General features: G+C 48.1%; 4 protein-coding genes across 7 annotated transcripts in view; 3 read left to right on the top strand and 1 right to left on the bottom strand.

Moving 5' to 3' along the window:
- Gpkow (G-patch domain and KOW motifs) overlaps positions 1-12,420 on the top strand; it is a 15,907-nt gene extending 3,487 nt beyond the window's left edge. The window contains exons 4-11 of the mRNA XM_042669228.1: positions 3,026-3,135; positions 4,619-4,832; positions 7,801-7,933; positions 10,058-10,175; positions 10,663-10,786; positions 10,879-10,948; positions 11,679-11,764; positions 12,105-12,420. Coding sequence (XP_042525162.1) covers positions 3,026-3,135; positions 4,619-4,832; positions 7,801-7,933; positions 10,058-10,175; positions 10,663-10,786; positions 10,879-10,948; positions 11,679-11,764; positions 12,105-12,239 — 990 coding nt within the window. The 3' untranslated portion in view covers positions 12,240-12,420. The remainder of the gene's footprint in view (positions 1-3,025; positions 3,136-4,618; positions 4,833-7,800; positions 7,934-10,057; positions 10,176-10,662; positions 10,787-10,878; positions 10,949-11,678; positions 11,765-12,104) is intronic.
- A 19,846-nt stretch (positions 12,421-32,266) lies between these two features.
- Wdr45 (WD repeat domain 45) lies at positions 32,267-38,306 on the top strand. 2 transcript variants are annotated; one of them, XM_042669267.1, is made up of 11 exons: positions 32,267-32,622; positions 33,885-34,054; positions 34,164-34,238; positions 34,321-34,425; positions 35,884-35,989; positions 36,104-36,198; positions 36,580-36,659; positions 36,765-36,973; positions 37,053-37,154; positions 37,238-37,383; positions 37,846-38,306. In XM_042669267.1, exons 2-11 carry the CDS (start codon positions 33,982-33,984, stop codon positions 37,953-37,955), a joined length of 1,101 nt encoding a protein of 366 aa, XP_042525201.1. In that variant the 5' UTR covers positions 32,267-32,622; positions 33,885-33,981; the 3' UTR covers positions 37,956-38,306. The 2 variants fall into 2 exon arrangements, with proteins under 2 accessions (XP_042525201.1, XP_042525202.1); XM_042669268.1 differs by having other exon boundaries at positions 32,484-32,613.
- A 403-nt stretch (positions 38,307-38,709) lies between these two features.
- Praf2 (PRA1 domain family member 2) lies at positions 38,710-42,011 on the top strand. Its single transcript, XM_042669227.1, has 3 exons — positions 38,710-38,938; positions 40,549-40,766; positions 41,185-42,011. The coding sequence occupies exons 1-3, from the start codon at positions 38,760-38,762 to the stop codon at positions 41,322-41,324; spliced, it is 537 nt and encodes a 178-aa protein (XP_042525161.1). The 5' UTR covers positions 38,710-38,759; the 3' UTR covers positions 41,325-42,011.
- Positions 42,012-43,008: 997 nt separating this feature from the next.
- Ccdc120 (coiled-coil domain containing 120) lies at positions 43,009-63,544 on the bottom strand. 3 transcript variants are annotated; one of them, XM_042669245.1, is made up of 10 exons: positions 63,393-63,544; positions 52,686-52,785; positions 52,138-52,228; positions 51,864-51,997; positions 50,262-50,402; positions 48,486-48,777; positions 47,715-47,777; positions 46,971-47,145; positions 46,741-46,839; positions 43,009-45,517 (listed from the first exon to the last, which is right to left on the bottom strand). In XM_042669245.1, the coding sequence occupies exons 3-10, from the start codon at positions 52,184-52,186 to the stop codon at positions 44,581-44,583; spliced, it is 1,890 nt and encodes a 629-aa protein (XP_042525179.1). In that variant the 5' UTR covers positions 52,187-52,228; positions 52,686-52,785; positions 63,393-63,544; the 3' UTR covers positions 43,009-44,580. The 3 variants fall into 3 exon arrangements, with proteins under 3 accessions (XP_042525179.1, XP_042525180.1, XP_042525181.1); XM_042669246.1 differs by lacking the exon at positions 63,393-63,544 and adding an exon at positions 55,364-55,428; XM_042669247.1 differs by lacking the exon at positions 63,393-63,544 and having other exon boundaries at positions 43,009-44,118; positions 44,603-45,517; positions 52,686-52,717.
- Positions 63,545-68,914: the final 5,370 nt, after the last annotated feature.

The raw sequence follows: 68,914 nt of genomic DNA, 5'->3' as shown, positions 1-68,914 counted from the left end.
GAACCCAGAGCTCCCCACATGCTAGGGAAGCCCTCTTATCTTTTTTTTTCAAAATTTTTATTGTGATTAAGTGGTTACATAATTTCCCAAATTTGCCCTCTATCTTTTTTTGCCAGTCCCAGGGCTTGAATTGAGGGCTTGAGCACTGTCTATGCACTTCTTTTGCTCAAGTCTAGGGCTCTACCACTTGAGCTAGGCAAGCACTCTACCACTCAGCCACCTTCCCAGCCCCTAATCCCTCTATTTTGAGCCATTGCCCAGCTCTCACTCCATCTAGTTCCAGCTTTGGCTTCTTTTCTCTAATTTTCTCTCCTACAAGCCCCTTCTCACAGCCTTTCTTGTCTCAGTTAATTGATGCAATTACATCCATCTTTCAGCTTTAAAACCTTGTTGCCTGGGCTGGGAAGGTGGCTCAGTGGTAGAGCGCTTGCCCTGCATGCCTGAGGCCCTGGGTTCGATTCCTCAGCACCACATAAGCAGAAAAAAAAACCCGGAAGTGACGCTGTGGCTCAAGTGGTAGAGTGCTAGCCTTGAGCTGAAGAGCTGAGGGACAGCGCCCAGGCCCAGGGTTCAGGCCCCACGATTGGACCAAAAAAAAAAAGGACCTTATTGCCATGCTTCACTCTCTTCTTTATCTCATACTCTATATATAATCTGTGAGCTCAATCCTATTTTCTCTTTTCGAATTATATCCAGAATCTGATAGCATCTCACCTTCACCACAACCAACCAGCACCCTTGGTTGAGGCATTAGTGTCTCTCATCTAGACTATTGAGGTGACTTTCCTATGGTTCTTCCTGTGCCTTTTACCTGACTCAAGGACCTTGGGCTCCTGCCAGGCACTCCTCGTTTATCTCACTCTGTCTCCATATCGCTTGTCAGTCATGTTAACTTCCATGATTCTCATCACACAATAAGTCTTGCTCAGCTTCAGGGCCTTTGCTGTTACAACACACTGAGCTTGGAATACTCTTCCTTCCCATGTCCTGAAATCTCCCTGTGTCATCTCCTGTTTCTTCTCAAAAGCCATCTCAGTGGCATACCCTCTCCATCCCATCTCCATCTCTTAACCTCTTTTATTATGAGGTGGGGGTATCCATCTCCCTTTATTCCTTGATCTCAAATTCCTTGGCTCTAGCCAGGCACTGGTGGCTCATGCCTGTAATCCTAGCTACTCAGGATACTAAGATCTGAGGATCCTAATTTGAAGCTAGTATAGGCAGAAAAACTGTGTGACTCATCTCCAGTTAATCACCAAGAAGCTGGAAGTATAGCTGTGGTCTATCATAGAGCACCAGTCTTGAGCAAACAGTGTGAGACTCTGAGTCTAAGCCCCAGTACTAACACACACTCAATAAATTCCTTGGCTTAAGCCATCCTTCTGCCTCAGCTTTCCAAGCAAGTGAGAATATAGGCAATACCACTGGAACCCCAAACTACCTTTTTCCTCTCCTTTCTTTTCTTGTTTTTCTTTTTTGGTAACACTGGGGATTGAACTCAGGGCCTTACCCTTGCTAGGCAGGGAATTGAGCCATGCCTCCAGCTCTGCCCTTTTTTGCCAGTCCTGGTACTTGAACTCAGGGCCTGGGTACTGTCCCTGAGCTTCAAAAATTTTGCTCAAAGCTAGCATTCTTTTTTTTTTTTTTTTGTTGGTCGTGGGGCTTGAACTCTGGGCCTGGGCGCTGTCCCTCAGCTCTTCAGCTCAAGGCGAGCGCTCTACCACTTGAGCTACAGCGCCACTTCCGGTTTTCTGGTGGTTTATTGGAGATAGGAGTCTCACGGTCTCTCCTGCCCGGGCTGGCTTTGAACCGTGATCCTCAGATCTCAGCCTCCTGAGTAGCTAGGATTACAGGCGTGAGCCACCAGCGCCCGGCTTCAAAGCTAGCATTCTTGAGTCACAGCACCACTTCTAGCTTTTTCTGTTTATGTGGTACTGAGGAATCCAACCCAGGGCTTCATGCATAAGAGGATGAGAGGCAAGCACTCTACCACTAAGCTACATTCCCAGTCCTCTCCAGCCCCTTTTTGCAGTGTGTGTGTGTGTGTGTGTGTGTGTGTGTGTGTGTGTGTGTGTGTGTGTGTGTGTGTGTGTGTGTGTGTGTGTGTGTGTGTGTGTGTGTGTGTGTGTGTGTGTGTGTGTGTGTCCGTCCGTCCGTCCGTCCGTCGTTCTAGGGCTTGAACTGAGGGCCCAGATGCTGTCTCTAAGATTCTTTTGCTCATAACTAGCACTCTACTACTTGAGCCACAGCTCCAATTCTGGCTTTTTGGTAGTTACTTGGAGATGAGAGTCTCATGGACTTTCCTGCCCAGGCTGGCTTTGAAATGCAATCCACAGATCTCAGTCTCCTGAATAGCTAGAATTTACAGGTGTGAGCTACCAGTGCCTGGCTTGCGTTGATTATTTTTGAAGTATGGTCTTGCTTAATACCTGGACTAGCCTAAACTTCAGTCTTCTTGTTTGTGCTTCTCTGAGTCATTGAGGATAACAGAAGCACGCCACTGTTCTCAGCCATTGTGCTTCCCCAATAGCTGGGCTAACAGTCATAAACCACTGCACTCAGCCATTGGTTGAGATGGAGTCTCATGAACTTTTGACTTTGGACTGACTTTGAACCTCAGTCCCCTAATCTCCACCTCCTATGTAACTAGGATCACAGGCTTGAGCCACCACACCCCAGCTACCTTTTTTCCTCATATAACTATCACTACCTGATAACTATCACTATATGATGTATCACGTTTTCTGAATTTTTTAGTAGCTTGATAACTAGAAAGCAGAGGTTGTATTGTTTACTACTTTATCCTCAGCACCTAGAACAGTACTTACCATAGCATAGATGCTTTGTAAATATTTATTAAAGAAATAAATACGGAGGAGTAAAATGAGGGACAGCAAGAACTCATCTTTGAGCTGATTGGCCGAAGACCAGAAGAATAGACAGTGGATAACAACAGCAAGTGCCCTGCAAACACAGAGCCCAATTTAAGCAAAGCCTGACCTCCTTCTTCTGCTTGAACCCATAGGTGCCAAAGGAGGCTGACTATGAGGTAGTCCCTGTGGAGGCCTATGGGATGGCCATGCTGCGAGGCATGGGCTGGAAACCTGGCAAGGGCATTGGCCGTACTTTTAATCCGTGAGTTCTGGGACAGAATGAGATGATGGATACGTGGACAGGAACAAGATTCCCCACAGTCAAATATAACCTTAGTGTTGGGTATTCTACAGTCTGTTTCCCCTGTTTTGCATGACTATTCATGTGATTTTCTTTGCAAAAATTAGTATATTTGGTTATAGGAGCTTAACTTAAAACCCCACTGTAGATGGTATGGGATAGACAGCATGTTAACTAGGTTGAAACAAATGAAATTTTTATTTGGGGGAGGTATTGCTTATGGGTAGAGAGTATGCTTAATGTATGATCTCTAGCACCCTGAAAAGAAAAAAACGGAAATGTCAATTTAATGGATAAAAATGATCCTAATAGAGGCTGGGAATGTGGCTCAGTGGTAGAGCGCTTGCCTCGCATGCATGAGGCCCTGGGTTCGATTCCTCAGTACCACATAAGCAGAAAAACAGAAGTGGCGCTGTGCCTCAAGTGGTAGGGTGCTAGCCTTGAGCTGAAGAGCTGAGGGACAGAGCCCAGGCCCAGAGTTTAGGCCCAAACAACCGGACCTTTAAAAAAAAAAAAAAAGATCCTAATAAGAGACGAGAAATAGCCAGGCACTGGTGGTTAATCAAGAGGCTGAGATCTGAGAATCATGATTCGAAGCCTACCCAGGCAGGAAAGTCCATGAGACCCTTATCTCCAGTTAAGCACCAAAAAGGTCCAAAGTGGAGCTGTGACCCAATTAGTAGAGTGCTAGCCTTGAGCAAGAAAGCTCTAGGATGGTGCCCGGGCCCTGAGTTCAAGCCCCAGGACTGGTACACACACAAAAAAGACTGGAAAAGGCATGGTTGAAAATATTGAGTGAGGGGGCTGGGAAGGTGGCTCAGTGGTAGAGCACTTGCCTTGCATGCCTGAGGCCCTGGGTTCGATTCCCCAGCACCACATAAGCAAAAAGAAAAAAGCCAGAAGTGGCGCTGTGGCTCAAGTGGTAGAGCTCTAGCTTTGAGCTGAAGAGCTGAGGGACAGCGCCCAGGCCCAGAGTTCAGGCCCCATGACTGGACCCAAAAAAAAAAAAAGAAAATATCGAGTGAGGAAGTGGGGGAAGGAAAGGATAGTGGGAGAACAAGGGAAGGGGTAACTGCTCAACAAGAAATGTACTCATTGCCTTACTCATGTAACTGTAACTCCTCTGTACAACATCTTTACAAGAAAAAAATTGATGAGGACTGGGAATGTGGCTTAGTGATAGAGTGCTTGCCTAGCATGCATGAAGCCCTGGGTTTGTTTCCTCAGTATCACATAAACAGAAAAAGCTGGAATTGGCACTGTTGCTCAATGGTAGAGTGATAGCCTTGAGCAAAAGAAACTCAGGGACAATGCCCAGGCCCTGAGTTCAAGCTTCAGGACTAACAAAGAAAATACCAATGGGGTATGTTTGCTTGGGGTGGAGGAGCTTCAGTGCCAGGGTACTGAAGGTTTGCGCCCTTCACATGCATGTTTCTCTCTACAGAGTCGTGAAACTCCAGAACCATTCAGTGAGACCCAAGGGGTTAGGGCTAGGCGTCAACCTCACCGAGGCCCGGGCCCTGGCCTCCATTGGCTCTCACCATTCATCAAGACCAGGTGGGGAGCAACAGAAGGATAAAGACATTGAGCCTCAAGGACTGGTGATTGGGGGAGCTGTATTGATCTTTTCTGGCCCTCATCGCGGCCTCTACGGGAAGGTAAGAAACCAAGATATCCTTGGAGCCCTAGACAGGTGACTGGGAAGATTGATTTGAGGGTCAAAAGGGGGATAGGCTTTTGTTTTGGGTAGAAAGGCTGTAGGTCAAGCCAAGAGTGCTAACACACTTGTAATCACATACACAGGACACAGAGGCAAGGAGGATCACAAGGTTAAGGCTAGCTAGGGCTACATAATGATATAGTGTCTCAAGAATCAACAACAAGGGGCTGGGAAGGTGGCTCAGTGGTAGAGCGCTTGCCTTGCATGCCTGAGGCCCTGGGTTCGATTCCTCAGCACCACATAAGCAAAAAGAAAAAAGTCTGAAGTGGTGCTGTGGCTCAAGTGGTAGAGTGCTAGCCTTGAGCTGAAGAGCTGAGGGACAGCACCCCGGCCCAGAGTTCAGGCCCCACGACCGGACCCCCCCCCCCCCAAAACAAGAAAGAATCAACAACAAAATGCCAGGTGTGGAGGCTAGGAAAGTAGCTTGGTGGTAGCGTGCTTGCCTAGCATACATGAAGCCCTGGGTTCAATTCTTCAGTACTACCTTAAAAAATTATATTTTAAAAAATGTCCAGCAAATGGCTTGACTGAGGATTATTAGCCTGAGGAATCTATAGTGCAGAAATTCAATTAAGATGGAAACTCTTACTCTTGAGGAGGGGGAAGCAACATTTTTTGGGTCATTTTGCTTTTGTTGGCTTGTGTCAATTATACAGGGGAGATGTTTATTGTCACTTCTCCAAACATTTGCACTGTATACCAATCAATTTCTCCCCTTTTTATCATACCTCTTTTTTTTCTTGTATCCTTACTTTTAAAAAATAATATCCTGGGCTGGGAATGTGGCTAAGGGGTAGAGTGCTTACCTCGCATGCATGAAGCCTTGGGTTCGATTCTTCAGTACCACTTAAATTGAAAAAGCTGGAAGTGTCACTGTGGCTCATGTGATAGAATGCTAGCCTTGAGCAAAAGAAGCTCAGGAACAGTGCCCAGGCCCTGAGTTCAAGCTCCAGGATGAGCAAAAAAAATAAAATAAAATAAATTACAAAATAACATCCTCAACAGAATTCCTTTCTATTTCCAAAGCAAAAGCAGCAATTTTTTGAACTATGATAGCCTTTAACTCACATTCCATTAAGAAGTTAATTTTGACCTGGTGCCAGCGGCTCACACCTTTCATCCTAACTACTCAAGAAGCTGAGATTGAGGACTGCAATTGTAAGTCCTGGCAGGAAAGACATGAGACTTTTTTTTTTTTTGTCAGTTGTGGGGCTTGAACTCTGGGCTTGGGCGCTGTCCCTGTGCTCTTCAGCTCAAGGCGAGCACTCTTACCGCTTGAGCCAGAGCGCCACTTCTGTAAGACTTATTTCTAATAAACTCCAAAAGAGCCGAGGACCCATGGCTCACGCCTGTAATCCTAAAATTACAGCCTACTAAGGAGGATGAGATCTGAGGATCATGATTCAAAGCCAGCCTGGGCAGGAAAGTCCCTGAGACTTCTCTCCAATAAACCACCTGAAAACTAGAAGTGGCGCTGTGGCTCAAGTGGTAGAGTGCTCGCCTTGAGCTGAAGAGCTCAGGGTCAGTGCCCAGGCCCAGAGTTCAAGCCCCATGATCAACAAAAAATAAACTCAAGAAAGGAAGAAGGGAGGGAGGGAGGGAGGGGAGGGGAGGGGAGGGGAGGGAGGGAGGGGAGGGAGGGAAGGAAAGAATAACATTATCCAAAAAAAGAAATGTAGGCAAGTGCTGGTGGCTCACACTGTAATTCTAGCAACTTAAGAGGCTAAGATCTGAGAATCATGGTTGGAAGCCCAGGCAGGAAAGTCCCTGAGACTCATTTCCAAGTAACCACCAGAAAACCAGGGTAGAGCTGTGGCACAAAGTGGGGTCAGTCGAGGGGCTTGAGCTCTGGGCTTGGGCACTATCCCTGTGCTCTTCAGCTCAAGGCAAGTGCTCTACTGCTTGAGCCGCAGCACCACTTCCAGTTTTCTGGTGGCTAATTGGAGATAAGAGTCTCACAGACTTTCCTTCCCCGGGCTGGGTTTGAATTGTGATCCTCAGATCTCAGCCTCCTGAGGAGCTAGGATTACAGGCGTGAGCCACAGGTGCCTGGCTAAATTGTATTTTTTGAAAAAAGAAAGCCAGGGGCTGGGAAGGTGGCTCAGTGGTAGAGTGCTTGCCTTGCATGCATGAGGCCCTGGGTTTGATTCCTCAGCACCACAGAAGTAGAAAAAGCCAGAAGTGGCGCTGTGGCTCAAGTGGTAGAGTGCTAGCCTTGAGCTGAAGAGCTGAGGGTTAGCGCCCAGGCCCAGAGTTCAGACCCCACGACTGACAAGAAAGAAAGAAAGAAAGAGAAGAAAGTGAGAAGTGGAGCTGTAGCTTCAATGGTAGAGCACTAGCCTTTAACTCTTTAACTGAAAAGCCCAGACTCTGAGTTCAAGACCCAGAACCAGCAATAAATAAATAAATAAATAAGCATACTTGTCAAAGCAGCAAAAATAGGAAGATCAGATCCAGGCCCTGAGTTCAAGCCCCAGGACCAACACACACATGCGCACATACACACCTACATGAAAATTATTAGCATTTTAAAAGATCAACAAAATCTGTGAGTCATAGACTTTCAGGCCTGCTCAGCCCCCAGCCTCAACTAGGTTGAACTAGTGCCAGTTTCTGGTACTGAGCATTTGTGTAGTTCCCAACCAGGAAGGAGAGAATGCCAAAGGCTGCAATGTATATGCTTTAAAGATGTCTAAGCCACATGGTCTGTTTGAGGGAGTTAGGTGGGAGTCACACCTAGTCCTAGACTTACACTTCAATACAGGAAACATGAAGCTAGGACTAGCCCTTGTGGAGTCACAGCTGGTAGGAGACACACACAGGGTCCAGGTTGTTGGAGGGAAGGGGTGGACAGCTTGTTCTAGCCCTTGTCTGACCTCCCCCCTACACACCCTGCCATACTTTAGGTGGAAGGCATTGATCCTGACAATGTGCGGGCCATGGTTCGTCTGGCAGAGAGCAGCCGCATAGTAACTGTTAGTGAGTACTGCCTGAAGCCTGTTTCACAAAAGGAATTTGACAGCAACACCTTGCATAATGGTGAATGAGCCCTTACATATGTGGGGAGTTGGAGAAGCACTGTGGGGTGGGCACTATCTCATAAGCTGGGTTTTTAATCTGCAAGGGGGTGGTGAGTATGTAACTCAGTTAGAGGTCAGAAGGTGAGAAGGGACAGGAGCCATTTATTCATTTTTGTTTGACTGTACTGGGATGGAACTCAAGATCTCATGAATGCTAAGTGGGTATTGTACCACTCAGCCGTACCTGTAGCCCAGGTTACTCAGATTTATTTATTTATGTATATATGTATGTATGTACTTATTTATTTATTTTGCCAGTCTTGGGGCTTGAACTCAGGGCCTGGGCCCTGTCCCTGAGTTTCTTTTTTTTGTTTGGTTTTTTTTTAACTGTATTTTTTTTTTTTGTCTTTTCTTTTTTGGTACTGGGGATTGAACCCAGGACGTTGCACTTGCTAGGCAAGCGCTTTGCCACTGAGCTACATCCCAGCCCCGTCCCTGAGTTTCTTTTGCTCAAGGCTAGCACTCTACCACTTGAGTCACAGTGCCACTTCTGGCTTTTTTTGTTTATGTGGTACTGAGGAATTGAATCTAAAGTTTCATGCATGCTAGGCAAGCACTCTATACATTCCTACCCCCTATTTTCTTTTGCCAGTCCTGGGGCTTGAACTCAGGGCCTGGACACTGTCCTTGAGCTTCTTTTGCTCAAGGCTAGCACTCTACCACTTGAGCTACAGCATCAATTCCAGCCCTTTATGTGGCACTAAGGAATTGAACCCAGGGCTTCATGTATGCGAGGCAAATATTCTACCACTAAGCCACATTTCCCGCCCGATTTATTTATTTTTTTAGTCTGGGTTTAAAGACAGTGTCTCAAGCCGGGTACTGGTGGCTCATGCCTGTAATCCTAGCTACTCAGGAGGCTGAGATCTGAGGATCGCAGTTCAAAGCCAGCCCGGGCAGGAAAGACTGTAAGACTCCTATCTCCAATAAACCACCAGAAAACCAGAAGTGGCACTGTAGCTCAAGTGGTAGAGCACTCACCTTGAGCTGAAGAGCTGAGGGATAGTGCTCAGGCCCAGAGTTCAAGCCCAACGACAGAAAAAAAAAAAAAAAAGACAGTGTTCAAGCTTTCTAGGTAAGCCTTCTACTACTGGCCATATCATTGGCCTCCATTTTACCCAGTTTGATTGAAGAAAAATGTTGGATCTAGTTGCATGTCCATGGCTCATGCCTGTAATCCTAGCTACTCAGGATGCTAAGGTCTAGGAATCAAGATTCAAAGTCACTCTGGGCAGACAGTAGCGGTGTGGCTGAAGTTTTAGAGCACCAGCTTTGAGTGAAAAAGTTGAGAGAGTGTACAAGTCCCAGTGCTGGCACTGAAAAAAAACCAAAAGGTTGATCTAGGGAGGTCTTTGACCTCCCTCTAACATGGAAGAAACATATCTAGAAACCCCTTCCTACTTTCACTTCATGAAGTCCTTGTCTATTTGGGGTGGTGACCTTTTCTTTTGCTAAAGAGTGAGCTCCTTCAGGGCTAGGGCATGACCAAGGAAGAGGCAAGCAGAGCACTCTGGTGAAGCAAGCAAAGCATGATGGGAGGAGCAACTTGGCAGATGGTTTCAGACAGCTCTGCTGTTCCAGACTCTGTTATGTGGCTGCTTCTCGTGAGTGCTCCATGCAGTCTGGATGGATGAGAGAAACTGCTTGAAAAAGGCAGAAAGGAAGCAAGGTGCTGGTGCCTCACACCTGTAATCCTAGCTACTCTGTAGGCTGCAATCTGAGGATCATGGTTCAATGCCAGCCCAGGCAGGATAGTCCATAAGACACCTCTAATTAGCCACCAAAAAAATCAGAAGTAGAGCTGTGTCTCAAAGTGGTAGAGTGCTAGAGTGCTAGCCTTGAGTATAAAAGCTCAGGGACAGCACTCAGGCCCTGAGTTCAAGCCCCGTGACTGACTCCCCCCCCCCCCCCCCAAAAAAAAAAAGACAGCAAGGGTGAAAAGGAAAGATGTTTTTGGCAAAGGCACCATGGAGAACAGATATACTTTGGCAGGATGAAGATGGCCTTAGGCTAAGGTATGACCTTGGGGAAATGGCATTGAACACAAACACTTGCCTGGCTCTCCTTCCACCTGCTTGAACAGGCAAAGGGAGAAAAACTGCACAGCAACATAATGAAACCTCATCAGTGAAGGCTGACCAGAACCAAGACTCCCAGGTCCACCAAGAGAACTCAGAGAAGCGGAAATACCCTGCAGACCGGTAACCTTGGGCTAGAGGAGAAAGGCAGGGTGTGGGAAAGACTCAAGTAGGGGCAAGGCATGGGCATGGAAGGAACTAGAAATGGCAATGGGTGAATTTCACAGCTGAGGCAAAGGTAGGGTGGCTGGAACATGCATGTAGAAAACAGCTAAACAAAAAAAGAAAAGAAAAGACCTAAACAAACCAGGGGCTGGTAACTCACTCCTGTAATCCTAGCTACTAAGGAGGCTGAGCTCTGAGGATCGTGGTTTGAAGCCAGCCTGGGCAAGAAAGTCCATGAGACTCTTATCTCCAATAAACTACTCAGAAAAGGCCAGAAGTACTACTGTGGCTTAAGTAGTAGAGTTCTAGCCTTGAGCAAAAGAAGCTTAAGGACAGCACTCAGGCCCTGAGTTCAAGCCCTAGACCTGCAAAAAAGAAGGAGAGAGAGAGAGAGAGAGAGAGAGAGAGAGAAAACACACAATATGGGGCTGGCCCATCTCCACAGACAGGACGGACCTGCAGCCAAGAATGAGAAAGTGGCCTCCAGAAGTCACCACTGGTTGCACCGGGATCTGCGGGTGCGGTTTGTGGATAAGCTGTACAAGGGTGGCCAGTATTACAATACCAAGGTACATACCTCAGGACCTAAGTCCCCCTCCTCACTCAAGAACTGGTCTTCTTAATTCTTAACATCTTACATACTCCTCACTGGTCTCCCTAGATGATTATTGAAGATGTCCTAAGCCCAGATACCTGTGTGTGTCGGACAGATAACGGTCAAATCCTGGAAGGTAAGTAGGTGTCATGGCAGCTGGGGAGCTCCCATTACAAAGACTGATCGAGAAGGCCCAGAGCCAGGCCCAGGTGCAGCAGAGAGGTTGGGCAGAGCCCACATTCTTTGCAAGGCCTAGAATCCTCTTGAAGAACATTCAATACTTCCTTGAGAGAGATTACTGAGCCCTGTCTTCCCTTCTCATCTGTCTCATGGAAATGACTATCCCTTGAGACCAGTGCTTTTACAAGGCTGTAGTGAGCTCCCAGTTCAGAGCAAGACCAAGAACATGCCCACAGTAAATGTCTGTCATCGCCTCCCTATGTAAATATTCCCTATACCACAGGCATTTCTTTTTTTTTTTGGGGGGGGGGGGGGTCCGGTCGTGGGGCCTGAACTCTGGGCCTGGGCGCTGTCCCTCAGCTCTTCAGCTCAAGGCTAGCACTCTACCACTTGAGCCACAGCACCACTTCCGGCTTTTTTCTTTTTCCTTATGTGGTGCTGAGGAATCGAACCCAGGGCCTTGAGCATGCAAGGCAAGCGCTCTACCACTGAGCCACCTTCCCAGCCCAGCCACAGGCATTTCTTTGACCTCCCTAGGTTTCTTCAGCTATGAGATGGCTATAGAGGGATTCCATCTGTCAGCAGGGTGGACAGTGGCTCTAGTGAATATGGCAGAGGCCCCACTGGCAGGACCTGGCAGGGCTGTCCCCTGCTACAGGCCTCATCTCCCTTTTTTTCATCTTCAGGCTTAAAGGAAAACATGCTGGAGACTTTGGTTCCCAAGGAAGAGGGAGACCTTGTGATGGTGGTACTAGGAACACAGGCTGGAAAGGTAACTTCTAGATCTGGAAATAGGGACCTGGAAGGCATTCAAGGGATGCCCGTGCTGGGCAGTGGTGGCTCACACCTGTACTAGTACCTAGCTACTCAGGAGGCTGATTTCTGACGACCGTGGCTTGAAACTGGCACAGGAAGGAAAGTTCATGAGACTTTACCTCCAGTAAAAAGCCAGCTGTGGCTCAAGTGGTAGAACACCAGCCTTGAGGGAAAAAGCTAAGGGACAATACCCAGGTTCTGGGTTCAAACCTCAGTATCTGTGCAAAATAAAAGGGGGTGGGGAATGTCTCAAGGGCCAGGCTACCCTTGCTAACTTTACCCCACTCCTCCTCCAGTTAGGACATCTGCTGGACAGAGACAGAGCACGGAACCGGGCTTTGGTGCAACTGCAAAACAAGAATGAGGCAGTGGAGCTTCACTATGATGCCATCTGCCAGTACATGGGCCCCAGTAACTTGGATGAAGACTGATCCATGGGACGATCCCATGGCCTGGGCTCCTTCCATTGCTAGAACTGATATCTTTGTGAATATGGGGAAATAATTGTTCCATCTTCCCTACAGTGCAAGGATAGGGATTGAATGGACCAAAAGGGACAAACCTAGTGTTTTTCAGAATTAAAGATACAATAAAAAATATTTAAAATATTTAGAAGGATGGAATCATATATAAGTACACTGAACTGTAAGTTAAGTGAGAACTGAGCATACTGGGCTGGAAGTATATCCTTGTCAGCCTCACCTCCCTCCTCGTGGACCAGCCAAGTTAAATGACCCTTTCAATCATGAACACACTCTTGGAACATAGAAGCTGCAAAATCTGTGCCCTGCATTGACATGAGGGATTCTAGAATGATACTTCTGGAACAACTTCCTGAGTGTTATAGTTTGGATCTTGAATATCTTTCAGAGACCAATGCCTGGCCTCATCCTTTCTCTTTTTTTTGAGGCGGGGGGGGGGGGGGTCAGTTGTGGGGCTTGAACTCTGGGCCTGAGCACTGTCCCTGAGCTCTTCAGCTCAAGGTGAATGCTCTCCCACTTGGGCCACAGCGCCACTTCCATTTTTCTGGTGGTTTATTAGAGATGAGTCTCATGGACTTTACTTCCTGGGCTGGCTTTGAACCATGATCCTCATATCTCAGCCTGAGTAGCTAGGATTACAGGTGTGAGCCACCAGTGCCCTGCTACCTCATCCTTTCTTAAAATCATAACAGCCCAATCTTGGTAACTGTCCCCCCTGCCAAGAAGGACTCAAAGCTCCCCAGGGAACAGCACTGGCTCTTCCCCTCAGCCTGGTAACACAGCATGATCTCATCTAGCCATTCCCTTCATTTCTACACAACAGAACACCAAAATCAGATTCAGTACCTAGTTAAGATTGGTGCCAAGGGCTGGGAAGGTGGCTGAGTGATAGAGCGCTTGCCTTGCATACATGAGGCCCTGGGTTCAATTCCTCAGCACCACATAAGCAAAAAGAAAAAAGCTGGAAGTGGTGCTGTGGCTCAAGTGGTAGAGAGCTAGCCTTGAGCTGAAGAGCTGAGGGACAGCGCCCAGGTCCAGAGTTCAGGCCCCATAACTGGACCCAAAAAAAAAAAAAGGATTGTTGCCAAGCCATTGGACTATTTGTGCACTTAATTCACTTAATTCCTCATTTCCAGGACAGGGCTTGGCTCATTCAGAGAAGTATGGGCAAGGAGATTGACTAATATGACCTTTGTCCACTGTGCTTAAACAGCCATGTTTCTAAAGGTCCTCTGATGGTCCAGTTTGTTCTTGATATGTGCCCCTCTAAGCTGCTCAAAGTCAGGGTTGCTTCTGCCACAGTGGTCACTGGGGCAACCACATCTGGGAGCCAATGAATTCCCCACCAGGCACTCACAAGTTGGCAACTATGACTAGTATATTATGTCTAGTCAGCTTCTTCCAAATTATAGCCATGTATGGAAAAAGCATTTCCCTTGCCGGGCACTGGTGGCTCACACCTGTAATCCTAGCTACTCAGGAGGCTTAGATCTGAGGATCACAGTTCAAAGCCAGCCTGGGCAGGAAAGACCGTGAGACTCTTATCTCCAATAAACCACTTAAAACCGGAAGTGGTGCTGTGGCTCAAGTGGTAGAGCACTAGCTTTGACCTAAAGAGCTGAGGGACAGCGCCCAGGCCCAGAGTTCAAGCCCCACAACCGACAGAAAAAAAAATGTATTTTCCTCTTTCCCAAGTCTCTAGACATCTAGAGTGCTGCCTCTGAAAAAAAAAAAAAAAGGAAGCTGTCCAGATGTTGCCAGTCACCACTGGCTCACACCTGTAATCCTAGCTACTCAAGAAGTTGAGATCTGAGGATAGGAGTTCGAAGTCAGCCTAGGCAGGAAAGTCCATGAGACTCTTAACAACCAAAAAAGCTTTGTAACGCAGTATGACCTCATCTAGTCATTCCCTTCGTTTCTACACAACAGAACTCCAAAATCAGCTTCAGTACCAACTTCAGATTGGTGCCAAGCCATTGGACATTCTGTTCATCCCCACCCCAGAGAAGGTCTAATCACTCATTTCCAGGACAGGGCTTAGCTCATTTCGAGGAGTGTGGGCAAGGAAATTAGGTAAGATTGTGGCTAGAGCTGTGGCTGAAGTGGTAGAGGGCACTAGCTTTGAGCACAAAAGCTCAGGGACAGTGCTTAGTCCCCAAGTTCAAGCCCCAGGAACAATGCTCCCACACACTGTCCAGGTGTGGTGTCTCAAAATTCTGTCAGCAGAGCCAGATGCTACTGGTTCATGCCTATAACTACTCAGGAAGCTCAGATCTGAAGATCAAAGTTTAAAACTAGCCCCAGCTTGCCAGGTGCCCATGGCTCACGCCTGTAATCATAGCTACTCAGGAGGCTGAGATCTGAGGATCAGGGTCAAAGCCAACCTGGGCAAGGAAAGTCCATGAGACTCATCATTGGTTAACCACCAGAAAACCAGAAATGGCTCTGTGGCTCAAATGGTAGAACGCTAGCCTTGAGATGAAGAGCTCAGGGACAGTGCCCAGACCCAGAGTTCAAGTCCCACAACCGACCAAAAAAAAAAAAAAAAAACACCAGCCCTGGCAAACAAATCCTCAAGAATGTTATCTACAAACACCTAGCAAAAGCAGGAATTGGCCAGGTGTTGGTGGCTCACACCTGTAATCCTAGCTACTCAGAAGGCTGAGTAGCTGAGATCTGATGATCGAGGTTTGAAGCCAGCTTGGGCAGAAAAGTTCCCATGAAATTCTTATCTCCAATTAACCACTAAAAAACTGGAAGTGGTGCTGTGGCTTAAGTGGTAGAGCACTAGTTGAGCAACAAAAGGTTCAGGGACACTGCCGAAACCCTGCATTCAGACCCCACAACTGGGAAAAAAAAGCAGTTGTAAGGCATGGCTCAAGTGGTAGAGTGGATGCCCTGACATACAAAAAACAAAATTAAATTAAAATCTGGCTGGGAATGTGTCTCAGTGGTAGAGTGCTTGAGTACCATACATAAAGCCCTGGGTTCCATTCCTCTGTACCACATTAACAGAAAAGGCCAGAAGTGGCACAGTAGCTCAAGCCATAGAGTGCTAGCCTTGAGCAAAAGCAGCTCAGGGACAGTGCCCAGACCATTAATCAATTAATTCAAGCCCCAGGACTGACAAAAAAAACTGTCAGTGGGCTAAAAAAAGCTTTCTCTGGGGGCTGGTACTCATGACTAATTAGTAGCTACTGAGGAGGCTGACATCTGGACATCATGCTCTGAAGCTAGCTTGGGCAAGAAAGTCCATAAGATTTTTATCTCTAGTCAACCAGCAAGTGGAGCTGTGTCTCAAGTGGTAGAGTACTAGCCTTATGCAAAAAACCTCAGGGACAGCACACAGGCAGGCCCTGAATTCAAGCCCCACGACCAACAGACACATAAAAAAGCTATTGCCTTTCAGAGAGAAATCACTGATAGACATTAACAGTATTAGCTAAACGTGGCTCATTTGCTCATTAAGTGTGCCCTTTGTGCTAAGCATTTGTACTTGGCACAAATAAGCTGAATAACTATGGGCTGAAGGAATGAGAGATTAATAATCATGTAATACCTGGGCCCCAGGGTGTCTGCCTATACTTTCAGCTATTCTTCACTTCAGACCAGGAGTTCAGGGACAGCCTAGAAAACAAATTGAGACTTTCATCTCTAGAAATAAGACCATAATAACATCTAATCTGATTTAGTGTTTTCTGAGAATTTTCTAAGTGCTTACACCTACTAACTCACTTTACAATTCAGCCATTCAAGGCATTTTCTTTTGTGTGTGTATGTGTGTTTTGTGTGTGTGTGTGTGTGTGTGTGTGTGTGTGTGTGTGTGTGTGTGTGTGAGTCCTGGGGCTTGAATGCAGGGACTGAGCACTTGAGTTCTGTGTGTGTGTGTTTGTGTGTGTGTGTGTGTGTGTGTGTGTGTGTGTGTGCGTGTGTGAGTCCTGGGGCTTGAATTCAGGGACTGAGCACTGTCCTTGAGCTGTGTGTGTGTGTGTGTGTGTGTGTGTGTGTGTGTGTGTGGCGCACGCGCACCAGTCCTGGAGATTGAACTCAGGGCCTGGGTGCTGTTGTATCTGAACTTTTCTTTGCTCAAGGCTAGCACTCTACCACTTGAGCCACATTACCACATCTGGCTTTTTCTGTTTATATGGTACTAAGGAATCAAACCCAGGGCTTCATGCATGCAAGGCAAGCACTCTACCACAAAGCCACATTCCCAGCCTGTCCTTGAGCTTTTTTTACTCAAGGCTACTGCTCTTCTACTTGAACAACAGCTCCACTTTGGACTTTTTGGAGGTTAGAGATAAGAGTCTTAGGGACTTTTTTGCCCAGGCTTGTTTCAAACCTTAATCCTCAGATCTCAGCCTCCTGAGTAGCTAGAATTGCAGGTATGAACCACTGGTGCCTGGCTCTCTCCTGCCTTCAAAAGGGCAGGGAAGCATACACTAAGGTACACTAAACCTTTGTTACATTTGCTGTTTGGTTTATTTTAGGTTTTGTGTTGCTGGTGCTAGCAATGAAACCCAGGACCTTGTGCATGCAAGTCGGTGTGCTACATCATAGTTAAAATCAGACAGCCCTTGTTAGTAGTTTTTGGTTTTGTTTTATTTTGTTTTGCTTTTACCAGTTCTGGACCTGGGCACTGTCCTTGAGCTGCTTTTGCTCAAGACTAACACCCTACCACTTGAACCACAGCACCACTTCCAGTTTTTGCTGTTTATGTAGTACTGAGGAATCGAACCCAGGGCTTCATGCATGCTAGGAGTTTTCTGCTCTGGCTGGATTCCAACCATTATCCTCAAATCTCAGCCTCCTGAGTAGTTAAGATTACAGGCATGAGCCATTGGCATATTATCGGATCCTTCTGTGGACCTGCAGCAATAACTTGGAGCTGGTCTGTTTTATTTTCTGGGTTACTATCAACACTTGAGTTCCCCCTTCATAAAATGATTTCAGGGGCTAGTTGCTCTCCTGGGCCTTCATATTCACTTAAAAATAGCACCATAAGCCAGCGCTGGTGGCTCATGCCTGTAGTACTAGCTACTCAGGAGGCTGAGATCTGAGGGTCATGATTCAAAGCCAATCTGGGCAAGAAAGTCCATGAGACTTATCTCCAATTAACCACAAAAGGCCAGCTATGGAGTTGAACCTCAGGAGGTAGTGAGCTAGCCTTGAGGAAAAGAAGCTCAGGGACAGTGTCCAGCCCCTAAATTTAAGGCTCAAGACTTGCACACAGCAAAACAGCACCATAAAGAAGGGGGAGAGGGGCAGGGAAGGTGGCTCAGTGGCAGAGTGCTTGCCTTGCATGCATGAGGCCCTTGGTTTGATTCCTCAGCACCACATAAGCAGAAAAAAGCCGGAAGTGGTGCTATGGTTCAAGTGGTAGAGTGCTAGCCTTGAGCTGAAGAGCTGAGGGACAGCGCCCAGTTCCAGAGTTCAAGCCCCATGACAGACAAAAAAAAAAAGGGAGGGGGGGAGAAAGGTGTAACATTGACCAAGATGCACTGTACTCATAATCTGACTACTACAATTGAAACTCCTTTGTACAGCAATTTAATAATATTAAATATGTATGTATATATATATATATATATATATATATTTTTTTTTTTTTTTTTTTTTGTCGGCCGTGGGGCTTGAACTCTGGGACTGAGCGCTGTCCCTCAGCTCTTCAGCTCAAGGCTAGCACTCTACCACTTGAGCCACAACAGCACTTCCCATTTTCTGAATGGTTTATTGGCGATAAGAGTCTCACAGAGTTTCCTGCCCGGGCTGGCTTTGAACTGTGATCCTCAGATCTCAGCCTCCTGAGTAGCTAGGATTACAGGTGTGAGACACCGGCACCTGGCAATAAATATTTTTTAAAGCTAGAAACCAGTGGCTTATGCCACTGACCTCAGGAGGCTAAGATCATCATGGTTCAAAGATCATGGGTCAAAGTCATCCTGAACAGAAAAGTCTGACTCATATCCAATTACCTACCCAAAATTTTAAAGTGGTAGAACACCAGCCTTGATCAAAAAGCTAAGGGAGGGGCTGGGAATGTGGCTTAGTGGTAGAGTGCTTGACTAGCATGTATAAAGCCCTGGGTTCAATTTCTCAGACCATATACATAGAAAAGGCCAGAAGTGGTGCTGTGGCTCAAGTGGTAAAGTGCTAGCCTTGAATAAAGAAGGTCAGGAGCAGGGCGCCAGTGGCTCACTCCTCTAATTCTAACTACTCAGGAGGATGAGATCTGAGGATCATGTTTCAAAGCCAGCCTAGGCAAGAATGTTTGTGAGACTTTTTTTTGGTGGGTCATGGGGCTTGAACTCTGGGCCTGGGTGCTGTCCCTCAGCTCTTTAGCTCAAAGCTAGCACTCTACCACATGAACCACAGTGTCACTTGCAGTTTTCTGGTGGTTTATTGGAGATAAGAGTCTCACGGACTATCCTACCTGGGCTGGCTTTGAACCAAGATACTCAGATCTCAGCCTCCTGAGTAGCTAGGATTACAGGCGTAAGCCACCAGTGTCTGCCTGTGAGACTATTATCTCCAATTAACCACCAGAAAACTGGAAGTGGAGTTGTGGCTCAAAGTGGTTCAAAGTGGTAGAGCTCTAGCCCCATGACTGAAAAAAAAAAAGCTGCTGTGAATGTGGTTTAGTGGTAGAGTGCTTGTCTAGCATTCACGAAGCCCTAAGTTCTATTCTTCAGTACTACATAAACAGTAAAAGACAGAAGCGGTGCTGTGGCTCAAGTGGTAGAGTGCTAGCCTTGAGCAAAAGAAGCTCAGAGACGGGCTGGGAAGGTGGCTCAGTGGTAAAGCGCTTGCCTTGCATGCATGAGGCCCTGGGTTCGATTCCTCAGCACCACATAAGCAAAAAGAAAAAAGCTGGAAGTGGCGCTGTGGCTCAAGTGGTAGAGTGCTAGCCTTGAGCTGAAGAGCTGAGGGACAGCGCCCAGGCCCAGAATTCAGGCCCCACGACCGGACCCAAAAAAAAAAAAAAAAAGCTCAGAGACAGTGCACAAGCCCTGAGTTCAAGCCCCAGGACTGGCCCCCCAAAAAAGCTAAGGGACAGTTTCCAGGCCCTGAGTACTCTGTTCCCACATTATTTAGTCCATGGAGACTTAGACACTGGGAAGGCAGGTCCACTTAGTGTTCTTTAACCATTAATTGTGATATCATCCTCCCCTTTTCCTGCCTCTTTGTCCTCTGTACCCCCTGAGTGATGCCTCTTAGAGACAAGATGACTTAAGTAGGTTTCATTTTCCAACCCTCAATCCCAATGCTTCTTTTAAAAAGAAAGTATTTTAGCCAGGAGTTGTGGGGGTGTAACTGTAATCCCAGTACTCATGAGGCAGTAACTGTAGGACCACAAGTTAGAGGTCCACTAGGGCTTCATAATGATACCTTGTATCATACCTTGTATAGAAGAAGGAGGAGGAGGAGGAGGAGGAGGAGGAGAAGGAGGAGGAGGAGGAGGAGGAAGGAGGAGGAGGAGGAGGAGGAAGGAGGAGGAGGAGGAGGAAGGAGGAGGAGGAGGAGGAAGGAGGAGGAGGAGGAGGAGGAAGGAGGAGGAGGAGGAGGAAGGAGGAGGAGGAGGAAGGAGGAGGAGGAGGAGGAGGAAGGAGGAGGAGGAGGAAGGAGGAGGAGGAGGAGGAGGAAGGAGGAAGAGGAGGAGGAGGAAGAAGGAGGAGGAGGAGGAAGGAGGAGGAGGAGGAAGGAGGAGGAGGAGGAGGAGGAAAAAGAAGAAGAAGAACAACAACAACAACCACCTCCAGCTTTAATTACTTGTGAATCTCCAGCAGAAGCAGCAGCAGCAGCAGCAGCCAGGCACTGGTGGCTCACGCCTGTAATCTAGCTACTCAGGAGGCTGAGATCTGAGGATCACGGTTCAAAGCCAACCCAGGCAGGAACGTCCATGACATTCTTATCTCCAGTTAACCACCAAAAAACTGGAAGTGGCACTGTGGCTCAAGTGGTAGACCACTTGCCTTGAGCTGAAGAGCTCATGGACAGTGCCCAGGCCCAGAGTTCAAGCTCCTTGACCAACAAAAAAAGAAGAAGAATGGAAGGGAGGGAGAGCAGGAGAGGGAGGGGTGGGGAGGAGAGGGGTGGGGATGGGAGAAAGGCAAAGAAGAAAAAGAAAGAAAGAGAGAGAGAGGGAGGGAGGGAGGGGAAAGGAGGGAGGGAAGGAAGGAAGGAAGGAAGGAAGGAAGGAGGGAGGGAGGGAGGGAGGGAAGAAAGGAAGGAGGGAGGGAAGGAAGGAAGGAAGGGAGGGAGGGAAGAAAGGAAGGAGGGAGGGAGGGAAGGAAGGAAGGAGGGAAAGAGGAAAGGAAAGGGAAAAAAAGAAAACATTACATTCTGGGAGACCTCCTTTTACCATCCAGAAGTGACACTCAGGAATGTATGTCATAACTCTTGTTGGTATGGGACTATCTCTCCCAGTATCAAGCCCTAGCCCAATCAATGTCAAGCATTGTCATCATGGAGACAACCCAAATCTGCCTGCCGGGAATCCCGGAACACATCCCCAGGGCAGGTAGGAACAGGATCCATCTCTGTGGTTTTTACTTCCTTATCCCCACAACCCAGCACAAAATCCAGCACAAGAACTTGCATGCATTCAGGAGATAATTGCAGAGTGTACATTGTATTTCATGTGAATTACTGTCTTCATCCAGAAAGGGGGAAGCCAAAGTGCTAGGGGCCATGCCCTGCCACACAGGAATCATGCCCAGAAGCTCAACCTACTATGGGCCAATGAGTGCTTTAGTGCCTCCAGTCCTGATGGTGATGGCTGAGGACTGGGCAAAGGCCTCTCCAGCCTTCTCAGCTATGTACCTTTTGGGAATTTCAGAGGGCCTCAGTTCCCTCATCCACAAAGCAAAGATAATAATAGTAGTTAAAATTGTTGTGATGCTAAATGAGATCATCACTATTGAGTGATTAGGACAGGGTCTGACAAGTTATTAATTATTGCTTTGTCTGAAATAGCTGAGTACTATGGACAAAAGAACCATCATCTCAGGCTAGGAATGTGGCTTAGTGGTAGAGTGCTTGCCTAGCATGCAATACCACATAAACAGAAAAAAGCTGGAAGTGGCACTGTGGCTCAATGTGTGTGTGTGTGTGTGTGTGTGTGTGTGTGTGTGAGAGAGAGAGAGAGAGAGAGAGAGAGAGAGAGAGAGAGAGAGAGAGGGAGGGAGGGAGGAAGGGAGGGAGGGAAGAAGGGAGGGAGAGAGGGAGAAGGAAAAGGAGAAAGAGAAGGAGAAAGAGAACAGACAGACAGACAGACAGAGAGACGAACTGGGATGGGGAGGGAAAGGGAGATCCCTGGAATGAACCACAATGGTCATGGGGAGGGACTCACAGTGGATCAATTGTCCGGATTGGATCACTAAGGAAGGGTGGCCATCTTGCAACGTATTATTCTGTTTGTTGAGGGGAGAAGCCTGGCAAACCGTGAGAAATTTTCTGGTTGCTGAACTGTGAGCTGCCTGTTCATTCGCACACCCTGTCCTGTCCTCTCCGCTCCCATCTGCCTCAGGTGATCTCACACTCAGGTCAGCCCTCCATCCTCTCTCCTACCCATCACACTAACCTAGCTTACCCCAGACCCTCTGTTCTTCTAGTTTTTGGTGCTGGTCCTGGAGCTTGAATTCAGGGCCTGGGCTCTACCCCTGAGCTTTTGTGCTCAAGGTTGGCACTCTACCACATGTACTACAGTTCCACCGCCTGCTTTATATATATAGTTTTACTACAGATAAGAGTCTCACAAACTTTCCTACCTGGGCTGGCTTCAAGCTGTGATCCTCAGACCTCAACTTCCTGATTTGCTGGGATTACAGGTGTGAGCCACCAACTTCATGCTATTCCTCAATTATGAACCAACTCTCAAAGCACTGGGGCATGCAATTGATTTAGAAGCTGATCTTCTTGGGCTCTGATTGGTAGATGAAGGAATTCTTGTCTTTGTTATGTTACAAAAGTTGTGCAGTCTTCAGAATAGCATAGCCTTCTTTCCTGTGTACTGGAATCCCATTGGTCATTGCCAAGGGCAGCAGTGGCAGCAGTCCTTTGCTCCTGCTTGTAAGGGACTTTGGGAACTTTGGATGAAGGGTTCTAATACCACATCAGAGTATAGTCAATTCATCAATAAAAGACATTGCTTGCTGGGCACTGCCGGCTCACATCTATAATCCTAGCTACACAGGAGGCTGAGATCTGAGGATATAGGTGTGAAACCAGCCTGGTTAGGAAAGTCCATGAGACTATTATCTCCAATAAATCACCAAAAAGCTGCAAGTGGAGCTGTGGTCCTAGTGTTAAAAGTGTTAGCACCTAGGCCTTGAGTGCCGAAGATGGGCATGTGAGCCTGCATGCACCCACACATGCACACATACACACACATGCGCACGTGCACACACACACACACACACACACTTATAACAAGTCAGCACCTGTGGCTCATACCTATAATCCTAGTTACTCAGGAGGCTGAGATCTGAAGATAGCAGTCCAAAATCAGCCAGGGCAGGAAGCTCCATGAGTTATTTTCTTCAATTAACCAGCGATAAGCCAGAAGTAGAGCTATGGTGGAAGTGGCAAAGTGACAGCCTTAAGTGAAAAAGCTAAGGGACAGTATTCAGGCACAGAGTTCAAGCCCTAGAACTAACAACAACAAAAAACCTTACAAAAGTACTATTTTCATGGGCTGGGAAGGTGGCTCAGTGGTAGAGCGCTTGCCTTGCATGCCTGAAGTCCTGGGTTCGATTCCTCAGCACCACATAAGCAAAAAGAAAAAAGCCGGAAGTGGTGCTGTGGCTCAAGTGGTAGAGCGCTAGCCTGGAGCTGAAGAGCTGAGGGACAGCGCCCAGGCCCAGAGTTCAGGCCCCACGACCGGACCCAAAAACAAACAAACAAAAAAAAGTACTATTTTCAGAGGAATTATAAATACAGTTGTCTGTCAGTATCCCTGAGAGATTAGTTCCAGGAATCTGGTCCCCTAACATAACTGTGGCTGCTCAAGGCCTTATATAAAACTTTCCTAGCATCCACCTTCCCATATACTTTTTACACTATTTAATCCTAATATTATGTAATCCTAGCTACTCAGGAGGCTGAGATCTGAGGATCCAAGACAGCCTGGGCAGGAAAGTCCATGACAGACACATCTTATCTCCAATAGACTACTAAAAAAGCTAGAAGTGGAGATGTGGCCCCTGTGGTAGAGTGCTAGCCTTGGGCATAAAGAAGCTCAGATACAGCACCCAGGCCCTAAGTTCAAGTCCCAGGACTGGCACCAAAATAAATTATTAACAAAATATAAACATTATATAATGTTACATTGTATTGTTTAGAGAATGGCAATGAAGAAAAGACTTCACATAGAGCTCCCCTATGACCCAGCAATCCCACCTTTGGGCATTTACCCAGACGATCACGAACAAGGCCATACCAAATCTACCAGCACAACCATGTTTATCGCAGCATTATTCACCATAGCTAAGATATGGAACCAACCCAGATGCCCCTCAGTAGATGAATGGATCAAGCAAATTGTATATATATATATATATATATATATATATATGTATACGTATATATATATATGAATTCTATGCCTCCATCACAAAGAATGACATCGCTCCATTCGTTAGGAAATAGAAAAACTTGGAAAAAATTATATTAAGTGAAGTAAGCCAGGCCCAAAGAAACATAGGTCCCATAGTTTCCCTTATTTGCAATAACTAGTACATGTCTAGGACAAGCAGAAAAGGTCAAAAGCTATGTACACATGACCATATAAGATGATGTTAAATGAAATGAACCCCAAGACAGGGACACAAGTGGTTTTTCTTTCTTGCTATTGTTTTTAATGTACTTATAATGCACTATGTGATTCCTTTGTTTCTTTTGTATGTTCTTCCCCCATGGTATAGCCCCTGTTCTCACTGTATTAGATTCCAGTGTCCTGCATCTTGTATATACATTTTTATAACTTGGAGAAGGGAAGGGAAATAACAAAATTCTGAAATAAGGATACAGGTTGACCCATTGTAACAATGAGATGTACAAGACACTATGTTGAAAATGAACTTTACCACTTGGGGGGAGAGAGGAGTTGGGGAGGTGGGGAGGGATGGTAGGGGAAAAACAAAGGAGGTAACAATGCTCAATAGGAAATGTACTAATTACCCTACTCATGTAACTGTATTACTGTATTTTTACAATAAAAATATATATGAAAAAAGAAAAATGTCTGTACATATTCAACATACACATGATATTTTTGAGACAGAGTCACTAAAAAATCATTCTGTTTCCAGGCTGGCCTTGGAGTCACAAGTGTCCACTTCCACACCCAGCTCATAGAGGGGTAATTTTTATATTTTGTTACTGGGGAATGAACCTAGAGCTCATGCTTGCTAGGCAAGCAATCTACCATTTGCACTACATTCCCATCCCATAACTGTAGTGGGTGTGGGTGTGTGGGTGTGTGGGTGTGTGCAAGCGCGCGCGCACGCGTGCACACACACGTGCATATTCATTGGGGCTTGAACTCAGAGCCTGGACAGTATCCCTGAGCTTTCCTGCTCAAGTTTAGGACTCTACCACTTGAGCCACAGCTCCATTTTCAGCTTTTTGGTGGTTTATTAGACATTCCTGCCAGAGCTGGCTTTGAACTTTGACCCACTGGCACCTGGAATCATGATTTTCATTCTGATGCTTCTTCCACTTGTAGTACTCCACCTCCTGGAATATAAAATTCCTCACCACTGAAACTTGATCATGAAGATTTCACTCAGTCTACTGTGCACTGGTGACCTTTCATGTCTGTAGCTCCCATATCCAAGGATGCAGCCATTTGCAAAGTATAAACAGGTCTCTCCCCCAACCCCTGCCAGTTGTGGGGCTTGAACTCAGGGCCTGGGCACTGTCCCTGAGCTTCTTTTACTCAAAGCTAACACTCTATCACTTGAGCCACAGTGCCACTTCCAGCTTTTTCTGTTTATGTGATACTGAGGAACTGAACCCAGGGCTTCATGCATGCTAGGCAAGCACTCTACCACTAAGCCACATTCCCAGCCCCAAGTCTGTGAGTTTTTTTTTTTTTTTTTTGTCGGTCGTGGGGCTTGAACTCTGGGCTGGGTGCTGTCCCTCAGCTCTTCAGCTTAAGGCTAGCGCTCTTCCACTTGAGCCACAGCGCCACTTTCGGTTTTCTGGTGGTTTATTGGAGATAAGAGTCTCACAGACTTTCTTGCCTGGGCTGGCTTTGAGCCTAGATTCTCATATATCAGCCTCCTGAGTAGCTAGGATTACAGGCATGAGCCTGGCTAGTCTGAGATTTTTATCTACATTTAGCCACCAAAGCATGGAAGTGGAGCTGTGGCTCAACTGGCAAAGCACCAACTTTGAGCAAAAAAGCCAAGGAAAAGCATGAGGCACTCAGTTCAAGCAACAGTACTGGCACAATAAAAAGGGGAAAAAAAGATAAAACTGAGCCCAGAGATTAAATTATGGGCCTGGAGCAAATGACATAAAGTCAGGATTGTCTAATTCCATCCCCCACCACCATCTCTGTGATAATGAATTGTTACAGAAAATGTCTTTGTGGTTATTACACAACATGATGTACCATATCACCCCCAGAAAGAAGCAACTCACCATTTGTGGCTCAGGAATCTGACTCTAGGTCTCACACAAGATAGCCATCAAGGTGCCTGCTAGAGCTGGAACCTTCTCTGACACATACCTGGTGGAGGATAAGGCCCTGAGCTGATTTGTGGTGACTGACAGTTTCAGTTCCTTGAGGGTTGTTGGACTCAGGGTCTCTCCACTAAGCAACAAACAGCATATGACTACCAGCTTCATCAGAGAAGGCAAACAATAGGGTAAAAGGGAGTAGCAATGGAACAGGAAGAGGGTAGAGAGCAAGTCAGAATTCAGTCTTGGCACCAAATTATGGAAGCAACATCCCATCATTTGCTGAATTCTTCTCATTAGAAGCTGGCCACTAGACTCAGCCCACAGGCACAGGGAGGGTATTCCACAAGGTGTGAATGTCAGAACGCAGGATCTTTGGAAGCTAATACCTATAGTCTTCTTTATGGTTCTACTGTTTAAGTTTAAATTCCAACTGCAATAGTGGTATTCACTAGACACTATGTTGAAAATGAACTATATAACAACATATATGGCGTGCGCATGTGTGTGTGTGTGTGTGTGCATGCATCTGAGGGAAGCTAGGAGAAGGACACAGAATCAGAGGGAAAAGGGAAAATATACAACAGAGGGGCCCATCAGCTGCACTGGACATTGATGAAAACTAAGCAACTCAAAGGCAGTGATGGGAGGGAGGGAATGAATGAGAAAGAAAGAGGGAATGGCTAATACTAAGAAATGGAAAGAAATATACATATCACCTGATGTGGAAGAAATAATTGTATTGTCAAAGCTCATAGAATTCACAAACATTAGAGACCATTATAATGACCATTATAATTTGCCTGTGAAAGTTAAAATATGTTTGTGAATTTAAGTATCACTATGTCACAATACTGTGAAATTTGTGAAATTTATTAATCACTTAATCTCAATAAAAATTATTTTAAAAAAAAGAAAATGAACTATATAACTTGTGAGTGGGGACAGTATGGAAAAACTGGGAGAGAGTGAGGGAAGGGGTGACACTGTCCCCCCAAAAATGTAATTATGGGCTGGGAATGTGGCTTAGTGGTGGAGTGCTTGCCTTGCATGCATGAAGCCTGGGTTCAATTCCTCAGCACCACATAAGCAGAACAAGCTAGAAGTGGTGCTGTGGCTCAAGTGGTATAGAGTGCTAGTCTTGAGCAAAAGAAGCTCAGGGACAGTGCCCAGACCCTGAGTTCAAGCCCCAGTACTGGCAAAAAAAAAAAAAGAAATATAATCATTCCTTCACTTATGTAATTGTAACCCCTCTGTATATCACCTTTATAATAACAATACAAAAGTAAAAAGTTTAAAAAATGTTTAAATTCCCTGTGGCTCATTCTTATTAGAGTCACCAGGAATGGTAGTGAACACTTTGGTTTTTTGTTTTTTTTTGGGGGGGGAGGTCCAGTCGTGGGGCCTGAACTCTGGGCCTGGGCGCTGTCCCTCAGCTCTTCAGCTCAAGGCTAGCGCTCTACCACTTGAGCCACAGTGCCACTTCCGGCTTTTTTCTTTCTGCTTATGTGGTGCTGAGGAATCGAACCCAGGGCCTCGAGCATGCAAGGCAAGCACTCTACCACTGAGCCACCTTCCCAGCCCCTTGAGGCAATACTTTTTTTCATTGCTTTTTTTTTTGGCCAGTCCTGGGGCTTGAACTCCAGGTATAGGCACTGTCCCTGAGCTTCTTTTGCTCAAGCTAATGTTCTACCACTTGAGTCACAGTGCCACTTCCAGCTTTCTCTAGTTATGTGATACTGAGGAATTGAACCCAGGGCTTTGTGCATGCTAGGTAAGCACTCTATCACTAAGCCACATTCTCAGCCCCTTGTTTTGTTTAGTGTCGGTCCTGGGACTTGAATTCAGGACCCAGGTACTTTTCTTTCAATACATGGTACTGAACTTGTAATAATCCTGGGACTTACTACCCAAGTGCTTTGTCACTTGATCTATATTCCCAGTTCATTATTTAGGATGTGTCATTAAAAATTAATGGGCCAGTCCACCACCTAGTCAGAGGCTGTGTTCACCTCGGAGGTGAAGAAGATACAGCAGGAGATCATGAAGCCCCAGGAGCAGATGATCCTAGAGCCCTACGAGCGAGACCACACGGTAGTTGTGGGCATGTACAGGTCACCTCTAAAGGTGAAGAAATGAAGCTTCAGCTCCTGGCCTAGTTCTGAGCAATGTGTTGCTGCTGTTGCATGCGAGATTGTTTTCCTATTAAAAGACTCTCCTGAAAAGAAAAAAAAAGCCAGTGGGTCACACCTGTAATCTTAGCTACTTAGGAGGCTGAGATCTGAGGATTATGGCTGAAAGTCAACCCAGGCAGATTGTTTTGTTTTTTTTGTCCCTCAGTTCTTCAGCTCAAGGCAAGCGCAATACCACTTGAGCTACAGCGCCACTTCCAGTTTTCTGGTGATTTATTGGAGATAAGAGTTTCACGGACTTTCCTGCCTGGGCTGGGTTTGATCCGCAATCCTCAGATCTCAGCCTCCTGAGTAGCTAGTATTACAGGCGTGAGCCACCAGTGCCCAGCTAGGCAGATTCTTATACCCAGTTAACCAACATAACACAGGAAGTTTAACTGTAGCCCAAATGATAGAGAGTTAACTTTGAGAGAGAAACTAAGGGAGAGTGCCCAGGTCCTGAGTTCAAGCCCTGGGACCAGCACACAGGCACAAAAGAATCTTAGTTGCAACCAGACACCAATGGCTCACAACTGTTATCATAACTACTCAAACACCTGAGAACTAAGGATCCAGGTTTGAAGTCAGCCCAGGCAGAGAATCTTTATCACTAACAAACCTGCAAAAAGCTGAAAGTTTGACTCAAGTAGTACAGCATCAATTTTCTGGGGAAAAAAAAAAAAACCTAAGCAAGAGTTGGAAGCTCTGAATTCAAGTCCCAGTACTGGTACAAAAAAAATCTTAATTGGCCTTATTTGTAATTCAACAGTTGGGCAACTCTTCATTCTATAAGCAGAATAATTGTTTCAAAGAGCCAAGAAGAAGTTGGCTTATATACAGAGAAAGGCTAGAGAAATCAGAAACTAAGAAAGAGGCAAATACTAAAGCCAGGTGCAGTGACAATAGAAATCCTAAGAAGTGAGATAAGGGTGACCAAGTTTCCAGGCTAGTCCAATCAAAAACTTTGTAAGGCCCCCGCTTCTCTCTCCCTCTCTCTCTCCCTCTCTCTCTCTCTCTCTCTCTCTCTCTCTCTCTCTCTCTCTCTCTCTCTCTCTTTCTTTCTATCTTTTTCTTGACAGTCCTGGAGCTTGAACTCAGGGCCTGGAAAATGTACCTGAGTTTCTTTTGCTCAAAACTAGCGCTCTAGGCCTGGGAAGGTGGCTCAGTGGTAGAGCGCTTGCCTTGCATGCCTGAAGTCCTGGGTTCGATTCCTCAGCACCACATAAGCAGAAAGAAAAAAGCCGGAAGTGGCACTGTGGCTCAAGTGGTAGAGCGCTAGCCTTGAGCTGAAGAGCTGAGGGACAGCGCCCAGGCCCAGAGTTCAGGCCCCACGACTGGACACCCCCACCCCAAAAAAAAAAAACTAGTGCTGTACCACTTGAGCCACAGTGCCACTTCTGGCTTTTTCTGTTTATGTGGTACTGAGATTGAATTTAGGGTTTCATGCATGCTAGGCAAGCAATCTACCACTAAGCCACGTTCCTAGCCTCCAATTAACCACCAGATAACCAAAAGTGGAGCTGTGGCTCAGTGTGGCAGGGCTCTTGTCTTGAGCAAAAAAGCTCTAGGACAGTGCTCAAGCCTTGAGTTCAAGCCCCATGACCTAAATAAATAAATAAATAAAAGAATCTCATTGCCGGGCGCTGGTGGCTCAGCTTGTAATCCTAGCTACTCAGGAGGCTGAGATCTGAGGATCGAGGTTCAAAGCCAGCCCCGGCAGAAAAGTCCATGAGACTCTTATCTCCAATAAACCACTAGAAAACCAGAAGTGGTGCTGTGGCTCTAGAGGTAGAGCGCTAGCCTTGAGCTGAAGAGCTGAGGGACAGCGCTCAGGTCCAGAGTTCAAGCCCCATGACCGACCAAAGAAAAGAATCTCATTGATTTTCCTGTCCAAGCTGGCTTCAAACCATAATCCTGATCTCAGCCTACTTAGTAGCTAGGACTACATGCATGATCCACCAGGGTCCAGCTGAAGTTCTTTTTTTTCCCTCTGTGCTGGCAGTTGGGGATTGAATTCTGGGCCTTGAACTCTTTTTTTTTTTTTTTGCCAGTCCTGGGACTTGAACTAAGGGCCTGGACACTGTCCCTGAGCCCTTATACTCAAGGCTAGCACTCTACCACTTAAGCCACAGCACCACTTCTGGCATTTTCTGTTTATGTGGTACAGAAGAATCGAACCCAGGACTTCATGCCTGCTGGGCAAGTATGCTACCACCAAGCCACATTCCAAGCCCTCTGGCCCTTGCTCTCTTACTTGTCCTTTTCACTCAAGATTGGTGCTCTACCTCTTTTCACTCTGGAATGACAGAACTCCAACTGAGGATGACTATGGATGGAGCTGGGTGGGAAAATGCTTGCCTTGAATTTGCAAGGCCTGGTTTTGATTGCCAGTACCTTAGCAACAACAAAGTTACTCCTGAGAATACCCATAATTCAAGCATAGTTTAATGCTTTTATGAGGACAGACTTCATGACCCAATTACTTCCCTACATACCCTTCTCCAAATACCATTAGTCTGTGAATTTGGGAATTCAGTTTGCAACAGATGAACTTAAGGGGACATATTCAAGCCACAGAAATTCCCACGTGTTGAAGTATACTTTAATATTTGGAAATTGGATACAAGTGGAAAAGTAGCCAGAGATGCAGAAAGAAACTGTGGCTTGTGCTGGGAGATGAAAGGAGAGGGCAGAGACATGATTTCTAGTTAGGCAACATTGTTATTATCTGATTAATAGAAATCTCAAAGACAGGGGCTGGGAATATGGCTTAGTGGTAGAGTGCTTGCTTAGCATGCACAAAACCCTGGGTTCGATTCCTCAATACCTCATAAACAGAAAAGGCTGGAAGTGCTGTTGTGGATAAAGTGCTAGAGTGCTAGCACAGAGAAGCTCAGGAACAGAGCCCAGGCCCTGAGTTTAAGCCCCAGGACTGGCAAAAAAAATTGGGGGCTGGGAAGTTGGCTCAGTGGTAGAGTGCTTGCTTGCCTCGCATGCATGAGGCCCTGGGTTCAATTTCTCAGCACCACAGAAGCAGAACAAAGCCAGAGTGGCACTGTGGCTCAAGTGGTAGAGCGCTCGCCTTGAGCTGAAGAGCTGAGGGACAGCGGCCAGGCCCAGAGTTCAGCCCTCACGACCAACCAAAAACAATTGGAAGTGGCACTGTGGCTCAAAGGGTAGAACGCTCGCCTTGAGCTGAAGAGCTGAGGGACAGCGCCCAAGCCAAGTTCAAGCCCTACGACTGGCCAAAAAAAAAATTGTTTCTCCATTTCTTACAATTATATGTAAATCTACACCTAATTCAAAAATTTTAAGTTTAGGGCTGGGAATGTGTCTTAGTGGTAGAGTGCTTTCCTAGCATGCATGAAGCCCTGGGTTCGATTCCTCTGTACCTCATCAAAAGAAGAAGCCAGAAGTGGCACTGTGGCTCAAGTGTTAGTGTGCTAGCCTTGAGCACAGAGAGACTCAAGGACAGAGCCCAGGCACTGAGTTCAAGCCCCAGGACTGGCAAAAACAAAACAAAATATTTAAGCCAGGTGCTAGTGGCTCACACCTGTAATTCTAGCTACTAAGGAGGCTGAGATCTGAGGATCACAGTTCAAAGCCAGCCCCTGAGACTCCAATTAACCATCAGAGAACCTGAAGTGGAGTTATGGCTCAAAGTGGTAGGGGGCTAACCTTGAGCAAAAGAGCTCAGGGACAGTGCCCAGGCCGAGAGTTAACGTTCAGCTAAAAAATATTTCCAGTAAAATTCATAATTCAGGACCTTGTTTCCACAGTAACCTCTTCAATCTTTTACCATTAAAAGTAGTTTTTATTTTGTAAATAAAAGAGCTGAGGGGTGGAGTAGGGAAAAAGAAAGCAAAAGTCCCAGCCACCTACCTTCTCCAAAACTAAGCGACAGAAATGAACTTTCAAGGTATTTTAAGTCTGCCCCAGCCCCAGGCATCCTCAGCCCAAGCCCTAAATCAGACTCCTTAAGTCAATAAATACCTGAGGCCACAGCAAGCCAACTTCTAAGATCCACTCCTTAGCCTCCAGCTCTCCAGGGGTTAAAGAATTGAGTGCTGGGCCCATTTCCGCCAGTAGAAGGAAGGCACTCTCCCTTCACCCTCCCCTCCCTGGGCCGTAAGCAATCTGGGTCTTCCGAGGATCCGACTCCTGCTGCCAGAGCTTCCGAAGCTCCCGGATCCCTCCAGAGAAAACCGTGCTTGCTACCTGGGATGCTCCAAAGATCCCCAACCTGGCATAGAAGAAGCTCGACAGGATTTTTTGGCCAGGATGAGTCACTTCCGTTCACAAATTCCCTCCTCCGGAAGCAGGACCTGATGTAAACACCGGAGCCGGGCTTCAAGGCCCGGGAGGTCAGAAAACCGGGCCGCAGGCGGCACCGACAGCAAAGATCGGGTTCAGGGGAGGATTCGTGGAACAAAAGGAGAAAGGCGAGAAGCAACTAGAGCACGATCCCAGGGGTTGGTCCGCGTCGTGGGGAGAGGATGTCTTGTGGAGGGTGGGTTGGTATATGAAGAATCTGAGGCAGATGTATTGAAGGGAAACAACATTAGTCTTGGAAGAGAAGGAGGCATCCCAGGTAGGGTTTTGGGGTGGTGAGGGTATTTGGAGCACAGGTGTGGAAATTGAGTCTTGCAAGGTGGGGCTGTGTTGGAGTGAGATTGGCAGGAGGTCTTGGAGGGGGAGGTTTGGGCTCTTTGAGGATGAGCATTGGACCCGAGCACAGTCTTGGGATGATGTTAGAAGGGAGGATGTGAATCCTTAGGGAATGTGAACTAGCAAAGTAGCAAGTTTGAGAGGTGGAGCCTTTTCCTAGCTTGAGTGTGGGGTGGGGTAGCCCGAGAAAGGGTCAGGAGAGAGTAGATGCACCTTGGGGCAGGGTGTAGGGGAGGGGGTGGTAATCTAAAGGAGATAAGGTAGGGGAGTGGCTTACGTGATAGTGGGTTTAGCCTGTGGGAAGGGATGCACTTAAGGGATTTTGTATAAAAGAGTTCCTGGTAGGTCAGGTCTTTAGTTCCTGAGGGGTCATCACAGAAGAAGGCTCTTGGAAGGGCTGGGAAGGGGTCTTTGGCTTGGTGGAGAGGATAGCAGTGAGTGGCAGGCTACAGCAGTCTCGGGAAGGTGGGGGTTCTTGACCTCCTTCCTATTTACTGGCAAGTGAAGTTGAAGACTGGATTGAAGCTTTGAAAATGACAAACAGGTAGGGAGTGGTTCCAGGCTATGTCAGGTTTGGGAGCCAAGACTGACTTGGAGTAAGGAAGAGAGATTCCCCCATTGCATCCTAACCAGTCAGTAAGGGCTGGTGTCTAAGCAGGAGGTGATGCAGGAAGGGGCAGTTCCAGTTAATTGTTGGCCTGGATCTGGGGTTACTCAAGTGAGAAAATGTGAGGTTCTTGTCTAGCTATTCAGTTGGTGGTGTTGGTAACTTTGAGCAGAGACTCTAGGACACCTCCATGATTTTTGTTTTTTTTGGTCGTGGGTCTTGAACTCTGGACCTGGGCACTGTCCCTGAGTTCTTCAGCCCAAGGCGAGAGCTCTAGCACTTTGAGCCATACCACCATTTCCCGTTTTCTGCTGGTTAATTGGAGATGGCAGTGTCATGGGTTTTCCTGCCCAGGCTGGCTTTGAACTGTGATCCTTAGATCTCAGCCTCCTGAGTAGCTAGGATTACAGGCATGAGCCACCAGCACCTGGCTCCATGATTGTTTTGTCTTCTTTACAGACCGGCAAAGAAGTCAGCCGAGTCGGAAAGAGAAAGCGACTTGTGGACAGAAGTCTCTAGTGCTTGGAAAATCATCTCAACTGTATCCTATTTGTGTATGCGACAGCAATTCTGGAACATGTCTCAGCCACTTCGAGGAGTAACCAGCCTACGGTTTAACCAAGATCAAAGTAAGAGAGGCTTGCACTGGTATTCTTGTGGGAGGGAAGGGGGAAGGGAAGAAGGGCCCATCTTCTCCCTTGAGCATGTCTAAAGCAGTCAGATTCCTTTTATCTCCAGGCTGTTTTTGCTGCGCCATGGAAACAGGTGTGCGAATCTACAATGTGGAGCCACTGATGGAGAAGGGGCATCTGGGTGAGCTGGGAGTGGGAAGCAGTGTTGGCAGAAGGGCCAGACATGGTTAGGCACTTCCACTGACACCTTGGTCCCTGTCCAGACCATGAACAGGTGGGCAGCATTGGCCTGGTAGAGATGCTACACCGCTCCAACTTGCTGGCCCTGGTAGGCGGTGGTGGCAGCCCCAAGTTCTCAGAGATCTCAGGTAAGTGCCCAGCCTGTCCTTGGCCCAGATGCCCTGAATTCCTGGCTTCCCACAAACACCCAGAGGCACTGACAGATGAAGGTGTCAGCACCTCAGAGTCCCACAGTGAGGCCCACAGTTGAAAAGTCACAAATCTTATAACTCTAGCACCTTAGTGTTATGTTATCATGCAAAAAAAAAAAAAAACATTGGCACCCTAGCACAAGTGGCGCTATGTGTGGCTCAAGTGGTAGAGTGCTAGCCTTGAGCAAAAAGAAGCTCAGGGGCAGTCCCCAGGCCCTGAGTTCAAGCCCCAGGACTGACAAACAAAAGTTATTGGAGCTGGGTTCCTCCAGGGGCTCCTGCCTTTAATCCTAGCTACTTAGGAGGCCAACATCTGAGGATCACAGTTTGAAGCCAGGTCAGGAAGAAAATCTGTGAGACACTTTATTTTCAAATTAACCACCAAAAAGTGAGAAGTGGAGCTGTAGCTCAAGTGGTAGAGCACTATCCTTGGGCAAAAAAAGGATCAAGGACAGTGTCCAGGTCCTGAGTTTTGAGCCCCAGGACCAGCAGAGAGAGAGAGGACACCAAAAAACAGTTAATGGGCCTGGAGGTGGTATAGCACTTGCCTGACATGCACAAGGCCTTGGATTGGGTTCCTATAATGACAAAAACAAAGCAAGAGCACTTATTGAGTACCCTTTGTATGCCATTTCCTTAACTATGGAGCACATACTGTGCAGCAGATACTTTTCTGAGCAGTCTACATATAGTAATTTCTCACACTAACTCCATGTGGAAGGAAGTACCATCCCATCCTCCCTTATGTTTTGCAGTGCTAGGGATGGAACCCAGGGCATTGCACATGCTAAGGATATGTTCTGCCATTAAGCCATGCCCCCAGCCCTCATTATCCCCATTTGGACCTATGAGGAAATGGGTAGGGAGGGTAAGTGACTTATCCAAGCTCACACAGCCAATATGTTTCCAAATCTTGGAGCCATCTCTCCAACACCCCCTTGACCTGGGCCTCAAGTGCCATCTGCTTTTAAGGGGTTTGCCTGTTGATCCCACCACAACATGGCAAGAGTTACCTAGGTGAGTCACAGAGCCCTAGAATTCCTCTTAGAAATCTCCTGGGGTATAACTGGGACTCTGGAGGCAGAAATAACTACTGAGGGGCAAGTTCCAGGCCTGGGAATGAATCTATCTATTTGTTCATGGACTAATTCCTTATCCAGACATTCAGCCCCTTCAACCCTTGTCTCATCTCCAAATGATAGCCTTTCTAGAACCCATTCTCTCAGACATTGAGTCTTTAAGTATTCATTCTGGGTAATGCTCACATTGAATGTTTAGAGAAATGCCAGGTGAGTGAGTTGAAGCCCTGTGGGGAATAGAGGTGGGTCCTGAGTCACCAGGGCTGCCCCTCACCTTAAACCTTGGCCTTGGCCAACCTACCCACCTGCCCGGCAGTGCTGATATGGGACGATGCCCGGGAGGGCAAGGACTCCAAGGACAAGCTGGTGCTGGAGTTCACCTTCACCAAGCCAGTGCTGGCTGTACGCATGCGCCATGACAAGTGAGCTTAAGGAAGACTGGGGTGGGGGGGAAGAGTCCCAACAGCAAGTGAGAGTCTTACCTGGACAGCTACCCTCTCTCTTCATGGCCATCCTGTATCATGTGACACCTGCAGGATCGTGATCGTGCTGAGGAACCGCATCTATGTATACTCCTTCCCTGACAATCCCCGAAAGCTATTTGAGTTTGACACCCGAGACAACCCCAAAGGTGAGAGGACTCTTGATATGCATGTGTAATGGTAGGAGACTGGGTATAGGACAGAGATGAGTGAAAAGAATGGGTACATGCTGGGAAAAAGACAGGAAGAGAGACACCCTGCACAGAGTGTGCTAAGAGATTCAGTCCATTCCATCCCTCAGTTCCTGCTCCCCATCCTTGGCCCTGCCCTGGGTGCCCCAGATGACAGAGCATAAAACATCTGGTGAGGATATAGGTGGATGTGTCGGGAAGCTGTCAGAACAGCTTATTAGGAGCTACAACTTTTTAGAGGGGGTTGTTGAAGTCTGGCCTTTCTCTAGCTCCATTCTGAGACCCTGGCTGGCCCTCCATCCCCTTTACTTGCTCACCTCCACTTCATCCTCACTCTAGGACTTTGTGATCTCTGCCCCAGCCTGGAGAAGCAACTGCTAGTGTTCCCAGGACACAAATGTGGAAGTCTACAACTTGTGGTACGCCCTCCAGTGGGCAAAGGGTGGAGAGGAAGGTGGCAAGGCTGGCTCTCCCTGAGGACTCTTAGCCCCCTCTCAAGCCCAAAGTGTTCTTTCCTACTCCAGGACCTGGCAAGCACAAAGCCTGGCACTTCCTCTGCTCCATTTACCATCAATGCCCATCAGAGTGATGTGGCCTGTGTGTCTCTGAATCAGCCAGGCACAGTTGTAGCCTCAGCCTCCCAAAAAGGCACCCTCATTCGCCTTTTTGACACCCAGTCCAAGGAGAAACTGGTGGAGCTGCGCCGAGGCACTGACCCCGCCACCCTATACTGGTGAGCACAGGATCTATGTGGTGGGCTGGTGGCCTCACATCACATGTCACATGGGCATCGCTGTTGATCTGTTTTCCAGCATTAACTTCAGCCATGACTCCTCCTTCCTCTGTGCTTCCAGTGATAAGGGCACTGTCCATATCTTTGCCCTCAAGGATACCCGCCTCAACCGCCGCTCTGCGTGAGTACTCCCTTCCCCATTCTGTGGCATCTCCAACCCTCTGATCATGTACCATACCTTGGCTTACTCAGTGCTGCCTGCAGGCTGGCTCGTGTGGGCAAGGTGGGCCCTATGATTGGGCAGTACGTGGACTCTCAATGGAGCCTGGCGAGCTTTATTGTGCCTGCTGAGTCAGCTTGCATCTGCGCCTTTGGTCGCAATACTTCCAAGAATGTCAACTCTGTAATTGGTGAGTAGGAATAGCCTCTTGGTTAGGGGGAAATGAATGGGTAAAAGTGAAGGTTAGACCTATAAGAATTTGAGGGTGCCAGGGGCTGGTGGCTCACTCCTATGTTCAGGAGGCTGAGATCTGAGAATCACAATTTGAAGCCAGCTCAGGAAAGGATGTCCAACTAACCAGCAAAAAGCTGCTGGAAGTGGAACTGTGATTCAAGTGGTAGAGCAATAACTTTGAATGGAAAAGCTAAGGGACAGTGCCCAAGCCCTGAGTTCAAGCCCTAGTGCTGGTGTACGCACACAAAGAATTTGAGAGCTATCAGAAGGTAGAGAGAGGTGGCTCAACTCCATCATGGATCAGTAAAGGGTATATGGCACTTGGGTAAAGTCCCCAGGCCATGGGGCAGGTGAGAGAATTGGTTTGTGATTACTGCTTTGGCAGCCCTTAAACTTTTACCATTTCTTTCTCCCCCAGCCATCTGCGTAGATGGGACCTTCCACAAGTATGTCTTCACTCCTGATGGAAACTGCAACAGAGAGGCTTTTGACGTGTATCTTGACATCTGTGATGATGATGACTTTTAAGGACCCTGGGGGCTGTGCTAGGAACCTGCAATAGCACACTTCAGAGCCTGAGTTGGGGAATGGGGGAAAGTCCTGTGGAAGCCACCAGCCAGCAAACGTTAATGAGGCCTGAGCCCACCCTCCACTCAAGCAGAGCTATGTCTATATAAATAGCTCACTTCCCCCAGAGCATTTTTTTATGACTGTGCCCATAGGGCCAGACTAGGAACCCGGGAGATAGCAGAATCCCTGGGGCTCCCAGCCTGGAGAAGATTGCCAGGGACCTAAAGAAAATGTCCCTAATCCAACCTGGGGATTTTAAAGCTTACCAGGAAGACATTTATGATGTGATGAATTGAATAAAAGGCCCTCTACGGCAGTTACGTCTTGACCTCAAGGGTGGGGCATGGGGTTTCCCGGGGAGGGAGGGGTGGCGGTCGGGGAGCCTAACAGGAAGTACATCTAGCTCGGGTCCTTCCAACAATCGCGGCTACCTTAATCTCTGCCTGTTTGGCTACTATATGCTTGGGCCATCAGCAACGCCCTGTACCGTCCCCTGCGGTTTATCTGCTCGGAGACAGCGAAAGTTTGAGTTCAGAATGTCCCTCGCCGCATGAAGGCTTGATTTCCCGGCAGACCTTGTTTGTGGTAAATTAGATGGCAAGCTATTGGCTTTTCTGGTTATGTGAGCGGGCGCGCCTGCGCAGTGCACATGTTTTGTTCGTCACGCCCAGCTTCCATTTCCCTTTATGCTTCGCGGTGCCGCGAGGTGTGATGGGTAGTGTAGTCCGGACTGCCCTTCGGGCTGGTCCAGCAACCCGCAGGATGTCGGAGGTGCGGCTGCCACCGTTGCGAGCCTTAGACGACTTTATTTTGGGGTCAGCGCGTCTGGCGGCTCCGGATCTACGCGACCCTCAGCGATGGTGCCACCGTGTCATCAACAATCTCCTCTACTACCAAACCAACTACCTTCTCTGCTTTGGCATCGGCCTCGCTCTGGCTGGGTGAGGGAGGGAGGTAGCGATTGATTAGCTGGGGACGCCAGCAGGGCATGGAGGGTGGTCACGGGTCCAGAAATGGGAACCTAAGAAAAATGCTAGGCCAAGAAGGGTGAGTTTGAAAGGAATAGAGGGTCCGAGGGACTTGAAAGAGACAGATCTTGGTTTGTTGGAAGTGCCGGCGTTGGGGTGGCAGAGGGAAGGGGAGGGAGAGGAGGAGATTGTGGGAAGGGAAACCTGGGTAGGTTGGAGAAAAGTGTGAGACTGAAGGGGAAAGTGAGCTGGGAGGTTGGATCTCGATGTAAGATCCTGAGAATACCTAGGAGATGAGGTGATCTGACCCTAATCTTAGGGTCAGATTAAGGCAGCTATGGAGAATTGAGGACAGTGACAGGGATGAAAATGTAAATTTGAAGGGCTTTGGAAGGTGGGGTTGTGGAGAATCTGGTGTTAGAGGGAAGATGGGCTATGATTGAACATGCTTGGAGCAGGTTCCTTTTGGGGAACTTGGACCCAGAGGAATGACCTGGGTTGAGAAGCCTAAGACCAGAGATAGATGAAGGATCTGTAGGAGGCACCATGGGCAGGGCTGGAAGAGTGGAATGGAAGCCTGGTGCCGGTGGCACATACCTGTAATTCTATCTCCTCAGGAGGCTGAGATCTGGGGATCACAATTCAAAGCCTGGGCAGGAAAGTGAGACTCATCTCCCATTAACCACCAAAAAACCAGTAATAGAGCTGCCACTCAAGTGATAGAGCACTAGTCTTGAGCAAAAGAAGCTCAGGAACAGCGTCCAGGACCTAAGTTGAAGCCTCAGGACCAGCATACACTAAGAAAAAAAAAGAGGATGGAAAGCCTAGAGGGGGAGCTTAGAAACTATGCAAGGGAGGGAGGAATGTGCCTGGACCTGGGAGGTGGGAAATATGTGTTAACTGAAGGCCTGGCTGAGGGATCTGTAGGAGTTTGGCCCAAGTGGGGGACATTGGAATAAGGAGAGGATACTGGAGGAGTCCTGCTCATATAGAATAGGAAGAAAAAAACAGCCTCAGGAAGCTCAGAGCTGAGGGTCGTGGTTCAAAGCCAGCCTGGGCTGACTGAGTCATAAGACTCCTATCTCGGGCTGGGATGTAGCTCAGTGGCAAAGCGCTTGCCTAGAAAGTGCAACATCCTGGGTTCAAGCCCCAGTACCAAAAAAGAAAAGACAAAAAAAAAGACTCCTATCTCAAATGACTCAGGAAAAGCCAGAAGTGGAACTGTTTGCTTAAGTGGTAGAGCACTAGCCTTGCGCCAAAGAAGCTCAGGGACAGTGCCCAGGCCCTGAGTTCAAGCCCCAGGACTGGCATTAAAAAAAAAAAAAGGGAAAAGAGAAGTATTGGGAGCCTACAATGTTTAAGTGGGATGAGAGGACCTGGGATAGAGACCTCAGGAAGATGGAATTATAGGACTGGTATGGAAGAAATGAGAGTCCATATAAACCACTGGAGGATAGGGCCTGTCCTTGGCAAGGGTGGGTGAGAATTTGCCAGGCTGGAGGATCCAGAGACAAGGTTCCAAAATTCTTGGGGCCCAGGATCTGCTGGATGGTGAGGCTAGCTTCGTTCCTTTGTTCCCACAGGTACTTGCGTCCTCTGTACACACTCCTGAGTGCGCTGATAATCCTTGTGTCTCTGGGTGTGCTGGTGTGGGCTGCTGAGACCCGCATTGCCGTGCGCCGCTGCCGTCGCAGTCACCCAGCCGGCTGCCTGGCTGCAGTGCTTGCTGTAGGCTTCCTTGTTCTCTCGGCTGTAGGAGGCGCTTGCACCTTCCTGCTCAGCATCGCCGGGCCAGTGCTTCGTGAGTCTCTACTACTTAATAGTTGGATAAATGGTCAGCACAAGTTTCAAGAAGCTAGGCTCACCCTATGCTGGGGTTCCTGAGCTGAGAGGGAGGTTGGAAACCCAGGAGCACAAGCAAGCCTCCCTTAAAAGTGTCTTCTTAGGCTTCACTCCCTCTTTCTGGGGACACTCCTATTATTACCAGCTTTTCAGATCTAGTGTTATGTGCCTTTAAACTGGCCTAGGCTATTGGTCATCTTTCCTGACCATGTCCCATTTGCAGAACAAATTACTGGGTCACACTCTCAGGACTGGTATCCTGGGCACTCACCACTCTTTTGACCTATCTTTACACCAATTCCTTTTTGTGGGCCCCCAACTAGCAGCAAGGTAAGGCTCCATTCCACTGATCCTACTTCTCTTGATATTGCCCACAGTGATCCTGGTGCATGCCTCTCTGCGCCTGCGCAACCTTAAAAACAAGATTGAGAACAAGATTGAAAGCATTGGTCTCAAGCGGACACCAATGGGATTGCTACTTGAGGCGTTGGGACAAGAGCAGGAGGCTGGATCCTAGGTGCCTGGTGTCTGGATCCAGGAACTGAGCAGCTCCCACCCCCCAACCCATATCCGAAACTGAGCCCTTTCCCATTCTTTAAAATAGGAGCCTAGAGCCCCTTGTTAGTTAGAAAACAGGACATCCCACTCCAAAACAAAGATGTCCTTCATACCCAAACCCCTATTACCTAGGGACCAGAGTCTTCCCCAACCCTGAATTTGTGACCCAGAGCTACGTATATCCAGCTCCCAAATTAGTTTGAGATTAGAGTATCCATGGCAAATCACAAATGGTGAAAACAGTGATACTCCCTTAACCAAATCTGGGACTCTAATTAGTCTTCCATGTTTAACCCCAAAGCTGAAGCCCAAGCAGGGCATTCTCAAATCTTAAACCTGGACTAAGGCTTTTCCAGACCCTACCCCAGTTTAGAACCCAAGTGAACATAACAGAATCTTAAACCCAAGTCCCAAGTGTCCTCAGCTGGGTGAACTGAGGTATCCTGACCTTGTTGAACCCTTGGTCCCAGGTGACCCCTAAACCTCATCAGTCCTAGAAGCCTTCCTCTATCTCTGCTTAGAGATTTTGCTCTTTCTTCCTGTGTTCCACAATGTCTAGGACCAAGGGCCAGGGATAGCCCCAGCTGGGAATGGGGCACATTTATCAGTGTTGCTGCAACAATAAAGTGTTGCATTTCTTCAGCCAGTTTGGCCTCTGTGGTGAAGTCATTGCACCTTTCAAAGATCAGTAGCCTGCTTTTCAGTTCTGCTAGATTATACATGACTGGGTTCTGCCAAGTGTATAGACCATTAATCAAACCTGTTACCTCTGGGTCAGCATTGAAACACAGGAAGAGGGCTGGAGGTATAGCTCAGTGGTAAATCACTTGTCTAGCAGGCTCTGAGTTCAATCTCTGGCACTAATGAATACGCAATTTTTTTAAACACACAGAGATTAAACAGGACAGAGTATGTACAGTCAGTTGGATACTAAAAAGAAGAAAAAATTGTGCCAGCAGTAGGGCCTGAATTCAGGTCCTGAGCACTGTCTCTTAGCTTTATTCCCCTCAAGTCTAGTGGACTATCACTTGAGCCACAGCGGTTTATGGCTTTTTGTGGTTAATTGGGGTAAGAGTCTCATAGTCATACTTTCCTTATCAGGCCAGCTTCAATCCTTGATCCTCAGATCTTAGCTTTTTCAAGTAGCTAGTGTTACAGGCATAAGCTACAAGAGCCGGACTAAAAAAAAAAAAATAGCAATACTGGAGTTTGAATCCAGGCTTCATGCTTGCTAGGAAGGTGCTCTACCACATGAGCCACACCTCCAATCCTAAATTATTGAGAGTTCTTGTTTGAAGTGAGCTAGGAATCTGAGTGCAGTCAAACAAAGAAGTTATCTCACACCACAAAATAGCATCAAAACAGAGGACGCTGGCTGGGAATGTGGCTTAGTGGTCAAGTGCTTGCCTAGCATGTATGAAGCCTTGGGTTTGATTCCTTAGTACCACATAAAACAGAAAAATCCAGAAGTGGTACTGTGGCTTAAGTGGTAGAGTGCTAGCCTTGAGCAAAAGAAGTTCAAGGACAGTAACCCAGGCCCTGAGTTCAAGCCCGCCCTAGGACTGGCAAAAAAAAATGTATTATCTAGATTTAACTAGAGGTGTGGGCCCCAAAGCAAAGCAGATAAAGAAGCAACACAAGGGTTCAGTTTACACATTTATTATAGAAATCCCCTTCCAGTGTGGGTAGTATCTTGGGCCCAGATCCATTGGTACAAAAAGAAAAGTTAACATCAGGTAAAGGGGGTAGGGGAAATCCCCCCCCACCCCAGCTCCAGAAACTCATAGACAGGTATCATAGAAAACACACCTTATGTGAATTTGTTTAAAAAGTAGTAAATGGAAGGAAAGCCAAGGAAGATGTGGTGTGACCTGTGGCCCATGGCCACATGTCGTCTGAGGATTTTATTGGCATCTACCAGTTGCCAGGTTAAACCACCACAGCATCCCAGGATGCAACATAGTCAATGGCTCTATCCTTCTGCCAACCTCCTGTGTGTGGGGGGGGGGGGGAGGTGTCTCCTGATTGCAGATGATCAGCACAGAAGCTATGGCTACAGACAGGAACAGGGGCTCCTTCAGACATTCCCCATCCAGATTCTATCATTCTACATATGGGCAGAGAGCCCACCTGCACAAGAACTGCCCTGGTAGGGGATAACAGGGAGTTCTAGTCACACCAGAGTCTCTTGGCTACCCTAAACAGGGCCCTGAGACCCTATATGGTCCCTTTTGTTGAAGGTGGGGTTCCTAAAAGGAAGCCTGGGCATGGGGAGAGAAGTGAACCCAACCATGACAAACTCACAGTTTCCCTTTTTTATAAAACGCCTAGTGTTGGGTGAAGACAGTGAATACTAAATCACAACTGTAAACAGAAATGGAAAAAGGGGCTTAGAGTCCCCATATCATCTCCCCTCTTTGAAGCTAGCTGAGGCCCCTCCAGTCCCCAGAACAGTGTAAAGGGAGAAACAGGTTTATCAGACACCTTCCTAGTCCCATGGGGAGCCAGGGGCCATGGAAGATCAGGTGGATGATCCCCAGGACTGAGAGCAACCACATCCTAGGGCTCAGCGAGGTTGGCTGTATGCTCCCCAGCCTGTAGTCTTGCCCAGGCCAACAAGGGGCATATCAGGAGAGGGTCAGACCAATGTCCCTGGGGTCTGGGGGTCAGAACTGGAAGACTGCTCCCCCTCTAGCGTCAGGTCACTTAAACGAGCGCTCAGCTCCGAGGGGTACAGGAAGTCCGTGTAGTATCTTTAGAAGGGACAGCAGGAATCCGGAGGACAGGTGAGGAAGACGGAGAAGAGAGTAGAAAAGACAGACAAGACACAGAAAGAGAAAGGAAGAGGCTCGTTAAAGAGGTGGAGGTAGGCACGGCACACCATAGCACCTTCAGGCTCTCAAGCATGGGGCATGGAGTAAAGAAGAGAAAAAGCAAGGGGCACCTATGTCCCTTCCTCCCAGCACCCTGGCCGCAAGGCTCATTACCATGCACCGGTTAAAATATTCAGAATCCTTCTATAGCTTAAGAAAGAACTGCTACCAGTACCCAAGATCCCCCTCCATTGGGATCCCAAGGACTAATTCAGGTCATGCCTGGTACAGTGCTTCTGTACCAAGACTGCAGCTAGTTTCCTTGTGGTCCCAGTCATCACCATGACTAGCTACTCCCTAATCTAGATAGCTTTGCCATCTGCCTCAAGGAACCCCTACCCATCAATAAAAAGCACCCCCATACCTGCCGGAGACAGGGGGCGCCGTGAAACTCCTCGAGTGGGGGAGGGGCGCCTGGCTGGGGGCCCCATACAGTGCCTGGCCCACCTCATAGCAGCGGGCATGGAGGAAAGGTGGGTGTGGCAGGCCCACGTGTGGAAGCACAGGCCTGCGCTGAGGCCCCACGGCCAGTCCCGAGTTCCGGATGTACCAGTCCCGCAGCCCCTCCAGGGCCAGGTTCTTGTGGCCGCTGCGCTCACCAGCCGGGGGGATCCGAGTGGGTGGGGGCATCCACAGCAGAGGGTTTGGATGCACCTCTGGGCCCTCGGCAGCTTCTGAGGGCAGGCCACAGGGCTTGGTACGGGTGACACGGGTGTGGGGGTCCTTGCTGCGGAGGAGGGGGCTGCTGCCGTCAGGTGCATACATGGGTGGTGGGCCGGGGAGCATGGCAAGGAGCCCGTCTCGGCGGGAGAGGGGTCCTGGGACCTCGGCTGCAGTTAGCAGCTCCCCCCAGCCTGCCCCGCTGCCACCGCGGGGCAGGCCCCGGTCCAAGGAATAGTCCAAAAGGAAGTCCCCACATACAGGTGGGAGCCGGGGGACCCCGCGGGAGGCAGGGGCAGCTGAGCTAGGCCTGGCAGCCCGGGGAGGGTCTGGGGGGCCAGCTGTGCGGGAAGAAAAGGCAGGGGTTGGTTGGGGGCGCTCATACAGCACCTCACTGCTCTTGCAGACCGGTGGGCCAGCAGTAGGGGGAGCCAGAGGGGCAGGCGGAGAGCCAGCTCCCCCCGCTGTTGCCCGGTCCACCAGCAAGGCCTCTGAGCTGTTACTGCGACGGGTGCGAGCTGCGAAGACGGTGGCGCGATCTGAGGCAGGGTCGGCCCGAGGAAAGCCCATCTGTGAATCTTGACTGCCTGACCACTGGCGAGAATGGAGACCTTCGGGTCTGAGGCACAGAAGGGAGGTGGGTAACAGGCATAGGGTCAGAATATCACAGATGGTACAAGTGCCCTCCTCATTGCATCTCTGAGCCTCTGCTTGCAACATCTCTAAACTGGGCCCATGATTAAATGTTGCATGCATGAATATAAGTGTTGAATGGTGGTGCCTCATAGGCAGCTGAGATTTGATCCTAGACTGGAAGGCCCTGGGTGTGGAAATATATGGAAAATGGGGCTGCTGGCTCAGAAAGACATATAGATACATGTGAGCCCATGAACAAAGAGCAAATGCACCTGGCCCCTCAGCTCCTGCTAAGACCCTTCTCTGGGCTCCTCCCTGAGTCAGGCCTGGAATTCAACACCTGCTTCCATACAGTTCCATTCAGAATATGAACCACCCCCAATATCCTACCAGTCACCGTGCACAAAATATGGGCCCCAAAAAGTCAGAAATTTTGTTTTATTTACAGCCTGGAATAATTAGGCAATTAACTAGTATTTAAGAAATGGTATATAGTAGTTAAAAGTATCGACTCTGGTGCAGGGGTGGGGAACTTTTTCTCTTTTTCGCCAAGGGCCCTTTGGACATTTATAGCATCATTCACTGGCCATACAAAATGATCAATACAGGAAGATGACTGGAGCAGGCAGCTAGAAGCATATGTGACTTTTCTGTCAGTGCTAAATGATTTTGTGGGCCTTATACAGTCCACTAACCAGATCCCCTCACCCCTTATCATCTTGAGTCAAAAATTATCTTGGTTCTAATACCAGTACTCCAATCTACTCACAAGCTAATCTTTCTACACCTCAGTCTGCCCATCTATAAAAAGAAAGTGACAACACCACCCCCTAAGAGGGCTCTTGTGATGGTTAAATTAGTGAATATCATGGAAAGCACTGATTACTAGAAGACAGTAGGCACTCAGTACACTTTACTCAAAACTTCTGTCTCTATCTTTCAAGGGCAGATGTTATGCTGTTTCACAAATGAAGGGTCAAAGATTCAGAGGAGGGAAATACTTGTCTAAAGATACAGAAAGCAGACACAGAAGCTTTCATGCTTCTGTCCCAATTTCCACCCTCTTTTCCACTAAGGCAACTTCTATTCACCTTTCAAAGCCCAGATGTTCATGTCCCACACCTTTCAGAAATTTTGCTTCAACACTTCCAGTTAGAACTAATGGTTCCCTCCTGATCCTCAGGCCCACCCTCAATGTCCCCTTACTTGCAGAGCTGGGGGCCAGTGCCCCGGGTGAGGACAGGGGTGGCAGGCACACTTCGCCCCTCAAAACTGGAGGCACTCCTGGGCAGCGAGCGTGTGGGGCTAGACAGAGATGAGCAGGCCCAGGTCGGGGCCCAGGTTAGAGATTACACCCACCAGCAGGCCCACCTGCCATCCCAGGCTCAGGATCCCATTCCTGCTCCTGGGGAAGAGGGGAAGGGACTCCCCTTTACCTGGTGGGGCTGGCCACAGAGTTGCGACGACTCTTCAGATCTCCATAAATATCTGATGGGGGTGGTTTCCATGGGGCTCGTCGCTCAGGACTCCCCCCAGACACTGCCCGAAGCTGGTCCCAAGCCTTTGGTGGTGAGGGGCGCTCAGACAGAGAGAAGCAGCCACGAGGCTCCTCTGGGTGGAAGAGAAAGAGTGGGGGTAGAATTCAATGATGGGTCCCAGGTTGGGGCAAAGCAAAGGGGTGGAGCTAGGAGAGCAGGGAAGGGGTGAGTGGATTAAACAGGCTAAGGAATGAAAAGGGCAAAAAGGGAGGGGAGGGGCTTATAAGTAAGTTCTGGAGCTAAGGAGACAAGGGTGGGGTGAAATTAAAAAAAGAGAGAGAGCCGGGCGCCGGTGGCTCACGCCTGTAATCCTAGCTACTCAGGAGGCTGAGATCTGAGGATCGAGGTTCAAAGCCAGCCCAGGCAGGAGAGACCGTGAGACTCCTATCTCCAATAAACCACCAGAAAACCGGAAGTGGCGCTGTAGCTCAAGTGGTAGAGCGCTCGCCTTGAGCTGAAGAACTGAGGGACAGCGCCCAGGCCCAGAGTTCAAGCCCCACGACCGACAAAAAAAAAAAAAAAAAGAGAGAGATCCGTAGAAAGATGGGCCATGGCTAAGAAGGAGGAGAGGCTGACCACCACTAGATGTTCTAAGGGGACACAGAAGGGGGCTGGTGGCAATTTAGGATACAGGGTCCTCACCGTTATCATGGCTGGCCCCAGATTCTGAGAGGGAGCTGCTCTCTGAGTGCAGAAGGACATCTTCTACAGGTGAGAAGGGAGAATCATCTATCACTCCAAAGCCCAGGACCAGCCACCATCCCCTGTATCAAAGGATGGGCTCCTCTGCGCAGTCTGTCTTCTGTCTCCTCACCCTCTACACTCCTCAAGAACCCACCTTTAAGTTGGGCATCAATGGCTCATGCCTGTATCCTAGCTACTCAGAAAGCTAAGATCTGAGGATCAAGGTTCAAAGCCAGCCAGAGCACCAAAAGTCTGTGAGACTCTATTCTCCAATTAACCACCAAACAGACTGAAGTAGAGCAATGATACAAATGATAGCATGCTAGCCTTGAGCAAAAAAAAAAAAAAAAGGAAAGCCCCAGGACCAGTGCAACACACACACACACACACACACACACACACACACACACACACACACACACACACACACACACACACACACACACACACACACACACACACACACACACACACACACACACACACACCTTTACCTGAATGCAAGGCTGCCACAGGTTTGAGTCTTTACCTTCCAGATTCCTACTGATACTGATCAGGCCACCCTTGTCCTTCGGCTGCTTTGTCACACCTCTCTTTATTGGGTGAGTCCCCTAAGGTCTGCCTTCTTCTGGGATGGCTGCTCAACCATCCACCCCTCCACCTCTATCAGCCAGAGTCCACTCCCTACACATTGCCCCACTGCTGCTGCTGCACAGGGGAATGGCTCACCTTGGCTGAGCTGAGCAAGGCGCGTACCCAGGCAGACTCCCTGAGCCGTGATGAGTGCTCCAGTGGACATTGGCAGTGGCTGGGGAGGGAGCAGTGGGAGGCCAAGGCGAACCCGGAGGTCCCCAAGCTGTTCCTCCAGTTCATGCAGCCTCCGAAGTGCATCTGCCTGTACCTGGCGTCGTCGCCGCCTCTGCTCAGCACTCAGTTCAGGGGCGAGGGCCAGGCGGCGGGCAGCAGCAGCGATCTGCTGTTGTACGGACACCTCACGCTCCAGAGCCTCAAGAGCCAGCTCCTGCACACCCCAAAAGAGGTAGAAAGGACCAAATGTATAGGAGTTAGACAATAAAGGGGCATGCTCTGCCTGGGGCACAGGCCTATTTGCCTAAGGATGGAGTTTATTCATTCTTTCAAGCAGGGCTTTTTTTTTCATTGTGCTGGGCTGGAGCTTGAACTTAGGTGCTTGAACTAGGCTATCCCTGGGGTTTTTCATTCAAGGATAGAGCTTTACCACTTGCCACAGCTCCACTTCCAGCTTCTTGGTGGTTAATTGGAGATGAGAGTCTCATGAACTTTCCTGCCCATGCTGGCTTGGAACTGTGATCCTCATATCTCAGCCTCCCAAGTAGCTAGGATTACAAGTGGGAGCCACCAGCTCCTGGCCGCAGCAGGGCCTTGCTTTCTTTTCTTTTCTTTTGCCAGTCTTGGGGCTTGAACTCAGGACCTGGACACTGTCCCTGAGCTTTTTTTGCTCAAAGCTGGCACTCTACCACTTGAGCCACAGTGCCACTTATGGCTTTTTCTGTTTATGTGGTACTGAGGAATGGAAACCAGGGCTTCATGTATGCTAGGCAAGCAATCTACCAATAAGCCACATTCCCAGCCCTCTTTTCTTTTTTTTCTTTCATTTTTTTTGTCAGTCATGGGCTTGAACTAAGGGCCTGGGAACTTTCCCTTTGCTCAAGGATAAGCACCCTACCACTTTGGTGGTTAACTGGAGATAAGAGTCTCACAGTTGAGTGCCAGTGCCTCATGCCTATAATCCTAGCTACTCAGGAAGCTGAGATCTGTGGATTGTAGTTCAAAGCCCACCCAAGCAGGAAAGCCCATAAGACTCTTCAGTTAAGCACCAGAAAAGCTGGAAGTGGCTCTAGTGGTAGAACATTACCCTTGAGCACAAAAGCTTTAGGCCAGCACCCAGGCCCCGAGTTCAAGCCCCAGGACCAGCAAAAAAAAAAAAATGCTAACAGACTTTCCTTACTGGGCTGGCCTTGAACTGTGATTCTTATCGCAACATCCTGAACAGCTAGAACTACAGGTGAGTATTACCAGTACCAGCATCAGGGCCCTTCTTAATGAGGGCTGGGCCTGCTCATCTACCTGAAGGTAAGAAGCCCATCCTGACATTTAGGGACCAATATCATATGAGGACCCCACTTCCTCAAGCTCTTCTCCTTCTCATCTTAGCCTTTCCCTTTCCTGGCTACAACTCCCATTATTCTTTTTTTCCTTTGTTTTGGTCGGTCGTGGGGCTTGAACTCTGGGCCTGGGCACTGTCCCTCAGCAATTCAGTTCAAGGTAAGTGCTCTACCACTTGAGCCACAGCACCACTTCCAGCTTTTTCTGCTTATGTGGTGCTGAGGAATTGAACCCAGGGCCTCATGCATGCAAGGCAAGCGCTCTACCATTGAGCCACCTTCCCAGCCCCAACTCCCATTATTCTTGTGCTTGAATCTGTCCCATTCAGGCACCACCTATCCTCCAAACTCATCTGCTCACCTCAGCAGGGCACAAGGAGTGGTGTGCCAGGCTGGGATGTGGTGGAGGGTAAGCTCGTGCTGCAGGGGGCCGCCGACGTACCAACTGAGGTCGTTCACCAGGTTCCAGTGGGCACTCAGGGGGCAGTTGGCCAGTCAGCTCCTGGAGAAGGCAGTGGGGATGAAATAAGCCATGATAATCCCAGGAGCTACAGAAGTTTTCCAAGAAGCCTGTCCCTGCTCAGAACCACACACATTATTTCTCTTCCTTCTGTCAAAGAACTCCAGCAGACAGGTAGGCAATATAGACTCTTAGCCTCTCAATAACCCAAGCTCCCACCCTCCCTTTTTGTTGGATGTGGGGCTTGAACTCAGGGCCTGGGCACTGTCTCTGATCTTTTATTCTCAAGGCTAGCACTCTACCACTTGAGCCACAGTGCCATTTCCAGTTTTCTGGTGGTTAATTGGAGATAAAAGTCATAGGGACTTTCCTGCCTGGGCTGGCTTTGAACCCCGATCCTCAGATCTCAGCCTCCTGAGTAGCTAGAATTACAGGTGTGAGCCACTGGTATCCAGCAGGAAAACGTCTTTTGGAATCCAGAAATTTTGTTTGTATTTTTTGAGACAAAGTCTTGTATAACCAGGATGGCCTTGAACTTGCTAGCCTCCTGCCTCAGCCTTCCAAGTGCTAGGATTACAGTCACACATCACAGCAGGTGCTGAGTCCAGAATTTTTTAGGTTTTTTTGTTTGTTTATTTTTTGGCCAATCCTGGAGCTTGAACTCAGGGCTAGGGCATTGTACCTGAACTTCTTTTACTCAAGACCTGCACTCTATCGTTTGAGTCACAGTGCCACTTCTGGTCTTTTCTATTTATGTGGTACTGAGTAATAGGACCCAGGGCTTCATGCATGCTAGGCAAGCACTCTACCACTAAGCCATATTCCCAGCCCTTTTTTAGTTTTTATAAAAGCAACACAGGCTTGGCACTGTTAGCTCATGCCTGTAATCCTATTCAGGAGGCTAAGATCTGAGGATCAAAGTTCAAAGCCAACCCAGGTAGGAAAATCCATAAGACTCATCTCCAATTAACCAGCAACAACCAGAGAAGTAGAGCTGTGGCTCAAATGGTAAAGCACTCAACTTGAGCAAAAAAACTTAGGGATAGTCCCCAGATCCTGAGTTCAGCTCCAGGACCAGCAAAAAAAACAACACAAGTCTACACGAAGTCTATATCTATACACTGCAAATCACGTAACATTCCTTCAAGCTCTGAGCTGCATGGGCTGAACCCCATTATTCTCCCAGGTAAACATTGTGGACATCCACACTAGGAGAACTATTTTGAAACTCCATGTTGGTTCAGAGTGGGGTTGGTTAACAAATTTTGGAAACCGTTTTTGTTAGGATCTAGAGGATTTTAAATAGTCATCAAGGGATTGTGGGCCTGCTTCATCCAATTATTACATTGATTCTAAGACCTTGAAGCCAAACTTCAAGGAGACACAGAGAGACCAAGGAACCTACAGGTCAGATAAATGACTCAGCAACCATCACAACAGTCTGTGGCTTACCTAGGGACCCTCATCCCCTACCACCAGACACCCCAGGAGCCAGGTCCTCACCGCTTCCTGGAGACACACTTTCCGGAGCTCCTGAAGTTTCAGGTTTAGTGCCTCTTGCAGGGCCCGCTGACGATCAAGCAGCCCCCGCAGACGCTCTGATTTCACCTGGGGAGCAGCCTCTCCAAACAGGGCAGCTGCACACAAAATATACAATGATCAGTGAGATCAGGACAATCTGGAGTAGCTGCGGGGCCAGGGACCAATTCTTCCCAAACAGGCAAGTAGAATCTCAGAGCAGGGGAGGAGGCAGCAAGAGGGGGAACCAATCACTGACCTGGGGTATTGAAGGTAGGAGAGCTGATCAGCTGACCTTTGACTTCCATCCTGGTGTTGTCAGGATGCCGTGGCTGATGGCTTGACAAGGCCTAGAAGTAATGTACAGGAGGCATTTAGCAGGCATGTCCCATGCTACCCTAGTCCCATCCCAACTCAGTTTCCCAGGCTTTTACAGCCCACCCCCAACCAGGGCTCAACCCTCCTGGCCTGGCCTGGCTTCTAAAAATTCTGTGTTGAAGCCAGGCGCTGGTGGCTCACGCCTGTAATCCTAGCTACTCAGGAGGCTGAGATCTGAGGATCTCGGTTCAAAGCCAGCCCAGGCAGGAGAGACCGTGAGACTCCTATCTCCAATAGACCACCAGAAAACCGGAAGTGGCACTGTAGCTCAAGTGGTAGAGCGCTCGCCTTGAGCTGAAGAGCTGAGGGACAGCGCCCAGGCCCAGAGTTCAAGCCCCACGACCGACCAAAAAAATAAAATAAAATAAAAATAAAAACTGATTCCTTAAAAATTCTGTGTTGATGCCTGGACCCACTTGACCCTGGTACCTTGGTTCCCTTCCCATTGAGTGGGAACACAGCAAGTGGGAAGCTGGGCGGACTTACAACGCCTCTTCAGAGGCCCATGGGCCACAGCCAGGAATCTTGCCTGGGAAGAGAGAATTAGTGGTACAGATTCAACCACGTATAACAACAGCTGGCACTTATTAATCACCTGGGTGCCTGGAACAGTTACCTGCTATGCCACAATGAATCTTCACAAGCCTCTGGGGACAGAAGTTGTGTGATTATTATTACCTACACCCCCTGTTTTTTAGAGATAATGAGAGGAAAGCACGTAAAGGTCAAACAACTTGCCTAGAGTCAGGGACATGGCCAAGTCTTATGCTCTTCTTCACTACAGCTCCTCAAACCCCACCAGCTTCATCATGAGCTCCCCAGTCCATTAGGCCTCAGGATCTTTGCCAAGACTGTGACTATCATTTGGAGTATTGATTTCAGCCACTCACTAACCCAGCCATGCTTCTCAGCCTTCTTCTACAGGTGGCCCCTGTATAATATCTTCTCACAACTGCTATTGGACAAGAGATTGTGCCTCTTCCTGTTCCACAATGAGGACAGGAAACATTCCTGTCCTGTTGTATCAATATCCTCTGCACCTTGAACACTGCTGCCCACACCAAGTGCCCTGTGATTGTTTGCTGGCTGACTGAACAAATGATCCAATGAACAAACTCAAAGGGAGCCAAACCAGGGTTCTAACCCAAATCTATGGGTCTTTACTCACCCTAACCTCATCCTGGAGTATTTACTTGACACCAGGGTCCCTCCAGCCCTTTTCCCCACCCTTCCTGGTCCTGAGACTAGACTGAGGAAGTCACTCTGCTGGGATTTGCGACAGGCAAAGTCCACAGCTCCAGATAACATGCCACCTGTCTCCCTCTCTGCCCCAGCAGTCCTGGCTGACCACAGAGTCAGCCCTGGCCAGCTGCCAGTCCTCCTTCGTCCTCTCCTCTGGAGTTTGCTCCCTCCCTCCCACATCCTGCTGGGTCCCCAGTTGGGCAGCCTGGTGACATCACCTCCTGCCACCTGGCCTAATCTTCATGGCAGGTGACTGGAAGAATCTCACAGGCATAGAGTTCCCATTCGGATCTGCCTGGAGACCCACAGTTTGTCCTGACATGGTAGCCAGGTGTGGGGAAGTCCCAGGCAAACAAAGAGGCCTCAGTTCAAGTCCCTTCCCCAACATGACGTGGTATGGCCCAGCAGTCTATAAGGTACCCTGTTTCTCTAAAGTCCTCTTACCCACCTCACAGGATCTGTAACCCTCCCTAGAAGCAACCATACCTTGTTCTAAACACCCTCTGCCCTCAACATGGGAAGAAGTCTCTAGAGCCCTGTTACAATCCAGGTACAGTGTGTACTTTACAATGGCCCTCATAAATCTACACATCTAAGACCCAATCAGCACTGCCCAGCATGGCAAGGTTTTCCTGAACATCCCCAGCTCAGCCTCCTCTGTCACCCAGCTTCCAGGGCTCTTAGTTTCCCAGGGCCCACTTGAGTGTGGGCAACTTTCATGGGGTTCTACTAAGCCCTCCTCTATTCACTCCTTCCACCAAGCCCGATTCCACTTCCCATACCACAGGCTGCCTCAATGCTTTCTCCTTAAAAGCTCAGAGCCTCCTTAGAAGCTGACCTGGGGTCCACACAGGAACCCCATCTCCACCCTGACGGCCTGACCTCAGGGACATAGCTAGAGCATGAGTCATGGGGTCACTGTGCAGGCTAGGCACAGGGTCACGCCCCACACCCCCACACCCGGCTCCTAAACCTTTGCCTCCGCATAGCGCTGCCCTAGGGCTTAGGACTGTCCCAACCCCAGCCAGAGATAGTGAGAAGAGAATCCCCACAATCTCCTCCCAATATACCCCTGCACTAATCCCTAGGGACCCCTGGGACACCCACCACCACCACCACCACCACGGTGACCTCATGGGTCTGTCTTGTCACCCTGTGCTGTCGCTGGGATAAGCAGCAGCAGGAGGGCTGAAGAGGGCCCCCCCACCCTGAGGCGAGCCCAGCAGGTTTTTCAGGTCTGCCTTTCTGACACCACAGCCGAGAAAGAAATTCCTGGCTGTAATGACTGTTTACAACCAAGACACCTCACCTGGGTGGCACCCCAACACTGTCAATGGGACCCCATTTCCACATCCTGCCACCACTGAAGCAAATATACACTCCCAAAGTTTAGATTGTTCCCCAGCCTCCCCAGGAGCCCCAGGTTCCATCACTCTAAGTGAACAAATGGGATAGAGGGCAGGCAGATGCCTGGAGAGTGTTACAATAGCCCAATCTTATCTTTGTCACAGGGGCTATTGCGGGGGGGGGGGGGGGGGGGCGGGGGGGGATCTACTCTGGCAAGAGAGGAAAGGAAAAGAAAAGTCAGGGGTAGGAGGGAGAAGGGGGACACATACGCCTCTTCTTCCCCATTCTTCCTCACCCATTTCTGGCAAAGAATTGCTTTGCGCCAAGAAAGGATATTGGACATTTTGGGCTTCACCCTTTTAGTCAGGTTCGCCTTCCATGCTGAACCCTACCCCCACCCCATGTTAATGGACTTCTCCCACAGCCCTGGCTCTCCCAAAGGGAACTTCAGTACACCCTACTGCAGCCCCAAGCCCCCATGCCCCACACCCCTAGGCCCACTGTTCCCAGGTACTCACCAGTGCCAGAGAGTGCTTTAAGGTAGCCTCAGGTACCTCAGAAGAAATAGTTGTCTCCACCAGGCCCTGGTTCTGAGGGCAGTGGCAGCAAGCAGCAGTGCCGGATGCCTTGGCCACCTCCCACTAGGTAATGGCCCAGCCTACCTGCCCAGGAACTGGGCTGTCCTACACCTTTTAACCCTTGCCTGTCTACCACTAGGACTACAGGTACCCCTGGGTGGGGGGCGGCCTCAGGGCCAAATCCCTTTAGGGCGTCCAGCATGACCAAGAAGCTACTTTAACCCAGATACTTAATAAAGAACTGAAGCCATGGGCATAGCTGCTGCCTCTCTGGCTGTTCAGATTTATAGAGGACCAGAGTCTGCCGGCCCAAGCTAACATCTTGGGGCTGGGGGCTAGAAAACCATAAAGCACACAGAGGCCCCAAATGTAAATTGCATTTGTACTTTTCAGCAGAGAATATTACATTCCTAAGGCCCCTATGGCACCCTAGCCTTCCTTCCTAGGGGTAGGTAGAAGAGAAGGTTTGAGGATCAGACCCCAGTAACACACTCATAATTCTAGGCACTCCAGAGGCTGAGATCCAGAGAATCACAATTTTAAGTTAGGTCAAGCAGGAAAGTCCATAAGACTCTTATCTCCAGCAAAAAGCCAGAAGTAGAGCTGTGGCTCAAGTGGTAGAGCACTAGCTTTGAGCAAAAAGAAAAGATCAGGGACAGCGCTCAGACCCTAAGTGTTTAAGTGTCAGAACAGGCACACACACACACACACACACACACACACACACACACACACACACACACACACACACACACACACACACACACACACACACACACACAGGAGTGGGCAGGGGAGGTTTTGAAGAACAATTCCCCCTATTACTAGGATAATAGTTTTCCTAGTTAGTAATAGAGGAAGTGGACCTTTCTAAGGAGAGGCTAGGTCTCAAGAATCTACCACAAGCCGGGCGCTGGTGGCTCACGCCTGTAATCCTAGCTACTCAGGAGGCTGAGATCTGAGGATCGCGGTTCAAAGCCAGCCCGGGCAGGAGAGACCGTGAGACTCCTATCTCCAATAAACCACCAGAAAACCGGAAGTGGCGCTGTAGCTCAAGTGGTAGAGCGCTCGCCTTGAGCTGAAGAGCTGAGGGACAGCGCCCAGGCCCAGAGTTCAAGCCCCACAACTGACAAAAAAAAAAAAAAAAAGAATCTACCACATTCCACAGCTCCAGAAGAAATAATCCTAGTAAACAGAACACAATTTATGCCCTACAAACTTGAGGACTGGCATAGAGCCAGCCTCCTCAGAGCCACTTTACAGGTAAAGAGGCCTGATTGAGATCAAGCCACCATAAAAGTGAATAAAAGCATAACTTAGGGACTGGGTACAGGGTCGAAGACAGACAAGCTACTTCCCAAAGGAAGGAAGAGAAAGGAGGTTCATGTTTCTTTATATCCTAGCTTGCTCCCACCCATTCCTTCCCCTCACCATTTCAGGTCAAGAGGCAGGCTGTATGCTAGACAAGGACTTAAGGGCTCCAAGACCCTGGGATGTACTGGTCCCCACAGCTGCACCTGAGCTCTGGGCTTCTCCCTGCACACACCACACCCCCTGTGCCCCACAAGAGACCATCTGCTCTGTGACCTCAGGGCCAAGCCTAACCCAAGCCTCAGCAGCAGTCCCTGCCATGCCAGGGACAGGCGGAGTGTGAGAAATGTTTCCTCCCAATTTGGCAGGTGAGCCAAGCCTCTAGAGAAGAGCTCCCTCTGTCACAAGCTATTAGGGCCTCTGGCCATCCCTGCCCACCTTTCTTCCTGGGTGTGAGATTTCCGGTGTGTGACACAAAGGACCCTTTCATTGCCTTTCCTACCCCCCTCTTCCCCCTTCAGTGCCTGCACTGAATTGTGCAGGTAGACATCTAGCTGTATGTGGGTGGGGTATGTCTTCGTGGCCATGACCTCTCCCACCTCTTGTGGGCCACCAAAAATGGTGTGAAGAGGGGAGTTAACCAAAATCAGGACCAAGAGGAACAATGCAGCTTGAGTTTCAAAGCCTAGATTCCCTCATCTATAGATGGGCAAAAGGTGGTTTCCAGAGGCCAAAGGAATTTTGGAAGAAGTTTCAGAGTGCAAGGAAATGTACATCATCAGTGACAGATAACAATAGTAAACTCACAGAGGTGGGATAGTGTGAGGGCAAGTAGGAGAGAGTAGACTCTAGACCTCTTGGGCCAGGCAGACAACTGAGCCAGGGTCACTCACATACATAATTGTCTTGGTCTGTGATTTGTTCTCTATGTGCCAGTTCTGGGATTTGAATTCAAGACCAGTTCAATGTCCCTGAGCTTTTTTGCTCAAGGCTGGCCCTCTACCACTTGAGCCACACCTATACTTCCCAGCTTTTTGATGAGAAGCCATGGAGTCTTCTGCCCAAGCTGGCTTCTAACCATGATCCTTAGATCTGGCTTCTAACTATGATCCTTAGATCTTACCCTCCTGAGTAGCTAAGATTACAGGCATGAGCCACCAGCATCCAGATGGTCTGTGGTTTTTAATAGTAGATGATGGCCCAACCTCTAAACCTTACCCCAGCTACTCCTGAGCTTTAGCCCATCCAATGCTAGTAAATGGTGTGTCTAGGGTTTAACCTGGTGGTCATTTACTGGCTATATGACTTCTTGAACAAGTCACTTAATTTCTCAGCCTCAATGTCCTCATCTGTTAAATGGCAGTATGTAGCACACAGTGTTGTTGCAAGCAGTAACTGAGTTAATCCACTTGCAGTTTGTTTAGGAGAGTGACTGGCTGGCTATAAATGCTCAGTATATGTGAGCTCTTAGAAGTATTCCTCCCCACAGAACCAAATAGATATAGCTGGATATTTTGTTTTACACAGAGCTGGTATATCTAAGTCTCACCTGATAAATTTGGAAAAGGTGTTATTTTCCCCCATTCAGATAACCTTGTCTGAACTATCACTATCCAAAATCAAGAGCTAAATATATTCAGATGCATTTGAGATAGACAGAGCTGGTATCCCTTAGCCTCCAAACCTCCCTTCTTGCCAGACCAGACATTTGAAACAGAGCTGTTTTGCCTCATTCTCTGACATCTCTCTACTCAACATTAAAAATGCAGGAATGGGGTGGGCAGGAATGGGGCGGGCAGGCAGGGTGGCACAAGCCTGTAATCCCAGCACTTAGGAGAATGGACTTCCAGGCCAGTTTGAGCTTCATAGAAAGACAATGTCAAAAATATGTAGGAACCAAATATATTTACATAAATTATCAGAATTTTGACTGTCCAAACACAGGAACTGAATTTTTGTCCCAGGTTCTATGGATAGAACCCAGGCCTCTGTATATGGTAAGCAAGTACTCCACCCTCCACCACTGAGCCATACCCCCAGCCTCCTGGATACATTTTTGAGTTAGAGTCATTACACATCATCATCTGACCTCTCTCTTCCTTCCTTCCTTCCTCCCTCCCTCCCTCCCTCTCCCTTCTTTCCTTCCTTCCTTCCTTTCTTTCTTTCTTTCTTTCCTTCTTTCTTTCTTTTTTCTTTCTTGTCCCTCAAGGGGCCTAAACTCAGGGCCCTTTTTTGCTTAAGGCTAGTGCTCTACCACTTTGAGCCACAGTTCCATTTCTGGTTTTCTGGTAGTTAACTGGAGGTAAGAGTCTTAGACTTTCCTGTGCAGGCTGGCTTTGAACTGTGATCCTCAGATATTAGCCTCCTGAGCAGCTAGGATTACAGACCTGAGCCACCAGTGCCTGCTTTACCTCCCGTTTCTTTTTTTTTCTTTCTTTCTTTCTTCCTTTTTTTTTTTTTTTTTGGCCAGTTGTGTGGTCTGAACTCTGGGCCTGGGCGCTGTTCCTCAGCTCTTCAGCTCAAGGCTAGCACTCTACCACTAGAGCCACAGTGCCACTTCTGACTTTTTTTCTGCTTATGTGGTGCTGAGGAATCAAACCCAGGGCTACCACTGAGCCACCTTCCCAGCCCCATGACCTCTCCTTTCTATGTAAGATGCATAAACAAAATATTTTTCAGATAACTTGATGTGTTTCGCTATCTAAATTTCCAGAATTCTCCCTCTCTCAGAACTCAGATACCAAATAGATTGAGACAATGAGGGGAAACTCGGTTGGGGAGTTAATAGCTTTTTTTTTTTTTAATCAGTCATGGGGCTTGAACTCTAGGCCAGGGCACTGTCCCTGAGCTCTTCTGCTCAAGGCAAGCACTCTACCACTTGAGCCACAGCACCACTTCTGGTTTTCTGTAGTTAATTGGAGCTAAGAGTCTCTCAGACTTTCTTGCCCAGGCTGGCTTTGAACCATGATCCTTGGATCTCAGCCTCCTGAGAAGCTAGGATTATAGGCATGAGCTACCAGCACCCGGCTTGGAATTAACAGATTTGAATAAATGTTTTGGATAAATAAGACAGGTCTGGTATTCATTATTTGAACTCACTATTCTGTGAGAAATACAGGAACAAAACATAATTAAGTACATTACCTTCTTACTACCCAAATTCTCACCATCCATTCTCAAAATAGGGTATTCCAAGCAAAGAAAGTTCAGGTTACTATTTGTTTTTGTGTGCATGCTGGTCCTGGGGCTTGAACAGGGTCTGGGCACTGTCCCCAAGCTTTTTGCTCAAGGCTAACACTCTACCACTTGAGTTACAGCTCCATTTCTGGCTTTTTGGTGACTAACTGGAGATAAGAATCTAACGGACTTTCCTACTGAGGCTGGGTTCAAACTACAATCCTCAGATCTCAGCCTCAGCTAGGATGACATGCATGAGCTACCAGTGCCCAGCTCAGTTTACTATTATTAGCGGATAGGCCTGACTCCTTTTTCTTTTCTTTTTTCTTTTTTCCAATGCTGGGAATCAAATCCAATGCCTCCCACATTCCAGGCAAGCGTTCAACCACTGAGCTGTACCTCCAGCCTTCCAGGCTCCAGGCTTTAAAAAAACTCATTCTCATGCTCACACTATGCTCCAGGCTTAAAAAAAAAACAAAAAAAAAAACTCATTCTCACACTCAGGAATCTGAGATCTGAGGATTATGGTTCAAAGCCAGCCCATACAGGGAAGTTCATGAGACTCTTATTTCCAATTAACCATCAGAAAACTGGAAGTGGAGCTATAGCTCAAAGTGGTATAGTGCTTGCAAAAAGAGCTCAAGGATAGCACCCAGGCCCTGAGTTCAAGCCCATCAACCAACAAAACAAAACTAAACTAAATCTCACTACATTGACTAGGCTGGTTTACAACTCCTGGTCTCAAAGCAATCCTCCTACCTCAGCGTCACAAGTAGCTGGGACTAAAGGTGTGCACTACTACACCAGCTAAATGGGACTGATTTTAACACCCACTAATTGCCTATGTCCCTCCACCCCCCCCACACACACACAGAAGAGACCTGTTCCACAGAACAGGAAGGTAATTAGCACCACAATGTTTATTGCTTACTGTAATGAGAAGGGATAAGTACCTTTACCAATCCCACTTTTACCAAAACCTGAAGCCCCTGAACTAGAAGAGACTATTTCAGGCCAAGAAAGCAGAGATCATACACTTAGAATCAAGATGGCCCTCTGTGCCCACATATTTTCTCAACCGCCCTACCCCCTTGTCTCCCCCAGCTGCCTTGGGTCAGCCCCCAACCTAACAAAGCTGGAAACATGATCCTGACCTCTCAGACTCCTAGAGAGTTGCTGAATAATTTAGGGTGTTCTTTCACACCTGGGGAGGGCAGGGGGCATAGGAACATTTCCATGCCCTCCTGGGGCAGTAAGAGAAAAGCTCTAGATGAGATCACAACGGTGGAGTTGGGAGTGGGGGAGTTGGGAGTGGGGGACGAAAAAAATCACACACAAAAGCCTCATCAACCACATAGAGCACAAAAAGGCTATTTGCTCCTGTTAAAAGAAATATTGGAATCTACTTCAGAATCCCTGGCAACAACAGAACTTTCAAGTTCAGGAGCCCATTCCTGGGCTCAGAAGGATGGGAAGTAGGCATTGGGAAGATCTGAACAAGGTAGAAGGTCAAAATAAGAAGGTAAAAGGGGGGTCTGGCCAGACCTACTTGACTCATGTCTGTAATCCTAGCTACTCAGGAGGTTGAGATCTGAGGATCGCAACTTGAAACCAGCCTGGGCAGGAAAGCCTGTCAGACTCTTATCTCTAACAAACTATCCAAAAAAAGCCAGATGTGGAACTGTGGCTTAGTGGTAGAGCATAAGCCTTTGAGCAAAAAAGCTCAGGAACAGTGCCCAGGCTCTGAGTTCAAGCTTCTGCCAGGATGTGCACCAAAAATAAAAAAACAAAAAACAAAAAAGGGGTCTGAGTAGGGCGCCAGTGGCTCAGGCCTATAATCCTAGCTACTCAGGAGGCTGATATCTGAGGATCACAGTTTGGAGCCAGCCAGGGCAAAAAAGTCCATAAGACTCTTATCTCCAATTAACCTCCAAAAAGCTGGAAATAGAGGTTTGGCACAAGAGGTAGAGTGCTAGCCTTGACCAAAAAGAGCACAGGGACAGTGTCCAGGTGCTGGGTTCAAATCCCAGGACCAGCACCAAAAATAAGAATCAGGACAGACACTAAGTTCTGGTTGCTCAAGCCTGTAATCGTACCTATTCAGGGGGCTGAGATCTGAGGATCTCAGTTTGAAGCCAGCCAGGGTAGAAAAATCCATACAGCCGGGCACTGGTGGCTCACGCCTGTAATCCTAGCTACTCACGAGGCTGAGATCTGAGGATCTCCGTTCAAAGCCAGCCCAGGCAGGAGAGACCGTGAGACTCCTATCTCCAATAAACCACTAGAAAACCGGAAGTGGCGCTGTAGCTCAAGTGGTAGAGCGCTCGCCTTGAGCTGAAGAGCTGAGGGACAGCGCCCAGGCCCAGAGTTCAAGCCCCACGACCGACAAAAATAAAAAAAAAAATTAAAAATCCATACAATACTTATCTTTGATTAACCTCCAAAATGTTGGAAGAGGAGTTGTGGCTTAAGTGGTAGAGTGCCAGCCTTGAGAGAAAAAGCTAAGGGCCATCACCCAGGCCCCGAGTTCAAACCTCAGTTCCAGCACACACCAAAAAAGAAGAAAAAGAAGCAGGTCATAAGGCTGGGGGTGTGGCTGTGATTGTCTATCATGTGTTTAACTGGGGTTCAGTCCCTAGTACAACAAAACAACACAACATAGAAGATAGGATACAGTGAGGTTTAGACTAGAAAGAGACAAAACAGTAGGGCAGGGGTCAGTGTCAGAATTGAATAGTAGCCAGAAGACACGACTTGGGACAGGCCAAGGGAGGGGATAGGGATAAGGTTCAAGGGAGGGTATAGGGATAAGGTTCAGGATGAAGGTCAGGAACAAGAAAAGAACCGTACAAAATGAGGATAAAAATGAAGTGGTGAAAAGAGGGGCAAACAGACAGGGTTGTGGTCAGGGACAGAGGGGATGTCTAAACGCGAGTCAGGAGGGAGATAGGAGTCCAGAGAAGAACCAGGAGGGTAGGACAGGGGTGAGGAGAAAGGAATTGGAAGCAGAGGCTAGGAATCAGGATAGAACCGGATCCAATTGGTGTTAGAGATACAGGACACTTGACTGGAAGAGGTTCAGAGACTGGATGTGCATCTGAGGGACAGGTCAACCATCAGGATAGAAACTTGGTCCGAAATGGGCTTTAGAGATGGGATAGAGTCAGGCAAAGATCAGGCCAAAAGGTCCTGAGGACAAATCTGGTTGGGCAGGCTGGGGGGAGGGGGGGGTATCAGGACTAGGGGAACAAAACAAGGGTTGAATATAGTTAGGTCAAGGGTTGAGAAGGAAGATCTTGAGGCTAAGGCTGACAGGGGTTCAGGTTTTTAAAACGATATGTAGTCGAGTCTCACAGGGGCCAGAGGTGAGGGCACAGAGTTAGGGGGCGCAGGGGCGCGCTCAGGTACATCCTTGTAGGCGTTGCCTGGCCTTCACCCCACCCTGTCCCCTACAATCTTCTCCTGGCCAGGGCTTACTCACCGAGGTCCTTGCACCGAGGTGCAGGCAGGTTCGAGATAGGCCAGCAAAAGATAGTGGGCGCGCCCCTCCTTGCTTCGCCCTGCTCGTTCCCGGGCGTGTATCTAATCCCCTTCTGCGCCCTGCCAGTGGGCCGCGATCTGCCGCGCGACCGTTAGCTGTGGGGGGCAGATGGAGGACCCCCGAAGGGCGGGAACGGAGCGCCAGCCCCTCCACAGGCAGTGGATCCCCGTCTCCCACCTTTACCTAGGGTCGGTCGGCTCCTGACAGCATCTCCACCTCCTCGGCTGAGCCCAAGCCTGGTGGGGTGGGGTGGGGGGCGCCTGGGGGGCGGGGCGCGAGACCACAGCAGCGGCGGAGACGAAATGCGCAGGCGCCAGTTCGGGTCTTCGATTTTCCTGCCCTGGGAGCGCCAGGAGCAAAGAAACTGGGAGCGCGTGCGCACATGCTTTTTTTGAGAGCAGCAGATCCCTCCCCTGCCGAGACCACGCCCCGTCAGCGAGCTGACTAGCGCCCTTCACCCTCTCTGGAGTTCCAAGCAATACACTGAACTGCTCTTTATGAGCCACCATCACATCTCGAAACTAAATCAACGATACCCTCTACCGTCTTTCAAAGTCACCCAAACGACTCTCCATCCTCCTCCAAGTTATACATAGAGGTATTGTGTATTGATTCCAACTAGTTCCTCTAATCATCCTCCATAGACACACATTTGAGCTGCACCAACACACCACTGTCTATTGACCTTCAATCAGAACCTAAATCACACTATGTGGAACCCCAAACTATATTCCTACGTTACCCTCCCTGGATGTTGAAATGGGATGCAAAAAGTAGTCAAAGACCCCTTTGCAATGCAACTCAAGCCACACTCCATCAAACCCCAAATTACCTGATTTATCTCTGAATTTCAGCCACCAAACCACCTTCCACCATTCCTCCAATTGTATTCTTAAATTACCTGCAATTTATCCTTTATGGACACCAAAGTTGTACTGGTAAATTAACTTTCACGGCCTCCAAGTGGTTTCCCCAGAGCATCTGCAATCAGCCCTGGAACTATTAACTCCTCAAGAGTATATTTGTGTGTGTGTGTGTGTGTGTGTGTGTGTGTGTGTGTGTGTGTGTTAGTTCAGGGGCTAGAACTCAGGACCTGGATGCTATCCCTTAGGGTTTTTTATTTGTTTGTTTTGTCAGTTGTGGGGTCTGAACCCTGGGCCTGGGCACTGTCCCTCAGCTAGGTAGGCTAGCGCTCTACCACTTGAGCCACAGCACCACTTCCAGCTTTTTCTGCGTATGTGGTGCTGATGGATGGAACCCAGGGCCTCATTCATGCTAAGAAAGTATTCTACCACTAAGCAGCATTTCAAGGCCCCCCCTCCCCACACACACACATCCATTTTGTATTTGAAACCACAATCCTCAGATCTCAGTCTCCCGAGTAGCTTGGATTACAGGCGTGAACCACCTACCCCTAGCACATTACTAACTATTGAACCCAGCAGGGCCTTGAGAATGGTAGGAAAACTCTCTACCACTAAGCTACATTCTAGCCCCAAATATCACTTCTAAATGCTACTCAGGAGACTGAGATCTGAGAATTGGGGTTCAGAGCCAGCCTGGGCATACAAATCTGAAAGACCCCTATATTCAATTAACCAGCAAAAAAATCTTAAAGTGGAGTTGTGGTAGAGTACCAGCCAATAGCTAAGAAAGCTAAGCAAGGGCTGGGAATATGGCTTAGTGGTAGAGTGCTTGCCTAGCACACATGATGGCCTGGGTTCAATTCCTCAGTACCACATACACAGAAAAAGTTGGAAGTGGCACTGTGGCTCAAGTGGTAGAGTGTTAGCCTTGAGCCAAAGCAGCTCAGAGACAGCGCCTAAATCCTGAGTTTAAGCCCTAGGACCAGCACACAAAAAAAAGCCAAGCAAGAGCATTAGTACTGACATAATCAATCAATCAATCAATAAATCACTTTCAATATGTGCCCAAAGCAGTCTCCATTGACCCAAACTACTCTCACGAGCTCTCCAAACCAAACTCTACTAATCTCCAAAGTGCTATCCGAGAGCCTCCAAACATTTTGGGCACTGGAATATAACTTGGAGCTTCTGCAACAAGATGGTTTGTAGTTATTTGCAAGGATAGTCCCAAATGTGTTTCCCAACCCCTCCAATGATTTTACCTGACCCCAAAATAACAATTCAGGAACCAAAATTACAAAACATTTAACAATGATCTTTTCTTTTCTCAAATTAAATTTTTTTGCCAGTCTGGGACTTGAAATCAGGTCTTGGGCACTGTCCCTAAGCTTTTTGCTCCAGGCTGGAGTTCTACCATTGAGCCACAGCACCACTTAGAGCCTTTTCTGAGTAGTTTATTGGAGATGAGAGTCTCAGGGACTTTCCTGCCCACGTTGGCTTCAAACTGAGATCCTCAGATCTCAGCCTCCTGAGTAGCTAGGATTACAGTCATAAGCCACTGGCACCCAGCCTTTTCTTTCTTTTCTTTTGCTTTATTTTTGACAGTATCAGTTTGAACTCAGGGTCTTGTGCTTGCTAGGTGGATGCTCTACCACATAAGCCATACTTCTGGACCTCCAATGATCTTTACTTAAAATCTATAATTTATTGCCAAGTGCTGGTTGCTCATGCCTATAATCCTAGCTCCTCAGGAGGCTGAGATCTGAGGATCACAGTTTAAAGCCAGCCCAGGCAAGAAAGTCCATGAGACTCTTATCTCCAGTTAACCACCAGAAAACCAGAAGTGGTGCTGTAGCTCAAAGTGGTAGATTGCTAGACTTGAGCAAAAGGAGCCAAGGGACAGCGCCCAGGCCCAGAGTTCAAGCCCCAGGACTGGCACTTAGCTATTCAGGAAGCTGAGGTCCGAGGATCACTTTTTTTTTTTTGGGTCTGGTTGTGGGGCCTGAACTCTGGGCCTGGGCGCTGTCTCTCAGCTCTTCAGCTCAAGGCTAGCGCTCTACCACTTGAGCCACAGCACCACTTCCGGCTTTTTTCATTTTGCTTATGTGGTGCTGAGGAATCGAACCCAGGGCCTCAGGCATGCAAGGCAAGCTCTCTACCACTGAGCCATCTTCCCAGCCCCCGAAGATCACTTTTTGAAGCCAGCCCAGGCAGAAAAGTTGTGAAACTCTTATCGTCAATGAACTACTTAGAAAAATCCAGAAGTGGCATTGTGGCTCAAGTGGTAGAGCAAGAGCCTTGAGCACAAAGAGGCTCAGGGACATCTCCCAGGCTCTGAATTCAAGTCCCAGCTCTTGCAAAAAAAATACCAAAGTGTCTACAAATCACTACAACCAGTTTTAAAGTATTTACATAATTCCAGTTAGATCCCCCATGCCTAAATACAGTTAATCTCTGTTCTCATTCCCAGGCAACCACAAATTTACTTTCTGTCTCTATAGATTTGCCTTGTCTCAGACATTTTGTATAAATGCAATATTTGGATTTTTTTGTTTGGCTTCTCTCACTTAATATAAGGTTTTTGAGTTTCATCTGTTGTAACATGTTCCATGTAGTCTGTTCCATTTGTTGCTGAGTAGTAGTCTATCCAATGACCTTCTAACCGCTTCCAAATTACCAACTAATAGCACCCCAACTACAACTCATCTCAACCCCTTGAAATTCAAACTTCAGAACAGGCTCCTAAACAACATACCAAATAATTCCTATTAGCCCTCCATAACCCCAACCACTGTATTGATTCTCTGTCACCACCAAACTACCCTCCCATGGCCTCACTTTCACTCCAAACCAACTTTTTCGTTTCTTTTTTTATTTCTCTCAATCTCTCTCTCTCTTCCTTTTTTTCTTTTCTTTTTTTTTTGGGTCCGGTCATGGAGCCTGAACTCTGGGCCTGGGCGCTGTCCCTCAGCTCTTCAGCTCAAGGCCAGCCCTCTACCACTTGAGCCACAGCGCCACTTCCGGCTTTTTTCTTTTTGCTTATGTGGTGCTGAGAAATCGAACCCAGGGCCTCTGGCATGCAAGGCAAGCGCTCTACCACTGAGCCACCTTCCCAGCCCCCCTCTCTCTCTCTCTCTCTCTCTCTCTCTTTCTTTATGTCTTCCTTCCTTCCTTCCTTTTTTTTTTTTAATTTTTTTGGGGTCCGGTCATGGGGCCTGAACTCTGGGCCTGGGCGCGGTCCCTCAGCTCTTCTGCTCAAGGCTAGCACTCTACCACTTGAGCCACAGTGCCACTTCCGGCTTTTTTCTTTTTGCTTATGTGGTACTGAGGAATCGAACCCAGGGCCTCAGGCATGCAAAGCAAGCGCTCTACCACTGAGCCAACTTCCCAGCCCCCTTCCTTCCTTTCTTTCTGTTTCTTTCTTTCTCTCTCTCCCTTCCTTCCTTCCTTCCATTTCTATTTCTTTCTCTTTCTCTTTTCTTTCTCCCTCTCTTTCTTTCTTTTCTTCTTTCTTTCATTTCCTTCCTTCCTTCCTTCCTTCCTTTCTTTCTTTCTTTCTTTCTTTCTTTCTTTCTTTCTTTCTTTCTTTCTTTCTTTCTTTCTTTCTTTCTTTCTTTCTTTCTTTCTTTCTTTCTTTCTTTCTTTCTTTGTCGGTTATGGGGCCTGAACTCTGGGCCTGGGTGCTGAGCCACCTTCCCAGCCCATCTTTCTTTCTTTCTTTCATCAGTTCTGGGATATAAACTCAAGGCCAAAGGTGTTGTCCTTGAGCTTCATTTTGTTAAGGCTAGCACTCTTCCACTTGAGCCAGAGCTCCACTTCCAGCTTTTGTATTTTTGGGGGGTGGGGTAGTGTATGGGAGACAAGAGTATCATGGACTTTCCTGCCTGGGTTGGCTTTGATCCTCAGATCTCAACCTCCTGAGTAGCTAGGATTACAGGCATGAGCTACTGTGCTTGCTTTCACTTGTTTGTTGTTATGTTAGAGTTCTTATTGCTCAAGGTTAGGATTCTATCACTTGAGCCACACCAGCATTGACCTCCAAACCATCTTCTAACAACTCCACTAAACCCTCAATATTAACTTATTAACTCCAAAAAAAGCAGGTCACAGAATTGCCATCTATACTCCCATCTACTCAAGAGACTGAAAGGCAGGAGGATCATTTAAGTGCAGGAGTTCTAGGCTACTCTAGACAAGCTAGTAAGAAATTCATCTCATTTTATTGTGGTAGTGGTTGTTGGTTGAGGGCTTGAACTCAAGATCTGGGCACTGTCTCTGAGTTTTTTTGCTTAAGACTAGCGTTCTACCACTTTGAGCCACAGCTCCACTTCCAGTTTTTTGTTTGTTTGTTTTTGCCTGTAGTGGGGCTTGAACTCTGGGGCTACACAATGTCCTTTAGCTCTTTAGCTCAAGGCTAGTGCTCTACCACTTGAGCCACAGCACCACTTCTGGCTTTTTCTGCTTGTGGTGCTGAGGAATCGAACCCAGGGCCTTATGCATGAAAGGCAAGCACTCTACCACTGAGCCACCTTCCCAGCCCTACTTCCAGGTTTTGAGTGGTTGACAGGAGATAAGAGTCTCATGGGGACTTTTCTG

Source organism: Dipodomys spectabilis, unplaced genomic scaffold, assembly GCF_019054845.1.
Source record: "Dipodomys spectabilis isolate Male_0828 unplaced genomic scaffold, ASM1905484v1 ptg000492l, whole genome shotgun sequence".
NCBI classification, from domain to species: Eukaryota; Metazoa; Chordata; class Mammalia; order Rodentia; family Heteromyidae; genus Dipodomys; species Dipodomys spectabilis.
This window is presented reverse-complemented; position numbering and strand designations above follow the sequence as displayed.

Coding starts and splice junctions, on each gene's coding strand:
- Wdr45 (XM_042669267.1), top strand. CDS start 33,982: ATGCGACAGCAATTCTGGAACATGTCTCAGCCACTTCGAGGAGTAACC. Junction 34,426..35,883: donor CAAGTTCTCAGAGATCTCAG/GTAAGTGCCCAG, acceptor CCTGCCCGGCAG/TGCTGATATGGGACGATGCC. Junction 36,974..37,052: donor GACCCCGCCACCCTATACTG/GTGAGCACAGGA, acceptor TCTGTTTTCCAG/CATTAACTTCAGCCATGACT.
- Praf2 (XM_042669227.1), top strand. CDS start 38,760: ATGTCGGAGGTGCGGCTGCCACCGTTGCGAGCCTTAGACGACTTTATT. Junction 38,939..40,548: donor ATCGGCCTCGCTCTGGCTGG/GTGAGGGAGGGA, acceptor TTGTTCCCACAG/GTACTTGCGTCCTCTGTACA. Junction 40,767..41,184: donor CATCGCCGGGCCAGTGCTTC/GTGAGTCTCTAC, acceptor TATTGCCCACAG/TGATCCTGGTGCATGCCTCT.
- Ccdc120 (XM_042669247.1), bottom strand. CDS start 52,186: ATGGAAGTCAAAGGTCAGCTGATCAGCTCTCCTACCTTCAATACCCCA. Junction 51,998..52,137: donor TCCTACCTTCAATACCCCAG/GTCAGTGATTGG, acceptor TTTTGTGTGCAG/CTGCCCTGTTTGGAGAGGCT. Junction 47,778..48,485: donor CCTTGCTCAGCTCAGCCAAG/GTGAGCCATTCC, acceptor TCTCACCTGTAG/AAGATGTCCTTCTGCACTCA.